Source organism: Ranitomeya variabilis, chromosome 4 (assembly GCF_051348905.1).
Source record: "Ranitomeya variabilis isolate aRanVar5 chromosome 4, aRanVar5.hap1, whole genome shotgun sequence".
In the NCBI taxonomy this organism is placed as follows: Eukaryota; Metazoa; Chordata; class Amphibia; order Anura; family Dendrobatidae; genus Ranitomeya; species Ranitomeya variabilis.
Genome location: NC_135235.1, coordinates 271,456,719 through 271,528,807, shown reverse-complemented (window position 1 = coordinate 271,528,807; position 72,089 = coordinate 271,456,719). Strand labels below are relative to the sequence as shown.

Below are 72,089 nucleotides of genomic sequence, written 5' to 3'. Positions count from 1 at the left end.
TGTGCTGGTTATTTTGCTTTGCAGAAATAGCGCCACATTTGTTCTTAGGCCGGTTTCACACGTCAGTGGCTCCGGTACGTGAGGTGACAGTTTCCTCACGTACCGGAGACACTGACACACGTAGACCCATAAAAATCAATGCATCTGTTCAGATGTCATTGATTTTTTGCGGACCGTGTCTCCGTGTGCCAAACACGGAGACATGTCAGTGTTCGTGGGAGCGCACGTTTTACACGGACCCAATAGAGTCAATGGGTCCGCGTAAAACACGGACCTCACACGGACATTCTCCGTCTGGGGTCCGTGTGCGTGCAGGAGACAGCGCTACAGTAAGCGCTGTCCCCCCCACATGGTGCTGAAGCCGCGATTCATATCTTCCCTGCAGCAGCGTTTGCTGTAGAGAAAATATGAAGAATAGTGTTAAAAATAAAGATTTAGGTGTCCGCCGCCCCCCCACCCCCTGTGCGCCCCCCCGCTGGTCAGAAAATACTTACCCGCTCCCTCGCTCCTTCCTGGTCTGGCCGCGCCTCCTACTGTATGCGGTCACGTGGGGCCGATCATTTACAATCATGAATAGTCGGCTCCGCCCCTATGGGAGGTGGAGCCACATATTCATGACTGTAAATGATCGGCCCCACGTGACCGCATGCAGGAGAAGCCGCGGCCAGACCAGGAAGCAGCGAGGGAGCGGGTAAGTATTTTCTGACCAGCGGGGGGGCGCACAGGGGGTGGGGGGGCGCACAGGGGGTGGGGGGGCGGCGGACACATGGATCTTTATTTTAAACACTATTCTTCATATTTTCTCTGCAGCAAACGCTGCTGCAGGGAAGATATGAATCGCAGCTTCAGCACCATGCAGAGTGGGTACCACACGCTCCGAGTGGTACCCACTCGCCATACGGGTGGCACACGTGTGCCGCACGTATGGCCTCCGTGAGTTCCCAGGCACACGGACACGGATAACTCCGGTACCGATTTATTCCGGTACCGGAATTATCTGGACGTGTGGGACAGCCCTTAGGCTGTGTTTGGTACTGCAGCTCCGCACCATTCATTAAGATGAGCTGTAATACAAGAAACAGCCTATGAACATGAGTGGCGCTATTTCTGGGAAAAAAAGAAAAAAAGAATAGACAATCTATACGCTTCTCTTATCTTCTTATACAAGAACAGCATATTACAGCTACAGGTCTGTACTATTAGGAGCCAAACTGGCAAGAAAATCAAAAAGTGCACTGTGACTACTTGGAGAGCTATAAGCATACACAGGACACATACTTTATGAGTCCAGTGTATTGACGAGACGCCTTTCTGCAGTGATTGATAGGCTGCTGAGTAGAGAGGGGAGGATTGATTCAGGGGACATTGGCCTGGTCAGTATTCTCTGGCCGCTGGATAGGAGGCTCGCGGATCTCTTACCGGCGCGGCTTTTGATTAACCGAGCTGGAGCGACGTCGTCTGTGCGTCATGCCACAATGATGACGTCACACCAGACCAGCTAATCAGAAGCCGCACAGGGAGATCCTGCAAGGTGTAAATGTGCTCCAATCATGAATACTTCAGTATTACATAGTCGGCAAAATCCCTTTGATTCACCCCCTACCTGCCGGCATCAGCTTTTTTTTTTATTAGCTGGTCGTGGCGTTGATCGTGCCAGGCCGGCTTACTCAAAGAAAGGCCAGGGAAATAGAATTGGGTTTGAAGGTGTCCTGTCCTGACAGCTCCAGAATACTGATGTTGCTGCTGGACCACAGTCCATAGAATTTATTTGCCCATCTCTACATTGTCTATTGGACTGTCGAGCAAAGCGCTTCACTACTTCCGGCAGTCCCACAGACAATGAAAGTAGCAGAGATGCGCACGCTCGACCTCCTCGCCATTCATTGTCTTTGCTCCTTTCGAGTACAGCAATCCACTACTTCCGGAAGTCCCATAGACAATCAATAGAGCAGAGATTGCATGCTCAGACACCGTGCCATTCTTTGTCTATGCACCTGTCGAGTACAGGGCTCCACTACTACGGCAGTCCCACAGACAATGAATGTAGCAGAGATGCGCACACTCAGCCACTGTGCAATTCATTGTCTATGCACCTGTCGAGTACAGCGCTCCACTACTTCCGGCAGTCCCACAGACAATGAATGTAACAGAGATGCGCACGCTCAGCCACCGTGCAATTCATTGTCTATGCACCTGTCGAGTACAGCGCTCCACTACTTCCGGCAGTCCCACAGACAATGAATGTAACAGAGATGCGCACGCTCAGCCACCGTGCAATTCATTGTCTATGCTCCTGTCGAGTACAGGGCTCCACTACTTCCGGCAGTCCCACAGACAATGAATGTAGCAGAGATGCGCACGCTCAGCCACCGTGCAATTCATTGTCTATGTACCTGTCAAGTACAGGGCTCCACTACTTTCGGCAGTCCCACAGACAATGAATGTAGCAGAGATGCGCACGCTCAGCCACCGTGCAATTCATTGTCTATGCACCTGTCAAGTACAGGGCTCCACTACTTCCGGCAGCCCCATAGACAACAAATTAAGCAGCGATTGGCATGCTCAGCCACCGCACCATTGATTGTCTATTGGACTGTCGAGTAATTTTGGGCCATTCTGGCTACAAGAACTGCAGACAAAGCTGCTTCAGCCGACAATATGTCTCTATGTGATGTAGCATGATCAGACAGAAATCCACAGGATGAGATTAATGGGTAGCTGAAGCTTTGGCACCTCCACACATTGCCCCTGACACCCCTCCATTCATTCAGACATTGCAGATCACTTTTGTGGCCTCGCACGGGCTAAATATAAAAGCTGCTGATCTGTGCAGCCCCAGCCTTGCACCGCCCTGCCCAAACAGCAAAAGTGAGAGGCCACTGGGATAATTAACTCCTTCAGGTCAGGGGCACTGAATTTTTACAGCATGCTATAAAGTGGAATAAATTAGAGCAGATTCCTGATTTTAGAACTTTGAGCATTTTGCACTGACAAACTAGATTATTTCAAGCCTGACATCAGAAACGCTAATCTTGAGGAATCCGCCGCCACATTTTACACCTTTTAACCACTTCACCACCTTGCAATTTTCTCTTTTTTCCTTCCCTTCTTTCTAGAGCCATAACTTTTTTTTTAATTGTTCCGTCAATATGGCCGTATGAGGGCTTGTTTTTGGTGGAAAGAGTCATACCTGTGAATGACACCACTGATTTCACCATATAATGTACTGGAAAACGGGAAAAATATAAGAAAAAGTTCAATTCTCAATTGTTTTTTTTTTTTACCATGTTCACTAAATGCTAAAACAGACCTGCCATTATGATTCTCCAGGTCATTAGAAGTTCGCAGACACCAGACATGTATTGGTTCTTTTTTTTATTTAAGTGGTGAAAAAAAAAATCCAAAGTTTGTAAGAAAGAAAAAAAAGTTGCCATTTTCCGAAACCCGTAGCGTCTGCATTTTCCGTGATCTAAGACTGGGTGATAGCTTATTTTTTGCACACCAAGCTGTTGTTTTTGGGGTAGCTATGATGTTTTGATCGCCCGTTATTGCACTGTTGACGCTACAAAAAAACTGTAATTCTGGAGCTTCGATTTTTTTTCTCGTTACGCCGCTTACCGATCGGATTACCGTAATTTACTTTCGATAGGACGTCTCTGAACGCAGCGATACCAAATATATGTATTTTTTTATTGCTTTATTTTGAATGGGACAAAAGAGGGGCGATTTGAACTTAATGTTTTTAATATTTTTTTTTACCTCCTTCAATAGTCCCCTTAGGAGATTTGATCATCCGATCACCTGTGTTAAATATAGCAAAGCTTCAGTTTAAGGATGCAACTTTCATTTTTGCGCTTTTGCTCCCCTTCTTCCAAGAGCCGTAACTTTTTCATTTTTACCTTATAAGAGTTTGTTTTTTCTCTTTTGTTTTGGGGCTTGATTGTTGCATGGCGAGCTGATGCTTTTATCAATATCATTTTGGGGCACATGCAATGTTTTGATCGCTGTTTCTGACAATGTTATGGGGAGGTGCAGCGGACAAAAAAAGGCAATCCTGGTGTGTGGGGGGGGGGGGTCTTTATGGCATATACATTTGTAGGTAAAATAATTTTACATTTGCAGTGATATGTTTAGTTTATTATTTCTTTGTTTTTGAATTGGGAAACGAGGGCTGGTTTAAACTATTAGTTTTCTTTTAAACTTTTTTTTTTTTATTATTATTTTCACTCTTTTTGTTAGCCCTTATAGGGAACTTGAACCTGTGATCGCTTCTACTATAAACAGAAATACTTCGGCTATTAGTGTATATGGTATAAATTATGAACTCATATGAAGCCCAGCCCAAAACGTGGCTTCACAGGAGCACAAGGTTGATGCTCCATTCATTGTGTATGGGACTGCTGGAAGTAGTGGAGCGCTGTACTCGACAGTCCAATAGACAATGAATGGCACGGTGGCTGAGCATGCCAATCTATGATCTATTCATTTTCCATGGGACTGCGGGAAGTAGTGGAGCCCTGTACTCAACAATCCAATAGACAATGAATGGTGCGGTTGCTTAGCATGCCAATCTCTGCTCTATTCGTTGTCTATCGGACTGCAGGAAGTAGTGGAGTGCTGTACTCGACAGTCCAATAGACAATGAATGGCGTGGTGGCTGAGCATGCCAATCTATGCTCTATTCATTGTCCATGGGACTGCTGGAAGTAGTGGAGCCCTGTACTCGAAAGTCCAATAGACAATGAATGGTGAGGTGGTCGAGCGTGTGCATCTCTGCTCCATTCATTGTCTATGGGACTGCTGGAAGTAGTGGAGCCCTGTACTCGACAGGTGCATAGACAATGAATGGCACGGTGACTGAGCATGCCCATCTCTGCTCCATTCAAGAAGCAGATGCAGACTCCCCAATCTTGACATATCGCTGGGGATACTGGTGATTAGCAAGTTATTTCCTATAATATAGATAGGGGGTAACTTGATATTTTAAGATTATCAGATTAAAGAGGATTTCCTTGATCCACATTTACCATCTACCCCCAGGATAGGCGATAAAAACCTGACCACATCCCATTTGGGGGTACAGTGAGGATTGCTGGCAGCCCTTAAAATACTGACTTGCACCATCCAAGCTCATCAGTGCAGTGTGGAGGAATGGTGGGCTCGGGACCCCCATTATAGTGATGTAAATTGTGCCTTTAAGACTAAAAAAGTAAATGTCTTAAACACAAGGTGAAAAAGAGAAAAATGAGACGAGTTGCCTCTGGCAGAACACAGGGACAGCACATTCTGTCCAACCTGTTTGTTGACAGCTGGAACTTGTATTGATCTGTATAAAGGTTCAGGGAGAAATTCTGCAGAACGACTGACAGTAGAGACCGCGCAAAAGTGCTGCGGGGTAAAAGGAGGGTCCCTTTATTTTAAGTTTCAATAAGCCGCCATTTTGAAAATATTTGCAAACTGGTATAATGAAGTAACCTGTATTTTAATAAAAGGACACTTTATAGGTCTCAGTCAAGTGGCTTATGGCTACTCCCCACTTAATCACTGGAACGTGAGCGCAGCCTGACGTCACCGCTGCGCTCTGCTCTCACTGTACGGCGGCACTCAGAGCAGGAAGCAGACGGCAAGGGACCTGACGGACACCGAAAGGCGAGTATGTACTGTTTGTTTTTTTTGGTAACCAGGGTAAACATCGGGTTACTAAGCGCGGCCCTGCGCTTAGTAACCCGATGTTTACCCTGGTTACCCGGGTGCTGCAGGGGTACTTCGGGATCGTTGAAGACAGTTTCAACGATGCCGAAGAGGTTCCCCTGATCGTTGGTCGCTGGAGAGAGCTGTCTGTGTGACAGCTCCCCAGCGACCACACAGCGACTTACCAACGATCACGGCCAGGTCGTATCGCTGGTCGTGATCGTTGGTAAATCGCTATGTGAGACGGGGCCTTGAGAAGGGATCCAAGACCCCCACAAAATAAATAAATACAAATCCAGAAGGCGCTGCTTTCATGGTCTCTCGGCTTTGCAGAACTTCATCAAAAATCAGATGATTAAAGTTGATTTAGTAGTTTGGATCCGCCAGCGACCATCTGTGATCCACCCAAGACCAGCTGTATAAAAAGAGGACACAATGTGCGCCACCACAGCTACTACAACCCCCATCATGTGCTGCCAGCACTGCTGCCTTGCACTACAAGACCCATCATGTGCTGTCAGCTCTCTGCCGATACTACAACCCCCATCATGTGCTGTCAGCTCTGTTGCCGATACTACAACCCCCATCATGTGCTGTCAGCTCTGCTGTCGATACTACAACCCCCATCATGTGCTGTCAGCTCTGCTGTCGATACTACAACCCCCATCGTGTGCTGTCAGCTCTGCTGCTGATACAACCCCCATCATATGCGGTCAGCACTGCTGCCTTGCACTACAAGACCCATCATGTGCTGTCAGCTCTCTGCCGATACTACAACCCCCATCATGAGCTATCAGCTCTGCTGCCGATACAACCCCCATCATGTGCTATCAGCTCTGCTTCCGATACTACAACCCCATCATATGCGGTCAGCTCTGCTGCCGATACTACAACCCCCATCATGTGCTGTCAGCTCTGCTGCCGATACTACAACCACCATCATGTGCTATCAACTCTGCTGCCGATACTACAACCCCCATCATGTGCTATCAGCTCTGCTGCCGATACTACACCCCCATCATGTACCGTCAGCTCTGCTGCCGATATTACAGCCCCCATCATGTACCGTCAGCTCTGCTGCCGATATTACAGCCCCCATCATGTGCTGTCAGCTCTGCTGCCGATACTACAACCCCCATCATGTGCTGTCAGCTCTACTGCCGATACTACAACCCCCATCATGTGCTATCAGCTCTGCTGCCGATACTACAACCCCCATCATGTGCTGTCAGCTCTGCTGCCGATACTACAACCCCCATCATGTGCTGTCAGCTCTACTGCCGATACTACAACCCCCATCATGTGCTATCAGCTCTGCTGCCGATATTATAACCCCCATCATGTGCTGTCAGCTCTGTTGCCGATACAACCCCCATCATGTGCTGTCAGCTCTGCTGCCGATACTACAACCCCCATCATGTGCGGTCAGCACTGCTGCCTTGCACTACAACCCCCATCATGTGCTGTCAGCTCTGCTGCCGATACTACAACCCCCATCATGTGCTGTCAGCTCTGCTGCCGATACTACAACCCCCATCATGTGCTATCAACTCTGCTGCCGATACTACAACCCCCATCATGTGCTGTCAGCTCTGCTGCCGATACAACAACCCCATCATGTACTGTCAGCTCTGCTGCCGATATTACAACCCCCATCATGTGCTATCAGCTCTGCTTCCGATACTACAACCCCAGCATATGCGGTCAGCTCTGCTGCCGATACTACAACCCCCATCATGTGCTGTCAGCTCTACTGCCGATACTACAACCACCATCATGTGCTATCAACTCTGCTGCCGATACTACAACCCCCATCATGTGCTGTCAGCTCTGCTGCCGATACTACAACCCCCATCATGTGCTGTCAGCTCTACTGCCGATACTACAACCACCATCATGTGCTATCAACTCTGCTGCCGATACTACAACCCCCATCATGTGCTGTCAGCTCTACTGCCGATACTACAACCCCCATCATGTGCTATCAGCTCTGCTGCCGATACTACACCCCCATCATGTACCGTCAGCTCTGCTGCCGATATTACAGCCCCCATAATGTGCTGTCAGCTCTACTGCCGATACTACAACCCCCATCATGTGCTGTCAGCTCTGCTGCCGATACTACAACCCCCATGATGTGCTGTCAGCTCTGCTGCCGATACTACAACCTCCATCATGTGCTGTCAGCTCTACTGCCGATACTACAACCCCCATCATGTGCTATCAGCTCTGCTGCCGATACTACAACCCCCATCATGTGCTGTCAGCTCTGCTGCCGATACTACAACCCCATCATGTACTGTCAGCTCTGCTGCCGATATTACAACCCCCATCATGTGCTGTCAGCTCTGTTGCCGATACAACCCCCATCATGTGCTGTCAGCTCTGCTGCCGATACTACAACCCCCATCATGTGCTGTCAGCTCTGTTGCCGATACAACCCCCATCATGTGCTGTCAGCTCTCTGCCGATACTACAACCCCCATCATGAGCTATCAGCTCTGCTGCCGATACAACCCCCATCATGTGCTATCAGCTCTGCTTCCGATACTACAACCCCATCATATGCGGTCAGCTCTGCTGCCGATACTACAACCCCCATCATGTGCTATCAACTCTGCTGCCGATACTACAACTCCCATCATGTGCTGTCAGCTCTGCTGCCGATACTACAACCATCATGTGCTATCAGCTCTGCTGCCGATATTACAACCCCCATCATGTGCCGTCAGCTCTGCTGCCGATATTACAGCCCCCATAATGTGCTGTCAGCTCTACTGCCGATACTACAACCCCCATCATGTGCTGTCAGCTCTGCTGCCGATACTACAACCCCCATCATGTGCTGTCAGCTCTGCTGCCGATACTACAAACCCCATCATGTGCTGTCAGCTCTACTGCCGATACAACCCCCATCATGTACTGTCAGCTCTGCTGCCGATATTACAACCCCCATCATGTGCTGTCAGCTCTGCTGCCGATACTACAACCCCCATCATGTGCTGTCAGATCTGCTGCCGATACAACAACCCCATCATGTACTGTCAGCTCTGCTGCCGATATTACAACCCCCATCATGTGCTGTCAGCTCTGCTGCCGATATTACAACCCCCATCATGTGCTATCAGCTCTGCTTCCGATACTACAACCCCAGCATATGCGGTCAGCTCTGCTGCCGATACTACAACCCCCATCATGTGCTGTCAGCTCTACTGCCGATACTACAACCACCATCATGTGCCATCAACTCTGCTGCCGATACTACAACCCCCATCATGTGCTGTCAGCTCTGCTGCCGATACTACAACCATCATGTGCTATCAGCTCTGCTGCCGATACTACACCCCCATCATGTACCGTCAGCTCTGCTGCCAATATTACAGCCCCCATAATGTGCTGTCAGCTCTACTGCCGATACTACAACCCCCATCATGTGCTGTCAGCTCTGCTGCCGATACTACAACCCCCATGATGTGCTGTCAGCTCTACTGCCGATACTACAACCTCCATCATGTGCTGTCAGCTCTACTGCCGATACTACAACCCCCATCATGTGCTATCAGCTCTGCTGCCGATACTACAACCCCCATCATGTGCTGTCAGCTCTGCTGCCGATACTACAACCCCATCATGTACTGTCAGCTCTGCTGCCGATATTACAACCCCCATCATGTGCTGTCAGCTCTGTTGCCGATACAACCCCCATCATGTGCTGTCAGCTCTGCTGCCGATACTACAACCCCCATCATGTGCTGTCAGCTCTGTTGCCGATACAACCCCCATCATGTGCTGTCAGCTCTCTGCCTATACTACAACCCCCATCATGAGCTATCAGCTCTGCTGCCGATACAACCCCCATCATGTGCTATCAGCTCTGCTTCCGATACTACAACCCCATCATATGCGGTCAGCTCTGCTGCCGATACTACAACCCCCATCATGTGCTGTCAGCTCTGCTGCCGATACTACAACCATCATGTGCTATCAGCTCTGCTGCCGATACTACAACTCCCATCATGTGCTGTCAGCTCTGCTGCCGATACTACAACCATCATGTGCTATCAGCTCTGCTGCCGATATTACAACCCCCATCATGTGCCGTCAGCTCTGCTGCCAATATTACAGCCCCCATAATGTGCTGTCAGCTCTACTGCCGATACTACAACCCCCATCATGTGCTGTCAGCTCTGCTGCCGATACTACAAACCCCATCATGTGCTGTCAGCTCTGCTGCCGATACTACAACCCCATCATGTACTGTCAGCTCTGCTGCCGATACAACCCCCATCATGTACTGTCAGCTCTGCTGCCGATATTACAACCCCCATCATGTGCTGTCAGCTCTGCTGCCGATACTACAACCCCCATCATGTGCTGTCAGATCTGCTGCCGATACTACAACCCCATCATGTGCTGTCAGCTCTGCTGCCGATATTACAACCCCCATCATGTGCTGTCAGCTCTGCTGCCGATACTACAACCCCCATCATGTGCTGTCAGCTCTGCTGCAGATATTAAAACCCCCATCATATGCTGTCAGCTCTGCTGCAGATATTAAAACCCCCATCATGTGCTGTCAGCTCTGCTGCAGATATTAAAACCCCCATCATATGCTGTCAGCTCTGCTGCCGATACTACAACCCCCATCATGTGCTGTCAGCTCTGCTGCCGATACTACAACCCCCATCATGTGCTGTCAGCTCTGCTGCAGATATTAAAACCCCCATCATATGCTGTCAGCTCTGCTACCAATACAACCCCCATCATGTGCTATCAGCTCTGCTGCCGATACTACAACCCCCATCATGTGCTGTCAGCTCCGCTGCCGATACTACAACCCCCATCATGTGCTGTCAGCTCCGCTGCCGATACTACAACCCCCATCATGTGCTGTCAGCTCCGCTGCCGATACTACAACCCCCATCATGTGCTGTCAGCTCCGCTGCCGATACTACAACCCCCATCATGTGCTGTCAGCTCTGCTGCCGATACTACAACCCCCATCATGTGCTGTCAGCTCTGCTGCAGATATTAAAACCCCTATCATATGCTGTCAGCTCTGCTACCAATACAACCCCCATCATGTGCTATCAGCTCTGCTGCCGATACTACAACCCCCATCATGTGCTGTCAGCTCCGCTGCCGATACTACAACCCCCATCATGTGCTGTCAGCTCTGCTGCCGATACTACAACCCCCATCATGTGCTGTCAGCTCCGCTGCCGATACTACAACCCCCATCATGTGCTGTCAGCTCCGCTGCCGATACTACAACCCCCATCATGTGCTGTCAGCTCCGCTGCCGATACTACAACCCCCATCATGTGCTGCCAGCTCTGCCCTGGGTCTCGCAGTTACACGTAGCCGCTGCAGCAGAACATGGCGGCTCACTGGTCGCCTAGTAACACTGCAGCAGACACCTTGTGACCAGGACTATAGAGCCGGGCGTCCTCAGCCCTGTCATGTCTTGTCACGTCCTGCCTCTGCCTGAGCCTTCCTCCCCAGCACTGTACATGGCCGTTATTCCAGCCTAAACTCGGTGCTGCTTACCGACAGCTGTGCCCCCTGCCTCTCCTCACGTCCCGCCCGGCTTCCTCCATCTTGTGCCCTCAGGGTACAGATTACTGCGCCCGCCTCTCCGGGCCCACGGTCCTCTCTGTGGAGGCCTGTCAGAAAACACTAATGAATTGCCAGACTAGCACTGTCTCCAAAAAAAACACAATATTTTTTGAAAAAAACATCAGCCATTTACAGTTTACTCCCTTTCCTTCCTTTTCTTTGCGTTTTTGTCTGTTGCTCCCCCTTATTCCGAGAGCCCCAAATTTTTATTTTTCCGTCTGAATGAGGACTCGTTATTTATGAGACGGGCTGTAGCTCTGTATAACACCGTTCATTTTACTATATACAGTACTGAAAAACGGGGAGAAAAAAAGTACAAGTGGGGTGAAACAATGGGAAAAACATGTAGGTCCGCCATTGTTTTTTTTTACTTTTGTTACCGTGAGGTAAAAATTACCTGATAATGTGATTCAGAGGGTCGGCGTGGTTACGGAGATGTTTTATATATATATCATTTAGTGGTTAAATAAAAAAAATAATTCAGAAGTTTACAAAAAATAAAAATAATTGGCTTGTGCCACCATTTTATTTTTCATTGGTGTAGCCGTTTGATGGCTTGTTTTTTGTGTAGTTTTTTATTGGTACTATTTTCGGGTACATACAAGGTTTTAAACATTTTTTTTATTGCATTTTTGGAGAAAGGGCGGCAGCCGGAAATATGGCACTTTCATGTTTGTTTTTGCTGTACAAATATTTTCTATTTTCATAGATCGGACGTTTACGGATGCATTAATACCAAATATATATATTTTTAAATTTCCTTTGGTTTGAATTGAGGGTGACTCAAATTTTCTATATTTTTTAGTAAAAAAAAAACATGGAACCATCTCATATGCGTTGGGCTTGATGGGAGCGTAAAGATGGCGGTGGCGGGAGTCTTAACATTGCGAGGGCCAGGAACAATGGGCGCCCGAACCAGTCTTCAAAAGCAATTGCACCTGATAAATGTCGCGGTCAACACTTGAGCTTAATGGGAGTAGAAAGATGGCAGCGACATGAGCCTTTCTTTTGCAGAAGGAATGATGGGTGCTGGAACAGTCTTGACAAGTGATTGCACCCGATAAATACCACGGTCAACGCTTGAGCTTCATGGGAGTAGAAAGATGGCAGCGACATGAGCCTTCGTGTTGTGGGAGGAACGATGGTTACGGGAACAGTCTTGACAAGCGATCGCAACAGGGAAAGCGATTGACAGCTGTATTTAGAGGACGGTGCCTTTATGCACTATGTTTGGAGTTGGCTCAGCTCCGAGCTTGCTCCACACGCATATATTTCTATTATATGGTCGTGAAAGGGTTAAGGAACGCACTTATTCACCTGTCCACCTTAGCCAACTACAACCATGGAGGCAAAAAAAAAAACCCGCAATGGCGCAAGATTTGATAGAAAGTTGTGGCACAATGCCATTTTAGTTCCAGCATGGAAGCACTGATTCCTTTTAGGTCCAAAGCCGCTCCAGAATGGTGCCATGCACAGCCACAGTTCCTCCAAATGATAGATTGCCGGCCTGACCTTGTCTGCCCAACGTTGGACCACCTGGTGCCATTTGAACCCAATGAAGAACTAACCATCCAGCCATGTCCCGACCATGGGATGATGGCATGACAAGCAGCACTGCCAAACTTGTTGTAGGGCCACCACATACAACTGGAGGTCATGTCCAAGGACTTATTGTGGTCCAAGCCTCATATAATTTTGGAGCAGAAACTATCTACATCCTCATCAAAAGCCTGGGATGTTCTGCTTTGAAAATTCTGCGAAATTACTTAATCTTCACATAGACTGCAGAATAAGTTAGGGTATGCACTATGATACATAGAGACTGTAGAAGCCAATACTTAAAGCACCACTCCAGCATTTTTTTTCATTGCAGCGTTGGAGTGGTGCTAGTAATTTAAGTTCTCTGCCCCTAGTCTTAGGCTATGTGTACACGTTGCGGATTGGGGTGCAGAATTTTCTGCACAAAATCCGCATCTCCTGGCAGAAAACACAGGTGCGGATTTGAAGCCGTTTTTATGCAGATTTTGTGCGTTTTTGTTGCAGATTTGATGCGTTTTTTTTACCCCTGCGGATTTCAATAATGGAAGGGTTCAGAAACGCTGCAGTTCTGCACAAAAGTGACATGCTACTTCTTTTGATCCGCAGCGGTTTTCATGCGGATTTTTCCGCACCATTAGCACAGCATTTTTTTTTTCTATTGATTTTGCATTGTACTGTAAATCACTGTGCGGAACTGCAGCGTTTCTGCACGGAAAAAAACACTGCAGATGCGCACTAAATCCGCATCGTGTGCACATAGCTACTTACCAGCCGCTGTTTTCAGTGCTGTTTTGGTCATCTTCAGCATGTGGTGAACTGCCAGATCACTCCAGTGACGGCTAGTCCAGAAGTCTCAACTCAGTGCAAGTCTATGAGATCCAGAACGAGGATAGACTTTTACATTGAGAGCTTGTGACCGTTATCTCTGAATTACGATGAGTCAGAACTGGAGGACTGAAGATGGCAGCACAGAATCGACATGGCACCAGGGACAGATGAAGATGGCAGCTGGAGAGCTAGAGGCAAGAAACTTACATTACAACTGCAAAAAAAAAAAAAAACACACTGGCATGGTGCTTTAAATGAAACCCTATTGCAAAATCTATATTTTTTAGTCAAAATACATGCATTCGAATATTAAAAAAAAAAATCCATGCAAAATGTCCACCTGTATTGGCACAATTAAAAAAAAAAAAAAAAAATAGTATACAGGCGAGGACACTTTATCAGGCCGCAAACAGACAGGGGTCAGATAGATTCTTAAAAACACAGTCTCAGTTTCAGAAATATAAAGAACTTTATTATTTTGTTTGCCTAAATTCTGCAAATGGTAAAACAGCACAGATATGAAAGAGAAAAAAAAAATCAGGACACAACTTAACAGGATCCTGGCTTATTCAGCTAATCAGAGAACTTTCTCCACGGTCTCAAGCCACTTTATGAAGGCCATACATTGTCCAGAAGCCAGGACTGTCACTTATATTTTTTTATATTACAATGCAGTCAAGAAGAAAAAACAAAATCACAATCTTCCTATACTTCAGTCAGCCAAGGTGGGGACACCAACATGTATTGCAAGAAGTGGCTGCAGATTACAATGCAGCTTTGCTTTGGCAATAATTACATTCTTATATATCCCAATGTCAAGCTACGGAAAGCTGCCCTGCTCCTACAATGCAAAAAGCCACTGCAAAAACTGCATAGAAATACATGCTATTTTTTATTTTTTGGCATGTACTTGCTCCAAAACCAAGAACTGCTTACATATTGATTTAAAAAAAAATTGCAAGTTTAGGCGCACACCATATTTTTATTTAAACTAGCAACTAGTGATGAGTGATTTCTGCGTGCTCAAATACTATGTTCGAGTCCCAGCAGCTGCATGTCTCGCAAGTGTTCGACAGCCACAACACATGCAGGTATTGCCTGTTTGCTAGGAAATCTCTGCATGTGTTGCGCTTGTTGAACAGCCACGAGACATGCAGCTGTGGGGACTGGAACATATTATTCGAGCACACCGATGTCACTTGGTTAGCACCCGAGCATGCTCAGATAACACCTTATCCCAGCAGGCTCACTCATCGCTAGTTGCAATTAATTTTGTTTTTCACTAAATTTCAAAAGGTGGCTGAAAAGGCAGGTGGCAATGGTTAGAGAGGGTGAGGAGGGTCTGAAGGAGACAACGCCGCTCCAAAAGATTTATTTAAACTTGCACTAAAATTAGTGGAGCACAAACCAGTGTAAGACACGTGTAAGGCTACTTTCACACCTCCGTCTTTTCCCGACCGTCACAATGCATCGTTTTGTGGAAAAAACGCATCCTGCAAAGTTGCCCGCAGAATGCGTTTTTGTCACGTAGACTTGTATTACCGATGCATCGCGACGTATGGACACACGTTCCATACATCGTGCACTGGATGCGTCGGTATCTGGCGGACCGTCGTAGCGAAAAAACGTTCAAGGGAACGTTTTTTCGTATGTCGTGTCCTGCATTTTAAACTGCGCATGCGTGGCCGGAACTCCGCCCCCTCCTCCCTGGGAGTTTACTATGGGCAGCATACGCGTTGAAACACTGCGTCCACTGCCCACGTTGTGCAACAAAAAAAAAAAATCGCCAACGTCCGTCAGTACATCGCGCCGACCGCGTACGGACGGAGGTGTGAGAGAAGCCTAAATAAAATCTTCCCCACTGAGCGAAGGGAATTTTAAAAAACCTGTTCATTACAATATAACACCACCAAATTACCGCAACAAGTCAAAATGAAAAAAAAAAATTAACCATCAAAATGAGTGTTGTACAAACATGAGGCAGGATAAGTTACTATGGAACAGAACTGGATGAAAACAGACAAAAGTAGCAGCAGAGATGTTTCCTAGGCTAGAAAGGAACCAAAAAAATACTCGCAAACGTAAATTCAGTGATAAAGTAGGCAACCGCATACCGGTAATAAAAAAAATAATAATAATAATTATATGATAACATGGAATTTGATGATCTCCATAATCCGCTCCGGGACAGTGTCACCATTAACTGATCAATAGTGAGGCTCTACCTGTTTGGGCAACTCGTCATAGGAGGTCAAAAAGGAACTGGAGCAGGCTGGACAAAGGAGCAAAAACTTTCCTAAACTTTGGAAAAGTTTTTTTTTTTCCCCACGTTTTGTCATTAAAGGGACTAAAGCTCGACTGTTAACCTGTATGACAACCAACTCAATGTGGCCTCTACAAAAGGCGCCATGTACCACAGATCTAGGCAGTGACCGCTGTAGAAGAAAAAAAAAATATCCACAGCAAATCAAAGAAAAAAAAAAAAAAAAAATGTACATAGATTCTATGAATAAGGCTACAAAGCTCGATGCACATTGTACCCATGTCTCACGTGACAGTGGCTATTGAAGATTATGTGCAGCGCAAGTGTGAACTGGAAAGGACATCGCTCACCACAAGCCAAGCTTTATCGAAGTGTAAGGGGAGAAAAAAAAAATCTAAGTGCCAAAGCCAAATTTGAATAGACCCAATATTAGATTTGATTGCTAATGAAGAAAAAAAATGGATGAAATAGGCGACTGATGCAAGAAGCAGAATGCAACTCACCTACACTGTGAAGTTACAGCACCTCGACCAGAATATACCCGGCACACTATATGGTGTTCCATCACTGTGACACCCACCCTTAAAGTCCCTCTTCTGACTGGATCGGTAGTGAGCATGTGCGACCACTGCTCTATTCACTGTCTATAGGAAGCGGTCTCACATGCTCAATGCCGCAACATTCACAGAGGGATCTTTGGCTCCCCTGTTATTAGGATTGGGGGACTCTGATAACAGCTATGTTTTATCTCATGCATAGGTAGGCGACATGTTTTTATTATTATAACTACTACACAACCCCCTTTAATGTAAATACTTAGGTAAAGCTAAAGGGGTCCAGGAACTCAGCATGATAGTTCCTGGGGGTCTATTCACACTACATTTTGCAGGGATATAACATATACCTTCAACAAGTTTTACAGTTACAGCATACCGGATATCCAGAGCACAAAAGTTTCCAAGGGTAAAATGCATAACACACTGATTTTTTTTCTCTCCACCCATAGAGTAGTTGGCCAGAGAAGATGGAAGCAATATGCAGGATCCTGGACCAGTGGCTACTGCACAAGACAGGACCCCACTACCCTTTTAATTACGTGGCTTGGCGTAATGTCGTGTGTGCATTAGGCCAAGCCACTTAGTTAAAATAGGATCGGCAGGTAGGAGACCATTCCTGCGGCCACAGGAATACCGAGGATCGGCAGGTAGGAGACCGTTCCTGCGGCCACAGGAATACAGAGGATCGGCAGGTAGGAGACCGTTCCTGCGGCCACAGGAATACAGAGGATCGGCAGGTAGGAGACCGTTCCTGCGGCCACAGGAATACAGAGGGTCGGCAGGTAGGAGACCGTTCCTGCGGCCACAGGAATACTGAACTGATCACTGCACTAGGGTCCTGCAAATGTATTTTGTCATCTCCATAGCTGATGAAAATATTTATCAGCCTCACAGATACCAAAAGAACATGGGACCCTATGGAAACATTCGGCAAGTGCACAGAGAGCTTTCCCAGCGCATGAACCAAGCAGACACTGCAAGCAAAATGTGAGTATGTGCAGAAAAAGGTGACCAGAACTCACGGGCTCCACGGATGTGATCCAATGTTCATGGGTTGTTTTTCTTTTCTTTTTTTTGCCAAGTTTTCCCTTTGATCAACTCCCTAATGAGTCACCCAAAGAACCTGGACAAACAGACCCTGCAGTAGTCCCCCCTTCCTCCATCCCATCCTTGCAGATGGACTTTTAAGAAACTAAGGCTCAAATACTATCAAGCAACTGAAGAAGAGATGAGACACTAACCGAAAAGTTATTGCAATTAGCAAATATTTCTTATCACCGATAAGAGTATGGAGGGAGAATTTTAAGACACAGACACGTTCTTTATAATCGAAGGCTTTTCTTTTTGGTGTAATCTCGTTAGTTATTACATCAGCCGGCCTCAGTTGTAGAGTTTATGGTTCACGGCCTTAGCTTAAAACGGGGAGAAGTTAGTTGAACAATCTTGAAGCACAAAACATTGTGACTATTTTTTTTTTTTTCAGCAAACATTCTGCGTCTTCCTGTGTACACCCAGAGTTAAATAAAACACAAACACACAAAAAGGTAACAAAAACTTTCTAACATTGCTCTGACAGGACAGAAATATACATCTGAAGAACAGTTGTCTTTTTTTCGTTTTGAAAAAAAAAAAAAAGTAACCAAAAATAAAGTTCAGTTTGTCTGAATTCATTCAGGGTCCATTACAAAAAAGTAATGTCAATAAATATGAGTGCCAACGTAGATGGAGGATGTCACAGGGTTATAACTCGGTCTTCTCGTTCTCTTCTGGAGATTTCTGCGTCGTCGATTCTGACACAATGAAAGAAAATGGAGAGAAAAACAACAATCAGAATGGAATGGCCACGGCCGACTGGCACAATATGACATATAATAGAGGGCAATGCAGTTTTTACGAGTCCTTAGGGTCAATTTGCTGCAGTTTACAGCACCAGCTTTGTGCATGAGATTTTTTTGATGACTAACGCACACGGTGCAGAGAATATCCACAGCGTATACTGAGCAGTGCTGTGGATTAGACATCTGCAGCAGTTCAGCATAGCCATTAATATCAACGGAAAGAGATTGTGACGGCACCAGCAATTGTGCGGCTTCTATGGTGGAAATTAGACCTGTGTCCACAGAGCTGTAGCAGTGCAGGGAATGGTGTTAGATGCTCGAAGTCATAGAAGTCAATAACTGAAGATGAAAAGGAATATGCAGCACTCACTCATGAATAGACATTAATATGGAGTCACTTCTCTGCAGGTATAATGGCTCCACTCTACTGGGTAGAATTTCTACAAGATTTTGGAGGCGTCTTTGGGAATTTTTGCCCCTTCAGCCAGAAGAGCATTTGTGGGGTCAGACACGGATATTGGGGGGAGGCCGAGCTCACAAATCTCCATTATAGGTGTTGGATGGGGCGGAGGTCCGGGCTCTGTGCGGCCGCTCATGTTCTCCCCCCTCCATGTCTGGGCTCAGTGATGGGGACCAGAAAATTGTTCCCACAAAGTTCGAAGCTACAATTGTCCACAATGTTGTGTGCTGAAGTATAAGATTTATTTTCACCGGTACTAAATGGCAGAGGCCGCCCCCTGATAACAGTCAATAGCATTATCCTCCTCCACCATCTGTACCGGGGGCACAATGCAGTCGGGGGTAACGTCCTCCTGGAAGACCCAAATCCAGACTCCATCAGACGCAGATAGAGAAGTGCGAGCCGTCACTGCACAGAACACGTCTCCACCAGAATACAGTGGTGGCGGCTTTACACCACTCCATCCGACGCTCGGCATTGTGCTTGGTGATGTACAGCTGCATGCAGCAGCTCAGCCATGAAGCTCCTGGTGGGGCGCAGTGTCTGTGCTGATATTATACCAGAGGAAGTCTGGTCTATGCAGTTATAGGGTCAGCCGACTGTTGGTGACTTTTCGGTCATCTGCTCCTCAGCACTCGGCCCCCCGCTCTGTAAGGTTACAGGGTCTCCACTTTGTGGCTGAGTCGCTGCAGTTCTTTCCATTTCTCAATAATAATTACTCACAGGTGATGGGGAAAAATGTAATGAATTGACTTGTTACACCAGTGGCTCCCATTAGAGGACCGCGCTGGTATCAGGTTAGTTCTCACAGAGCTCACCATCTTTTCTAAAATGTCCCAGGTTTTTTAGACTTGTGCTATACCATAAACCAATCTGTACAAGCCCCTGAAGCAACATCTGTTCCTTATGGAAGAGTCTAGTTGCATTATTCCTGCTCAATACACTGCACATTCATTGATACATAACTTACATACTCACAGTCTTACAATGTGACCAGAGCATTAAAATTCTTGTGCGTGCCCCGGATTACCTGCTTCAGAACCGGATATTTCTAGGATCTTCTCTTCCACTGGAGGCTCCGGCGCAGGCTCAGGATCACTGGGTGGCTCTGCATAAAAAATAAAATATAAATCTATATATTCACAAGAAGTCAGAGGTAGTTAACCCCTTTATGACTCAGCCTATTTTGACCTTAATGACCTGGCCATTTTTTGCAATTCTGACCAGTGTCCCTTTATGAGGTAATAACTCAGGAAGGCTTCAACGAATCCTAGCGATTCTGAGATTGTTTTTTTGTGACATATTGGGCTTCATGTTAGTGGTAAATTTAGGTCGATAATTTTTGCGTTTATTTGTGAAAAAAATGGAAATTTGGCTAAAATTTTGAAAATTTTGCAATTTTCAAATTTTGAATTTTTATTCTGTTAAACGAGAGAGTTATGTGACACAAAATAGTTAATAAATAACATTACCCACATGTCTACTTTACATCAGCACAATTTTGGAACCAAATTTTTTTTTTGCTAGGAAGTTATAAGGGTTAAAATTTGACCAGCGATTTCTCATTTTTACAGCAAAATTTACAAAACCATTATTTTTAGGGACCACCTCACATTTGAAGTCAGTTTGAGGGGTCTATATGGCTGAAAATACCCAAAAGTGACACCATTCTAAAAGCTGCACCCCTCAAGGTGCTCAAAACCACATTCAAGAAGTTTATTAACCCTTCAGGTGCTTCACAGCAGCAGAAGCAACATGGAAGGAAAAAATTAACATTTAACTTTTTAGTCACAAAAATGATGTTTTAGCAACAATTTTTTTATTTCCCCAAGGGTAAAAAGAGAAACTGGACACCAAAAGTTATTGTACAATTTGTCCTGAGTACACCGATACCCCATATGTGGGGGGGAACCACTGTTTGGGCGCACGGCAGCGCTCGGAAGGGAAGGAGAGCCATTTGACTTTTTCAATGAAAAATTGGCTCCAATCTTTAGTGGACACCATGTCGCGTTTGGAGAGACCCTGTGTGCCTAAACATTGGAGCTCCCCCACAAGTGACCCCATTTTGGAAACTAGACCCCAATGAGCTTATCTAGATGCATAGTGAGCACTTTGAACCCCCCAGTGCTTCACAAATTGATCCCTCAAAATGAAAAAGTACTTTTTTTTTCCCAAAAAAATTCTTTTAGCCTCAATTTTTTCATTTTCACATGGGTAACAGGATAAAATTGATCCTAAAATGTGTTGGGCAATTTGTCCTGAGTACATCGATACCTCATATGTGGTCACAAACCACTGTTTGTGCACACGGCAAGGCTCGGAAGGGAAGGAGCGCCATTTGACTTTTGAATGAAAAATTAGCTCCAATCATTAGCGGACACCATGTCGCGTTTGGAGAGCCCCTGTGTGCCTAAACATTGGAGCTTCCCCACATGTGACCCCATTTTGGAAACTAGACCCCCCAAGGAACTTATCTAGATGCATAGTGAGCACTTTGAACCCCAGGTGCTTCACAAATTGATCCGTAAAAATGAAAAAGTACTTTTTTTTCACAAAAAATTTCTTTTAGCCTCAATTTGTTTATTTCCACATGGGCAACAGGATAAAATGGATCCTAAAATGTATTGGACAATTTCTCCTGAGTACACTGATACCTCACATGTGGGGGTAAACAACTGTTTGGGCACATGGCAGGGCTCGGAATGGAAGGAGCGCCATTTGACTTTTTGAATGAAAAATTAGCTCCAATCGTTAGCAGACACCATGTCGCGTTTGGAGAGCCCCTGTGTACCTAAACATTGGAGCTTCCCCACATGTGACCCCATTTTGGAAACTAGACCTCCCAAGGAACTAATCTAGATGTGCGGTGACCACTTTAAACCCTCAAGTGCTTCACAGAAGTTTATAACGCAGAGCCGGGAAAATAAAAAATCATTTTTCTTTCCTCAAAAATTATTTTTTAGCCCACAATTTTTTATTTTCACAAGGGTAAAAGGAGAAATTGGACCCCAATAGTTGTTGTCCAGTTTGTCCTGAGTACGCTGGTACCCCATATGTGGGGGGGGGAACCACTGTTTGGGCACACGTCAGGGCTCGGAAGGGAAGTAGTGACTTTTGAAATGCAGACTTTGATGGAATGGTCTGCGGGCGTCACGTTGCGTTTGCAGAGCCCCTGATGTGCCTAAACAGTAGAAACCACCCACAAGTGACCCCACTTTGGAAACTAGACCTCCCAAGGAACTAATCTAGATGTGCGGTGAGCACTTTGAACCCCCAAGTGCTTCACAGAAGTTTACAACGCAGAGCCGTGAAAATAAAAAATCATTTTTCTTTCCTCAAAAATTATGTTTTCGCAAGCAATTTTTTATTTTCACAAGGGTAACAGGAGAAATTGGACCCCAATAATTGTTGCCCAGTTTGTCCCGAGTATGCTGGTACCCCATATGTGGGGGTAAACCACTGTTTGGGTGCACGTCGGGGCTCGGAAGGGAGGGAGCACCATTTGACTTTTTGAATGCAAGATTGACTAAAATCAATGGTGGCGCCATGTTGCGTTTGGAGACCCCTGATGTGCCTAAACCGTGGAAACCCCTCAATTCTAACTCCAACACTAACCCCAACACACCCCTAACCCTAATCCCAACTCTAGCCATAACCCTAATCACAACCCTAACCCCAACACACCCCTAACCCCAACACACCCCTAATCCCAACCCTAATCCAAAACCTAACCCCAACACACCCCTAACCCTAACCATAACCCTAACCACAGCCTAATCTTAACCCTATTTTCCAACCCTAGCCCTAATTCCAACCCTAACCCTAAGGCTATGTGCCCACGTTGCGGATTCGGGTGAGATTTTTCCGCACCATTTTTGAAAAATACACAGGTAAAAGGTACTGCATTTTACCTGCGGATTTACCGCGGCTTTCCAGTGTTTTTTGTGCGGATTTCACCTGTGGATTCCTATTGAGGAAAAGGTGTAAAACGCTGTGGAATCCGCACAAAGAATTGACATTTCCGCGTGGTATTTTCCGCACCATGGGTACACCGAATTTGGTTTTCCATAGGTTTACATGGTACTGTAAACCTGATGGAAAACTGCTACGAATTCGCAGCGGCCAATCCGCTGCGGATCCGCATCCAAATCCGCTGCGGATCCGCATCCAAATCCGCTGCAGTTCCGCAGCCAAATCCGCTGCGGATCCCCAGCCAAATCCGCTGCGGATCCACAGCCAAATCCGCACCGTGTACACATAGCCTAATTCTAACCCTAACCCTAATTCTAGCCGTAACCCTAACGCCAGGTTCACACTGCGCTAGCAGCAGCCTGTTCAGCACATACGCTAACGAGCTGCTGCTAGCGCAAGTGCCGACGTTTGCATCGCGCTAGCGCAGATAGAGCATCTGCTAGCTCTATCTGCGCTAGCAGTGACGGACCCGGAAACGCTGCAGTCCGCGTCTCTGGGTCCGTCACTCAATGAAGGCACATCCCTAGCGCACAGCCATTGTGGGCGTGCGCTTGTGATACATCCGACATTGCTGTCAATGGCGGCCGTAACGGACTACGTTATACCGCGTTTATGCCGCGGTGTAACGTAGTCCGTCAAACGGACTGCTTAGACGCAGTGTGAACCAACCCTAACCCTAAAACCCTAACCCTAACCCTAACACCTTAACCCCCTAACCCTGCAAAGAAAAAAAAAAAAATCTTTATTTTATTATTGTCCCTACCTATGGGGGTGAAAAAGGGTAGGGGTTATTTATTATTTTTTTAATTTCGATCGCTGTGATAGAACCTATCACAGCGATCAAAATGTACCTGTAACGAATCTGCCTGCCGGCAGATTCGGCGGGCGCACTGCGCATGTGCCCGCCATTTTGGAAGATGGCGGCGCCCATCGAACAGACGGACGGACACCGGGAGGGACACAGGTCGGTAAGTATGAAGGGGGGGGTGATCGGACAGCGGGGGGGGGGGGGTGATCTGATAGCGGGGGGGAGCGGACAGGAGGACGGAGGGGAGCGTGGGACACTATGACAGGACGGAGGACCGGAGGAGAGGAGATCGGTGGCGGTGGGGGGGGCTGATCGCGATCTCCAGCCATGGCTGATACTATTGCAGCATCGGCCATGGCTGGATTGTAATATTTCACCAATTTTCATTGGTGAAATATTACTATCGCTCTGATTGAAAGTGAAACGTCACTTTCAACAGCCAATCAGAGCGATCGAAGCCACCCCCCCTGGGCTCAAGTACCACTCCCCCTGTCCCTGCAGGCCGGGTGAAATTACAGTTAACCCTTTCACCCGGCCTGCAGGAGCGCGATCCGACCATGACGCATATGCTGCGTCACAGGTCGGATTGGCACAGGTTTTCATGACGCATACGCTGCGTCAAAGGTCGGGAAGGGGTTAATGAGATCCACTCCATCAGCCATGGCACCAATATGAACAGGGCTTAAAGATGGAAAGACAAAAAAAAGAAAATGTCCTAAGAGAGTGTAAAAAAGTTTTTAGTAGTTGCTCACCTTCCGTGCCCTCTTTTATGGTTTTCTCGCCAGTGTCTGTTGTATTCTTTTCGCCGTTGTTGTCCGATTTCGTGGTGTTACTCTTCGGCTTGGGCTTAGGCTTGGAAAACTTTGCTTTGTTTAGCAGGTACTGAATTTCTCTGTCCAATGCTGCTAGTTTTTGCTCAATATCTTTAGACAACAAGACTGGTTTTTCGGTGGCCGGTAACTTGGCTTGCTCTGCCAGAGTTTCATTTTTCCATATCTATGTAGAAAGAGTAGAAAAAAAGTTTATAAATTCAATACAAAATACTATCAACCATCTGTCTTCTGCCCTGAATTTCAGAGACCCATTTGCAGCAGCGGGACCCCCAGCAATGAGCAAGTTACCACCGACAACCCTTGTAAGAGACGGGTGGAGAGCAACAGAATGGTGGTGCTAGAATGGCGGGGAGGATGGATGTTTTGTCATTTCATGCCATTTGTAGTTTGATCCCCTAAAAATCCGTCTTCTCTTACCCAGGTGTCATTAATGAGCTTTTCCAGTGTATTTAGCTCAACATCTGTGAATATGGGGTCTTCATCAATGAGCATTCTAGCACTCCTAAAAGAGAAAAGGGGGGAAAAAATTGATAAGAAATCATAAGAGATCTGACACCGTGGGCAACGGCACTGACAAGTGCTCTTTTCAGCAGTATGAAACCCCTGTTAAATTATAGTGAGGGCTCTCAGTACCCACTGGTAAAATCTACTTCTACACAGATCACTTACTTCAGAAAAATAGCAGAATGATTGAGCAAACTATCCAGAGTTGCAAGTTTGTCCGGCCACTTTCTCCGCTCTTCAACCTTGAAAAACAATGACTTGCACGCCTTCTTCAGGTCACTTAGCTTGTCCTTCAGCTCCTGCAATAAATGAGACTGATAAATGAAAATAATTCTAAGAAAATTCCACCTGAACCTGAACCAGTCATATCGGGTCCACGGACAGCCTGAACCAGCATCAGCTCTTCAGAACCTGAAAAAACTGCAACGCTTCAAGTTTTAAAAAGAGCCGGGCACAGGGAGAAAAAGGTCCGAGTGGCTTTGGAGCGACTTGTACCTGCCCGATTCAACTTGATGGGTGTAATGCGCAAATTCCCTTTTAATATGACTAACTACAGTCAAACCATGAATGTTTTACGTTCTATAAGAAGTGAAAAATACATTACTGTACCAGGTCTTTAAAAAAAGACCGTTATGCAAGATTTTATTTTATATTTTTTTATTAAATGCATCTTTTGGTTAAAAAAGCATTTTTTTTGCTTAAGGGTTTTTCTTGAAAATTTGTCTTTTTCATCCTTTATGTATCACCGTAAACAGCAGACAGGAGAATGCAATACCAGTGAATCTAGTGAGCTCTTCTGATGGTCTTTAACTTTTATATCCAATATGATTTATTGACCATTTAAAAGTTGACTTATGTTGTCCTAAATAAGTTTAGAGATGTAAGGCAAAAGGGGAGAGGATCACAGATCCTGCCACGTACTGGGAAATTTCACTGTTCACTCATTCTGCTCTGTACTGTGATGCATAGAGGCTGTAGAAGACAAATTGTCAAGCATTTTTTGTAAGGAAATCCTTGTAATGAAATCCTTGCAAAAATCCTCGCATTTTTAACCTAGTACCTTAGTAGTTGCTGTGTATCCCTCATCTTCCAGCCAGGTTGAGGCTTGGCTAAGCTTGCTGGAGATTTCCTCCCTCTGATCCTTTGTAGACACTTTACGAAACTCATTTTGCTCTAGTTTATCCTAAAGGAAATAAGAGGACACAGTACTGGAAGATCATAAATTAACATATATACATAGTGTAAGCACTGAACGGGGCTGAAGAGCGCAGCTCCGTTCAATGTGTCGCAGCTGATCACTTGGGATTCCTCCAATCTGTCATTGATGACCCTACCCTAAGGATAGGTGTTCAATAACATACGCTAAAACATCCCACTCCTATGTAAATATAATGTTTCATACCTGAGTCTCAAAGATAAAAGCTTCTAAGCTATTTGCAGCTTTTTCTCGTTCTTGTTTCGCAAAGTCTCGTTCAGTGAGCTCCTGCAACCTAGAAGCAAGGCGACAGGTTACTCTTCATAGTCATATTTCAGAGGACTTTGCATCCGGATTTTACTCTAAGAGCACAGGGAGTTAAGACGTCTTTCCAATTTACAAACTTAGGGACAAATCATGGAAACCTTTAAAGGGGTATTCTGTTCTCCGTAAACGATCACATATCCATTCTCAGGTACGAAGATAACAGAGTAAGCCTGCACTTCACTCACTTTTTCTTAAATACTCACTTTTTAACAGATTTCTTCATATTTTCTTCATTAAGATCTGGTATGTCGTTAATGGTCTGATCAGCTCCAATTTCATCGACAAGTTTCTGCTTCTTGGGAGCAGCGGGTTTTTTTGCCTCTTCTTCCGGTGGCTTTGCAGATTCTGCTTCTTTTGCAGTTTCTTCTGTTTCCTTAGTGTCCTACAAAAGTCAATATAGAGAGTAGAATTTTAGTAACAATCCAGCAGGTCATCGTTTTGGTAATAAACTCAGTAAAAGAGTATTAAAGGGATTGTTCAGGACTTTGGAAACTGATGACCTAGTTTTTAGAGGAGATTTATGGGGATCCGACACGCAGCACCTCCACCAGGCAGTCGTCATCTAGTCCTGCGGACACGGAAGTTACAGTGTACAATCCCAGGGAACCACAGCGCCGTGTAGTGACCATTCTATCGCACTACAACTCCGCTCCTGTTGAAGCGAGTGGGAGCCGAGCACATACAATGTACAGCGCTGTGATCTTCAAGCTCCTAACATCCATCTGGCATTGGACCTACAAACCACTGATCAATGAAGGTGCCGGGTTTTGGACATCCACCAATCTGATGTTGACTGCCTATCCAATGGATATGCTTTCAATATCAAACCACTGAATGAACAATTTAAGTGCATTTTGTGGGTTACCTTGCTGTCTTTTTCACCCTCTTTTTTCTCTTCTGCTTTTTGGTCCTCTGCTTTAGCATCCGAATCCTTCTGGTCGCTCGCTTCGGTTGCAGACTCTTGATCTTCTTTAGTGGCCTCGGTTGGCACCTCCTCTTCTTCCTGTAAAGTGTATGTATGTATGTATGTATGTATGTATGTATGTATGTATGTATGTACGTACGTACATATATATATATATATATAAAAAGAAAATAAAAAACATGATCCATTATAGTCGGAGGTCAAACTTCATAAAAGATTAGTAAAGAGATGCAGCATACAACGACATTCTAGGGGACGGTGTAAGAAACCAGTCCAGAATACAGATATATGCTTGTCCTTTTGTAAGATGCCAAATAGATTTGATGTGATGTTTGGGTGATAAGGTCTTACCTGGACACTGTCTGTGGCATTCTCCTTACTCTCCGTAGTGGAACTTCCTCCTCCAAATAAACTGGATATAGTATTTCCCAATTCTGTGAAGGCCAAAGTAAAAGATTCACAGCACATGAAAACAGAATATAACTGTATAATACTATAAAAAGCAGACATTCTGCAGCCGTAATTAATTTTCCCCTACAGCTTGACCCCTTTTTTTCTTCCCTCCCCTCCCCCATCAAACTTTGGCTTTAAACTGAGAAATACGGTCTGGTTCATGCAGATAAAGTGTCACTTACTCGTCAATGTAGATTCCTGCTCTGGCTTCTCTTCTACCAGCGTCTCAAACACAGCTTCCACCTAAACAGATTGGAGAAACAATTATACATTAATTTGGCCTAGTTTATTTGCTTTAATGTCAGCACTGCAATCCCACTATGACTTTCCACAGAGAATCTACTGTAAATCTCTTTGTCTTACAGGTGGATTTTGCTGGGGACTTCACCGGATGTATCGCAAAGGGTGAAATCCATAATGAAAAGACAATAAGGAAAAGTTCCCACTACGAGAAGGAGACTGAGTATCTCATCCGCTCGGCTTGCTCTGTATTACACTGCAGATTTTCCAAACACATCCAGTACGTGTGCATGAAGAGACACCTCAATCTAAAAGGTTTTCTTTGACACCTTAAAATGTGAAACGCACCGATGACATTTCATTGACCGGTATCTGCCAGCAGGTAGCATGCACCCATCCAGAATAGGAGAGGCGCATGATACCTTGCACAAGAGCACAGAGACACAACTGTCGAAGAGACGTCATCAGCACAGCGCTGGAAAAACCCATTAAAAAGAAAAGGATTGTGAAAGTGCGAGTATTGTTAACCCCTACCCTGTCCAGGCTGAGTATTCCACTTTCATCCATATTGAAGTGTGCCTTGATCCCTTTTGACTCGTAGTCAGCCTTCTTCTGAAAACTCTCCCCAACTCCACTGAGTTTAACAGTAGTGAGGTTCAATGATCCGAAAATTCTGCAATAAAAAAAAAAAAAAAAAAAAAAAAAAGTTGCACGTTTATCACGGCTGACATTTCCATAGCGCTTTTGCTAATGCAAGCAACGGATAGATTTTCTTATCCATGGTCTTACTTCAGATCCTCGGCATCCAGGAAGCTCAGGTCTCCGTAATTAATGTTAAATTCAAAGTCGTCGGTGTATCGGTTAAAGGTGATCACTTTGCGCTGCGGGTAGGGTGCCAGCCTCTGGAAGAGAATCCTCTTATTGTGCTTCAAGCTTTTAACGTTTTCTTCCTCCACTTCTCGAGTAAACTCCACCTGATAGATAGAAGATATCACTTAAAAGGAGTTCTCATCATAAATGGGTTAAAAAAAAAAAAGAAAACAAACAAACAAAAAAACCCCAAGGAACTTTGCAATATGCCTTTTATTAAAAATCCTTTCTTTTCAAGAATGGAGGAATTTTTAATTCTATAGTTAACTGCCCATTGCCTAGGTTACCAGCCACCTCTGCTCTGTAACAGAGTTGGCCAGATTTCTAGGCAAGGAATGCAGCAACTACGCAAGGAATGATGCGGCTAGCTTCACAGCAGCGCTGGCAAGCTTTATAGCACAGATCTTGAAAAGATCTGTGCTATAAAGCTGGCCAGCGCTGCTGTGAAGCTAGCCGCATCACTGACCCTGGACAGCTTTAGTGCCCCCTGCACTACTCTGAAGCGGATTCTGCCTGCAGCATCAGAAGGCGCACAGTTCGGGCAAGCGAACCGTCAATCAATCAGGAGCGCACTGTCACCAGCAAGCCTTACGCCAGGAGATAGAAACAGTGCACTCATGATGATTCAGCTTGAATAACCTTTTGAAAGAAAGACGTGTTCCCACACTGTAACCCATAAAAGCTATAAGTCTTACTTGTATTGGAAAAACAGCGGCGTCTCGGACTACAAACGGCTTCACTTTAAAGGCTTTACTCAGAGCAGCCGCCTGATAAACAGCTCCCATAGCAGCAGCTTCATCCGCATTTATGTTCTTCCCAAGCTCTTCCCTGTGACAAAATTGTGAATTATATTGACAATTAATATGACCGAATATACAGCAGATTTGCACAGCGAACCCCCTTAGCACCTCACATGTTTTAAGCATTCTTCACAGTGGCCAAAGTTACTGTAATTTTTGGACTTTTGTTATTCCACTCCCTTGATTGCATAAAAGGGAAAATCAACAACTTTGAGGTCATCAAAATAGCAGAACTTTGCTGTGACATACTCACTTGCCCACGGCTTTAAGGAGCAGCTCTTGAACTTTAGGAATACGAGTGCTACCTCCCACTATGATGACCTGATCAATTTCATCCTAGCAACACAAACAACACACTCAAAAATGCTGGGAAAAATATATACACACAAAATTACCCATTTTAAATACATGTGGCATTCTCACCATGTTCATCTCGGCACTACTCAGAGCTTTCTGCACCGGAGAAGAAACTCTTTCGAAGAGATCTGCACAGAGCTCCTCTAATTCTTGACGCGTCACTTTGACTTTAAAGTCAATATCATCCATAAGACCCTCGATCTGCGCACCAAGAAAACATTAGACATGTGAATATTAGATGGTGCAAATCGATTGCCAGGACCCGGTCTATCGGCCATGGCCGCTGGATGGGAGCCCTGCAAATCGCCTCCCGCCTGGCAACATCTAAAGCTCCATTTGAGTAGCCGGCCTGGCATGATGCCATCGCTGTGGTGTGATGTCACGCCAGGATAGTTAATCAAAAGAAGACTAAAGTGGTTCTCAGCGCGCTTATCCAAGCGTTTGGGTTCTACGACTTCTAGTATCTAGTGAATGTAATGCATGGTTACATCTTGCAGTTATTTTCCAAATTTTACAGTATGGTACCTGTGCCATGTGATCGTTGTTGGCACTCAGGATGGTCTTGACGCGATTCGCCTCTTTTAGGAGCTTAGCCATCGCCCGGGGATTCTCTCGAACATCCTTCCTGGATTTCTTCTGTTCATTGAATATCTTGGCTAAGTGATCTCGAAGCCTCACGTCTATCTCAAAGCCACCAAGAGATCGGTCAAACCTGCATGCAATTTTGGCAAGAAAAATCGACTTTGTTGAAAGTGAAAAGCAAATGCCCAGTGGTTTAGATAACTGTTATACTAATTGTTATCCCCAACAAGGTAGAGAATACAATAAAAGGGGTATTCTAATCTGCACAAGACATCATGCAGCTTCAGGAGAACTCAATTTTTAGATCTCAGCAAGTCCCACCCTATGGGACCCACATCGGTTGCCAGAATGTGGGGTAATTTATGTTCCCCATTTTCCTCTGGACACAAGACAACATCCAGTAACAGTTAAATAGAATGACTCCATTCGACTCTTGGCTGCGCCTTGGCACAAGTCCCCTATCCTCCTGACCAGTGGCGGACCCAATAGTCCGATATGCAGTTGATAGGTGATGACTTGCTTGGGACGGACTGCCGCACACAAACTGGATAAAGCGATGGGTTCTAATTGATAAAAGTCAGCCAAACCAGCTAATTTCGGAGAGATCAGTCAACAATCCAATGTGTATAGGGACCTCCTGACTTGATCCAGCAAGTTGGATTTACGATGGTTGATCCTTTTGTTCTCAGGGAGATAAGCCCACCGCCAGAGGAGTTTGGCAGCAACTCTCAGAGAACATAACAGTGCTTGGCCCAGCTAAACATTCTTCTGCATGGAGTCAAGAGAGGTAGCTATTCAGCTGATAACTGCCTAACGTTCATGGGGGCCTGTAGATCAATATGGGTCAAACCAATGAAACATAAAATAAAAAAAAGGGGGGATGGGGACATATGTCCCATGTTCTTCCCTGCCAAGAAAATGGAATCCTACATTATCTATGGCACTGAAGACATGGAGGACTTCAGTGCCAAGATGAGTTGAATGGAGGTGCTCCAGTCCATTCTTCCAGTCTGTGGTATGTGGGCAGAAGGGAACAAATTTCAACATTCTGGAAATCAATTGGGGTCCCAATGATGAGACCCTCACCAGCCTAACAGTCATCACCTGTCCATTCAATATGTGACAACTTGCTTAGAAAACTTCTTTAAAGCCCATGCCAAACATGGTGACTCTGGTCAGCGCAGGGACCAGTTACTGGTCTAAGGCACAGAAGTAGAGCTGCGCTCAGTTTTCTCCATGATTTAGAATGGAGCAGCAGGATTCATGGGCGACCTGCCACATCTCATCCTGGTGATTGTCCTGCAGCCAGCTCTTTGTAAATCCCAGCTGGCATACATATAACCAATTAAAGAAAAACAACTTGCATGCTTTCAATAAATTCTGAGCAATGTACATCTCCCCTTAGCCATGCCCCATTTTCTAGATCTTTCCAAAACGTTAAAGTGTAAAAAAAAAGTCTAAAAGAAGAAATTGGCATACGGCATCTACCAATTTATTTTGTCAGTCATGTTTCCCTCACAATTTCTTTAAAGGACAACTCATTTCTTACCCAACACCACGGATTTGAAGCTGCGGCTGAATGCCCGATTCCTTAGTCTTTGTAGTTTGATAAGTGACAATAGTGCATGCTGTGCTCCTTGATCCCATATCATAAAACATAATGCTCTGTAACACAAGGCGGACGTATAATTAAAGAGAGTTCGAAATTTACAACATTAAGACCTTCACATTTATATAAAATCCACCAACACATTCAAAGAATCATTCCCATTATAAGAAACCTAGTTATAGAGCAGGGGGAGCTGAATCTTAGCTGCTATCATCACGTTATAGACCAGGAGGAACAGAGTAGCAGCTACCATGTCAGAGCAGGAGGAGCTGACTCTTAGCTGCCATCATCATGTTATAGGGAAGGAAGAGCTGACTCTTAGCTGCCATCGTCATGTTATAGAGCAAGAGGAGCTGAGTGGCAGCTCTCATCATCATGTTATAAAGCAGAAGGAGCAGAGTAGCAGCTGCCATGTTATAAAGCAGGAGGAGCTGACTCTTAGCTGCCATCATCACATTATAGGGCAGGAGAAGCTGAGTGACAGTTCCCATCATCATGTTATAGAGCAGGAGGAACAGAGTCGCAGCTACCATGTTTTTTTTGTAGTTCTTTTGCACATTTTGGATCTCGTGTACAATTTTTTCTATATTATATCAATTTATATTGTGCATTTTTTTTGCCGTAGCATGTGAATGAGAATTGAGAAAATCTCTCAATGTGGCTGCTGCAGGTTGCAGCAGATCTTCAGTGTGCAATTTCCACAGGAATGTACCTTGAAAGTATAAAATTTGCAAACAAACCTGTGCAGTGGCGTTAATATCTTTCCTTCGGAAAACACCATAGTTTAGAGCCACTGCGGTGTTATCGTTTATGAGCTGAAGCACCTTGAGGCCGCCTAGTTTGGCGGCTTGGAGCACGGCTCTGCGCTCTGCCTGGTTAAAGAAGGCAGGGACGGTAATCACTACGTCCTTAATGGGCTGCTCTAAAAATCAAAGAGACAAATAGTTAGCACAAAAGAAACCAGACCGAAAAATATTTTAAAGTTTGCGAATGAAAGGGTAGAAATAGAGTTGATAAATACAGAATTCTAGATCCAGCAGTCACATGGAGGGCTTGCCAGAAGTAATGTACATAAGACCAGTGGTGGGGACACAAAGTTGGTAAGATTATTTTTTAATCTTATGAGGGGTTGTCCATTACGGGGAACATTTTTATTTTTTTGCATGAATTTTGTCTAAAAAAATAAAGAAAAAAAATATTATATCTCTCTCTCTCTATATATATATATATATATATATATATATATATATATATATATATATATATATATATATATATATATATATATATATATATATATATATATATTAGTCTAAGGGGCACTTCCGTCTGTTCGTCTGTCTGTCATGGAAATCCCGCGTCGCTGATTGGTCGCGGCCTATCAGCAACGGGTACAGTCTGGCTGCGAATTCGCCCCTTCCTACTCTCTGTCAGTGCCTCCTCCAGTCAGCTCTCACACAGGGTTAATGGCTGCGTTACACTGAAATATGCTAGCCGCGACCAATTAGCGACGGGCACACTCCGGCCGCAAAATGGCCGCTCCCTACTCCCCTGCAGTCAGTTCCCCCTCCATACTGTAACGCAGTCTGTTAACGCTGCTATTAACACTGTGTGACAAACTTTTTACTATTGATGCTGCCTATGCAGCATCAATAGTAAAAGATATAATGTTAAAAATAATTAAAAAAAATAAAAAACGGTGTTATTCTCACCTTCCGCCGTCCAACAATGCGTGCAAGCGGCGAGGCTGCCACCAGCTTCAGTTCCCAGAGATGCATTGCGAAATTACCCACGAGACCGCCAAGTCATCTGGGTAATTTCGCAATGCATCACTGGGAACGGAAGCTGGCGGCAGCCTCGCACGCATAGGGACAACTTCGGTGGACGACGGAGGGTGAGTATATAACTTTTTTATTTTAATTCTTTTTTGTAACAGATGTGGTGCCCACACTGCTGTTTACTACGTGGGCTGTGTTATATACCACGTGGCTGCTATATACTACGTGGCTCTTCTATGTACTACGTGGCTCTGCTATATACTACGTGGCTGTCTGTTATATAGTACGTGGGCTGTATTATATACTACGTGGCTGTGCCATATACTAAGTGGCTGCTATATACTACATGGCTGTCTGTGTTATATACGGTAGTACGTGGGCTGTGTTATATACTACGTGGGCTGTGCTATATACTGCGTGGCTGTACTATATCCTGCACCTCGAACCCCCGACATCCTGTGACCAATCAGCGACAGACGCAGTCCAGCCTTGAATTGACGTGGGATTTAAACCATGAATGGTTGCGCACGGCCGGCCGCGGCCAATCAGCGATATTGGCGCGGTATTTAAACACCGCTTCGGTCATTGGTCGTGCCCGGCCAGCCACGAACAATCAGCGACAGGCGCAGTCCGGCCGCGAATTGGCGCCAGATTTGAACCACGCTTCGCTGATCGGACAGCCGGGCGCGACCAATCAGCGATAGTGGCGCGGAATTTAACCCCCACTCTCAGAGCGACGTACACACATATATACATATTCTAGAATACCCGATGCGTTAGAATTGGGGTGTGTGTGTGTATGTGTGTGTATATGTATGTATGTATGTATGTATGTATGTATGTATGTATGTGTGTGTGTGTGTGTGTGTGTGTGTGTGTGTGTGTGTGTGTGTGTGTGTGTGTGTGTGTGTGTGTGTGTGTGTATGTATGTATATATATATATATATATATATATATATATATATATATATATATATATATCTTTTTAAATTCGATTTGATCCACAAAGGAGAAAAAAATAATTAAAAAAATGTCGCACCACTTGATGTGGTCCGTGGTCATAGATCTGAACAATGCAATGAAAAGAGTGAGAAACTCTCCCTATGGACTATCAAAAGGAGCTCACTCACAGATTCTCAGTTGTATTAGACAGGGCATCACAGAGGCTATAGAAAAAAGTGTGCAACAATTTTAAAGAAACCCAATTGCAAAAACAAAAACAAAAAATTTTAACCAAAAATACACAAAATTAAATTGTGTATTATCAAATCATTTGTTTAATAAATGACAAATGATAATTATTATATTATAAAGTATCAATCATTTATTCTTATTTCATAATTATTTTAATAACTCATTTATCAATGTTATCAGTTAGTAAATAATTATAATTTGTAGCATTATTTATAACTATTAATTATTAAATGATGATCATAAATGCTGATAAAATTATAATCATGATAATATATACACATTTTTTGCATGGATTTTTGGTTTAAAATAACTTTAGTGATTGAAAAAACAAAAAAAAACAAAGGACAAACCAATTTTTTTTTTTTTTTTTTACTAAAGGTTATTATTTTTTGAAAATCACAAAAAATATTACAGAAGAAAAAAAAGAAACAGAACTGCGATTCTACCGACGTGAGCGCTACCAAGTAATTTTTACTGCGAAATTAACGCCGTACAAATGAATGAATTTTATATGTAATACACTGGAGTGTGGGGGAGGGTTGGGGGCTTACTGCAGGAGAAAAGTATTAGATCATTGTCAATTTACCAGCAAATTCTTCTGCAAGATTCCTGGAGTAATTGAGCGTCATGGCGAGCAGTTCTTCAGGGGAATACATCAGTTCTCTGAAAGCATAAAAAACAAGAGCAGGATCAGAAGAACTGCAAGCAAGTCTGTGCACACAAGCAAAAGAGCCTGCGGCTGTCAGAGCATGCTGAGAGTTGTAGTCTCCCACAAATATAACACCTTTAGAAGCATCCCATTATATATATAGAAACAAAAACAAACATACTCCGACAGCTTGAAGAGAACCGTGCCCCGTTCTCCATCCCTGATGACATTGTACTCTGGGAAGCGGCTTCTAAAATTCTCAACTTGTGGGTTTTCTGCCCGTTTTCCGATCAAGTCTTGGAAGTAACGAAATGTCACCTTGGGATTCTTAGCTGCCTGCGGAGAAGAATAAAGGACAAAACTCACTTCACTGATTGATTATTTATAGGGAGGTCCTTGAATATACTCAGACCAGTTTAAAAAAAATAAAAAATAAATAAATATATATATATATATATATATATATATATATATATATATATATATATATATATATATATATATATATATACACACACACACACACACACACATACATACATATATACACACACACCCCGTATATACTCGAGTATAAGCCGACCCGAGTATAAGCCGACCCCCCTAATTTTGCCACAAAAAACTGGGAAAACTTAATGAATCGAGTATAAGCCCAGGGTGGAGAACGGTAAATGTCAAAAATAAAAATAGATACCAATAAAAGTAAAATTAATTGAGACATCAGTAGTTTAAATGTTTTTGAATATCCATATTGAATCAGGAGCCCCATATAATGCTCCATCCAGTTCATGATGGGCCCCATAAGATGCTCCATACAAAATACGCTCCATATAATGCTCCATATTAAAATATGACCCATATAATGCTGCACAAAGGTTAATAATGGCCCCATAAGATGCTCCACATATTATGGCCCAATAAGATGCTCCGCACATTATGCCCCATAAGATGCTCCACACATTATGGCCCCATAAGATGCTCCATACATTGAGGCCCCATTAGATGCTCCATACATTGTGGCCCCATACGATGCTCCACACATTTGCCCCATTTGTTGTTGCTGCGATTAAAATAAAAAAAAAATCACATACTCACCGCTCTTCGCTCAGGCCCCCGGAACTTGCGATGTCACCTTCCTCGTTCCACGTGCCGCTCTGTCTTCCATCCTCCTCACTTACTGTTCAGGCAGAGGGCGGCGCGCACACTAATCGCGTCATCGCGCCCTCTGACCTGAACAGTCACAGGCAGAGGACGGCAGACAGAGCAGCGCGCAGTGGTGGAACGAGGAAGGTGAATATTGCGCAATGCTCACCTCCCCCGATATACTCACCTGCTCCCAGCACGGTCCCTGGCAGCGTCTCACTGTCAGATGGTCTCCGGGAGCCGGCGGCATCTTCCTGTGTTCAGCTGTCACGTACCGCTCATTACAGTAATGAATATGCGTGCATATTCATTACTTTAATGAGCGGTACCACGTGACCGCTGAACACAGAAGAGCTGCCCGGAGACTATGGGACATGCAGGGACAGCGCCAGGAGCAGGTAAGTATGTCACCGCGCCGCTCCCCCTCACCCGCCGACACTGACTCGAGTAGAAGCCGAGAGGGTCACTTTCAGCCCAAAAAAGTGGGCTGAAAATCTCGGCCTCTACCCCCAATGAGGCGACAGAGTAAAAGTGGGCTGAAAATCTCGGCCACTACTTGTGTAATATATATATATATATATACACACACACATACATACATACATACATACACACACACTAGATGGTGAACGCATCGGGTATTCTAGAATATGCCTGTCCACGTAGTGTATTGCCCAGCCACGTAGTATATTGCCCAGCCACGTAGTATATTGCCCAGCCACGTAGTATACAGCACAGAGCCACGTAGTATATTGCCCAGTGATGTAGTATATTGCCCAGTGACGTAGTATACAGCACAGAGCCACGTAGTATATTGCCCAGTGACGTAGTATATTGCCCAGTGATGTAGTATATTGCCCAGTGACGTAGTACACAGCACAGAGCCACGTAGTATATTGCCCAGCCACGTATGTCACAGGTTAAAAAAAACAAAACAAAAACAAAAACATATACTCACCTTCCGCAGGCACGTTGTAGTTCTGTCGCCTATGTGGGGTGCAGGCGGCAGCTTCCGGTCCCTGGGTGTGATGATGTCGCGGTCACGTGACGTCATGGCAGGTCCTTTTCGCGCAGGACCTGTGATGACGTCGCGGTCACATGACGTGTCGCGGTCACATGACCGTGATGTCACGGCAGGTCCTTCTCGCGCAGGCCTTGTGATGACGTCGCGGTCACATGACCGTGACGTCATGGCAGGTCCTTCTCCCAGACCATCCTTGCCACCGGAACGTGCCACTTGCATGGACCGGCCGGAGCATCGCGAGGAGCGGGAAAGGCGGCGGAAGGTGAGTATCTAATGATTTTTTATTTTTTTTATTATTTTTAACATTAGATGTTTTAACTATTGACACTGCATAGGCTGCGACAATAGTAAAAACTTGGTCACACAGGGTTAATAGCGGCGGTAACAGTGTGTTACCCGCGGCATAATGCGGTCCGTTACCGCTGGCATTGACCCTGTATGAGCGGTGACCGGAGGGGTGTATGCGGGCGCCGGGCACTGAGTGCGGGGAGTAAGGAGCGGCCATTTTCTTCCGGATTGTGCGCGTCGCTGATTGGTCGTGGCAATGGTCATGAGCGTTTTGCCACGACCAATCAGCGACTTGGATTCCATGACAGACAGAAAGACAGACAGAAGGACAGACAGACGGAAGTGACCCTTAGACAATATATATATATATATAAAATAAATGAATCCCCCGCAGGTCCCCTGACGGCACTTAGCCGATCCCTTCTAGCCTGTGCGTCAGAAGACCCCATCCAAAGATGCATTTTTCCCTGTGGTCATAGAATGGGATCTGTGCGAGTAAACATCACTTGTTTTATTTTTAACTCATCCCTTTAAGAATAATTTACCTTGCACACGACAAGACACTTACCAGCCCTACCGCACTGTCCCCAAAGAGACGCTCATTATCTTTTAAAGCTACAGCACAAGGCGTTTTTCTCCTCGATTCCCTGAAAAATAAAAAGATTAACAAGAACATTAAATTGCACATTCCCTGGCAATGCTGGGAGAAGTCAGCTGTGGAGCTTGCAGAAGTATGAATGCAGCTCTTGCGTACAGCACAGCCTGTAACAGATTCCACATACTGTGTATCAAAAATGAAACACAACGTACAAGTAAAATCTCCCCCACGTCCATTATAACGTTCCTTTTCTGGCTGACAGGACTTACTTGTTTAATACAATTTCCATAGGAACTCCGGGTTTCACAATTGCAATTTTCATCCATTCAGAGCCCAAATCCACAGACATGACCGCCACAGAGTCTGGAGAGAAGAACATCAGGTTGTCAAAACTGTGCACGTGCCATCGAGCCCGTGGGGAATAATGAGGCGGATCGGTGCACTGGCCAGAATCATCCCGCCCCCATGCACCGTCAGCCCCATTTACAGAAGTATTCAAAGTGGATTATCTCAGTAATGGGATTTACATCCAGGACAGAATATCTGAACGCCTATTTTACTATCCTGTCAAGACATGGCATCAGTTTGGTGACCCTAAAGTGCCTTATAAACCCCTTTAAAGAAAACTTCTCAACATCACAACTCCTTTTTTATTTAAGCTGGTGCAGTGATCAGGGGGTCACCACGCAGATGGATTTCAGAGTCCCGGGGGGCATCCATTGTAGGGCAGTGAATAAAGCTGAAGTATCACGTCTCCACGAGTAATGCAGAGGGCGAGAGCCATCGTTCCAGGTAAGAGGAGATTTCATGCTGGGGAGAGGCCGACATGTTAAGGAAAAGGTTTCCCCCACAATCACATTGTAGTATTTAGCATGGCACTACTATAGTTCTTGGCCTCGCTCCCCCCCCCCCAAACAGCAAGGTGCTCCGTCTTGCTTCCCCGCAAACAGCAAGATGCGCCACCTCGCTGCCCCCCAAACAGCAAGATGCGCCGCCTCGCTGCCCCCCAAACAGCAAGATGCGCCGCCTCGCTGCCCCCCAAACAGCAAGATGCGCCGCCTCGCTGCCCCCCAAACAGCAAGATGCGCCGCCTCGCTGCCCCCCAAACAGCAAGATGCGCCGCCTCGCTGCCCCCCAAACAGCAAGATGCGCCGCCTCGCTGCCCCCCAAACAGCAAGATGCGCCGCCTCGCTGCCCCCCAAACAACAAGATGCGCCACCTCGCTGCCCCCCAAACAGCAAGATGCGCCACCTCGCTGCCCCCCAAACAGCAAGATGCGCCGCCTCGCTGCCCGACAAACAGCAAGATGCGCCGCCTCGCTGTCCCCCTAACAGCAAGATGCGCCGCCTCGCTGCCCCCCAAACAGCAAGATGCACCGCCTCACTGCCCCCTAAATAGCAAGATGCACCGCCTTGCTGCCCCCCAAACAGCAAGATGTGCAGCCTCGCTGCCCCCTAAATAGCAAGATGCACCGCCTCGCTGCCCCCCAAACAGCAAGATGCGCCGCCTCACTGCCCCTAAACAGCAAGATGCGCCGCCTCACTGCCCCCTAAATAGCAAGATGCGCTGCCTCACTGCCCCCTAAATAGCAAGATGCACCGAATCACTGCCCCTTAAATAGCAAGACGCACCACCTCACTGCCCCTAAATAGCAAGATGCGCCGCCTCGCTGCCCACTGAATAGCAAGATGTGCCGCCTCATTGCCCCCTAAATAGCAAGATGCACCGCCTCACTGCCCCTCAAACAGCAAGATGCGCCGCCTCGCTGCCCCCCAAACAGCAAGATGCGCCGCCTCGCTGCCCCCCAAACAGCAAGATGCGCCACCTCGCTGCCCCCCAAACAGCAAGATGCGCCACCTCGCTGCCCCCCAAACAGCAAGATGCGCCGCCTCGCTGCCCGACAAACAGCAAGATGCGCCGCCTCGCTGCCCGACAAACAGCAAGATGCGCCGCCTCGCTGTCCCCCTAACAGCAAGATGCGCCGCCTCGCTGCCCCCCAAACAGCAAGATGCACCGCCTCACTGCCCCCTAAATAGCAAGATGCACCGCCTTGCTGCCCCCCAAACAGCAAGATGTGCAGCCTCGCTGCCCCCTAAATAGCAAGATGCACCGCCTCGCTGCCCCCCAAACAGCAAGATGCGCCGCCTCACTGCCCCTAAACAGCAAGATGCGCCGCCTCACTGCCCCCTAAATAGCAAGATGCGCTGCCTCACTGCCCCCTAAATAGCAAGATGCACCGAATCACTGCCCCTTAAATAGCAAGACGCACCACCTCACTGCCCCTAAATAGCAAGATGCGCCGCCTCGCTGCCCACTGAATAGCAAGATGTGCCGCCTCATTGCCCCCTAAATAGCAAGATGCACCGCCTCACTGCCCCTCAAACAGCAAGATGCGCCGCCTCGCTGCCCCCCAAACAGCAAGATGCGCCGCCTCGCTGCCCCCCAAACAGCAAGATGCGCCACCTCGCTGCCCCCCAAACAGCAAGATGCGCCACCTCGCTGCCCCCCAAACAGCAAGATGCGCCGCCTCGCTGCCCGACAAACAGCAAGATGCGCCGCCTCGCTGTCCCCTTAACAGCAAGATGCGCCGCCTCGCTGCCCCCCAAACAGCAAGATGCACCGCCTCACTGCCCCCTAAATAGCAAGATGCACCGCCTTGCTGCCCCCCAAACAGCAAGATGTGCAGCCTCGCTGCCCCCTAAATAGCAAGATGCACCGCCTCGCTGCCCCCCAAACAGCAAGATGCGCCGCCTCACTGCCCCCTAAATAGCAAGATGCGCTGCCTCACTGCCCCCTAAATAGCAAGATGCACCGAATCACTGCCCCTTAAATAGCAAGACGCACCACCTCACTGCCCCTAAATAGCAAGATGCGCCGCCTCGCTGCCCACTGAATAGCAAGATGTGCCGCCTCATTGCCCCCTAAATAGCAAGATGCACCGCCTCACTGCCCCTCAAACAGCAAGATGCGCTGCTTCGCTGCCCCCCAAACAGCAAGATGCGCCGCCTCGCTGCCCCCCAAACATGCCCCCAAACAGCAAGACGCGCCGCCTCGCTGCCCCCAAACAGCAAGATGCACTGCCTCGCTGCCCCCCAAACAGCAAGATACACCGCCTCGCTGCCCCCCAAACAGCAAGATGCACTGCTTCGCTGCCCCCCAAACAGCAAGACGCGCCGCCTCACTGCCCCCAAACAGCAAGATGCACTGCCTCGCTGCCCCCCAAACAGCAAGATGCACGGCCTCACTGCCCCCAAACAGCAAGATGTGCCGCCTCGCTGCCCCTAACTAGCAAGATGTGTCTCCTCGCTGCCCCCTAAACAACAAGATGCACCGCCTCGCTGCCCATTGATACAATGCCTGAGACTTTGCACGAAAAAGTTAGCGCAATAGGAGAACTTTAAGCAACTTTTCGCTTATGTTGGTGAGGATAGAATTAAAGCTTTATCCTCTCACTGCAAAAGTGTAAAAAATTTAAAAAATGACTTCTGCTGTCCGTTCTTTATGCACGGCCGAACATCTGACGCAATCTACACCACAATTTGGCACCTTGGTAAATCTAACACTTTGGAGGATTTTACACCGGGTTTAAGCTCTCGGTGACGACTGTTCTGTTTTTCTTTTTTGCAAATACGTCAAGGACACAAAAAGCTAAATTTTAATTGAAATCTCATCGGGACACAGAGACGCGTAATATTTTTTTCCGCAAACAGGTAAACCAAAAGACCCATGTGCAAAGCCAGGAAATTCTACTAGTACTTTATAGTACTTTATAAAAGGAATAAAGGTAGCAGCGATTGCAGAAAACCGCAGCATTTTATTCTGTAGCTGGTTATCATCTCACCCTTACTGATGAACACGAGTGAACAAACCCTTCATTACTTCAGAACTACTTCTCTGGGGCAAAAGAATCATCCACATCTCCGCACGAGTCCCAGAATAAGAGCGCAGTTAGACGGCCGAATAACAGCAGGGACGACCATCGCATTTAAGTGCTCGGACTGGCCGGCGGTTCTCCTGACCCAAGCGTGATAGCCTGTATTTCTATGCAACTGCCAGACTTGGGTCAGCATAGCCGTCGGCCAGTCCGAGCCCTGCGATGTGATATATGACTGACTGCGCCCTAAGACTAGTGATCGCTGTGTCAGTAACAGCACGAGGACAGGAAACCTCACTGCCTTGTTTCTGTGAGTTGTGCAAACACTGACTGCAAATCATACAGGAGCGACACGGACATCCTGTGTGATCAGAGGCGGGAAAACTGCCAAACCAGGACACCTGCCGCTACCGGAGCCAGCGAAACGACATGGCGCCTAATCTTATACACACGTACGGGACCTGAACCTGAACATGGAATTAGTCTTACATTTTTTACATTGCAAAAAGCGTGAAAATCCAAACCCAAAACTGACATGCAGCGGATTTCCAATGTGCAGCACAGGTCCATTTATCCCCTGGATTTGCTCCACGGAGCGTCAGTGCATCGTGTCCAAGTACCCTACAGGTAGGAGGACGAGCTATGGGCGATGGACACTAGCATGGTGTAATCCGGCTGGGCTTGTGCATGTAGATGTAGTGCAGATCATATTTCCCAACACCCTTTGTTGTCAGTACCCGGGGCAGAGCCTTGCAGGGCACAAAGATCGTCCTGCACCGTTCTTACAAGCCTCAAACTGCGCCTCCGTAATAGTAATAAAAGTAGTTCCAATATGTATTTTTTACCGACTTCCCCATTTACTTCCCTTCACTCGTTAAAGGAGACCTGTTGCCAGATCAGAAGTGGACAGATTTTGCTCTTATTTTATTCCCACTGCTCCCCGGAGCTTTCTGTTTTTTGTATTATTTAAATGCGCCATATGGATCCAGAGATACGGACCTTTTTATAAGCTTTACTAAAGGAGTAATTATGCAGAACAGCTTAAAGACACACCCCCGAGGATCATGTGAGCCACACCCCCTTAGTAAAAGAAAAAGGTAGCAGCAAAAAAAAACAAAAAAAAAAAAAAAAACTTACAAACACATTTCTGAAGCTATTTGACAGAGTAAAAAACAAACAAACAAAAAAAAAAAAAAAAACTCAGGAGCTGTGGAAATAAATTAACAGCAAAAAATGTTCACTTTTGATCTGACAACAGGTCTTCTTTAAAGAATATAGTCAACTGCAGAGATATTTTCTTAACTACATGGATTTGGGGCTAAAAATTATTTTTGCAGTTTGGCTTCATTAAAAGGTTTGCATAATTTGACTACTACAGGCTCTGTTTCGCCACACATTGCAGGCTGCAGAATGAGTTAACTGAGATTCTGTCAGTGAGCAGTCTAAGTCTTATGCCTTATTCAGAAGTCAGGTTCCCACATATGTGTTCTATCAGGGATTTTCACAAATAGAACACATTCCCATTATAGTCGGTGGAGCTGCTCACGGTCTGTAAAAAATAAAAAAGAAATTATGGAGACACCGGGAGCAGCTGCAAAGACTCGCCAGTAGACCCAGGAAATGGGAGTACAGTGTGGTTTGTTAGGTCTTAAACTGCATCAGGGGATGAACAACACCTATATGTTACCTGTGGGCTTTAAATCAGCTACGAGGAGCTCAGACAAGCAGATTAAAGAAAAAAAAAACCTCAGCAAACTCTCCCACCAGAAAGAGCTCACTGATGGATCCTCAGTTAACTCAAATTTTCTGCCAGTGATGAGCAAGGAAACAAAAAAGCCTGTAAAAGCCGAATAGCACAAAATGTCTAATGAATAAAAAAAAAATTGGAAAAATTATTGTTTTAGCTGAAAATTCATGAATTTTTAAAGAACGTATAAAACATACAAATGCAAAATAGTAAAAAAAAAAAAAAAAAGTTTTAGCAACAAAACACTTTTGTCGTTACTGGGATAGCGAGGATCTTCCCATCTCTGGCATTCATGGCACATCAATGGGATCAGACGCAAATGTCTTCTATGGGGAATCCAGAAATAGCCAAGGGTCCAGAAGATCAGCACAGGACACATCCGTCGGTATGAGGACACTGCAGAGGCTTGGGGGAGTCTGGGCGTCAGGGGTGCACGGGCCACACGGTTCAGCGGATGGAAGAGGTGGTCGTCATTTCTGACACCCCACGGGTAAAGCACCAGAGATATTACCTGTAGCAACAGCACGGGCTCCGCACTATCTTACCTGTTGTGGACGGGAGCAGGAACACCAGGAAAACGGAGAGGAGGGCACACAGCGTCCACGTCCGAGGGCCCATCTTGCAGGGGTCACTCCACAAATTATATACACCTGCACAATGTAAATGGTATATATGAGCATTAAATCCAAAGTCCCTGAACACAGGCTGAAGAAGCCACAAGAAGCCGGCGAGAATCTGCTAACAGTCTCCACGGGCAAAGATGGCCGCCTCATTGTATCACTGTAAAGTGGCACTAAAACATGTCAATCTTCAACTAATGACCGAGGCCTCATCATCAGTGCAGCGTGCGCCGTCTCCAGCACAGAACTGTCAGGCCTCATCATAAGTGCACCGTGCCCAGCACACGACCGTCAGGCCTCATTATCAGTGCAGCGTGCACCGTGCCCAGCACACGACCGTCAGGCCTCATTATCAGTGCAGCGTGCGCCGTGTCCAGCACAGGACCGTCAGGCCTCATTATCAGTGCAGCGTGCGCCGTGTCCAGCACAGGACCGTCAGGCCTCATTATCAGTGCAGCGTGCGCCGTGTCCAGCACAGGACCGTCAGGCCTCATTATCAGTGCAGCGTGCGCCGTGTCCAGCACAGGACCGTCAGGCCTCATTATCAGTGCAGCGTGCGCCGTGTCCAGCACAGGACCGTCAGGCCTCATTATCAGTGCAGCGTGCGCCGTGTCCAGCACAGGACCGTCAGGCCTCATTATCAGTGCAGCGTGCGCCGTGTCCAGCACAGGACCGTCAGGCCTCATTATCAGTGCAGCGTGCGCCGTGTCCAGCACAGGACCGTCAGGCCTCATTATCAGTGCAGCGTGCGCCGTGTCCAGCACAGGACCGTCAGGCCTCATTATCAGTGCAGCGTGCGCCGTGTCCAGCACAGGACCGTCAGGCCTCATTATCAGTGCAGCGTGCGCCGTGTCCAGCACAGGACCGTCAGGCCTCATTATCAGTGCAGCGTGCGCCGTGTCCAGCACAGGACCGTCAGGCCTCATTATCAGTGCAGCGTGCGCCGTGTCCAGCACAGGACCGTCAGGCCTCATTATCAGTGCAGCGTGCGCCGTGTCCAGCACAGGACCGTCAGGCCTCATTATCAGTGCAGCGTGCGCCGTGTCCAGCACAGGACCGTCAGGCCTCATTATCAGTGCAGCGTGCGCCGTGTCCAGCACAGGACCGTCAGGCCTCATTATCAGTGCAGCGTGCGCCGTGTCCAGCACAGGACCGTCAGGCCTCATTATCAGTGCAGCGTGCGCCGTGTCCAGCACAGGACTGTCAGGCCTCATTATCAGTGCATCGTGCGCCGTGTCCAGCACAGGACCGTCAGGCCTCATTATCAGTGCAGCGTGCGCCGTGTCCAGCACAGGACCGTCAGGCCTCATTATCAGTGCAGCGTGCGCCGTGTCCAGCACAGGACCGTCAGGCCTCATTATCAGTGCAGCGTGCGCCGTGTCCAGCACAGGACCGTCAGGCCTCATTATCAGTGCAGCGTGCGCCGTGTCCAGCACAGGACCGTCAGGCCTCATTATCAGTGCAGCGTGCGCCGTGTCCAGCACAGGACCGTCAGGCCTCATTATCAGTGCAGCGTGCGCCGTGTCCAGCACAGGACCGTCAGGCCTCATTATCAGTGCAGCGTGCGCCGTGTCCAGCACAGGACCGTCAGGCCTCATTATCAGTGCAGCGTGCGCCGTGTCCAGCACAGGACCGTCAGGCCTCATTATCAGTGCAGCGTGCGCCGTGTCCAGCACAGGACCGTCAGGCCTCATTATCAGTGCAGCGTGCGCCGTGTCCAGCACAGGACCGTCAGGCCTCATTATCAGTGCAGCGTGCGCCGTGTCCAGCACAGGACTGTCAGGCCTCATTATCAGTGCAGCGTGCGCCATGCACAGGACAGTCACCCATCATTATCAGTGCACTGCACACCATGGACAGGACAGTCACCCATCATCATCAGTGCAGTGTACAGAACCAAACTCTGACCCCCTCATCAGTGCAGTGTATACCATGGACAGGACAGTAACCCCCTCATCATCAGTGCAGTGTACAGAACCAAACTCTGACCCCCTCATCAGTGCAGTGTATACCATGGACAGGACAGTAACCCCCTCATCATCAGTGCAGTGCACACCATGGACAGGGCAGTCACCCCTCATCATCAGTGCAGTGCACACCATGGATAGGGCAGTCACCCCTCATCATCAGTGCAGTGCACACCATGGATAGGGCAGTCACCCCTCATCATCAGTGCAGTGCACACCATGGATAGGGCAGTCACCCCTCATCATCAGTGCAGTGCACACCATGGATAGGGCAGTCACCCCTCATCATCAGTGCAGTGCACACCATGGATAGGGCAGTCACCCCTCATCATCAGTGCAGTGCACACCATGGATAGGGCAGTCACCCCTCATCATCAGCGCAGTGCACACCATAGACAGGACAGTGACCCCTCATCATCAGCGCAGTGCACACCATAGACAGGACAGTGACCCCTCATCATCAGTGCAGTGCACACCATGGACAGGACAGTGACCCCTCATCATCAGTGCAGTGCACACCATAGACAGGACAGTCACCCATCATCAGTGCAGTGCACACCATAGACAGGACAGTGACCCATCATCATTAGTGCAGTGCACACCATAGACAGGACAGTCACCCATCATCAGTGCAGTGCACACCATGGGCAGGACAGTGACCCATCATCATTAGTGCAGTGCACACCATAGACAGGGCAGTGACCCATCATCATTAGTGCAGTGCACACCATAGACAGGACAGTGACCCATCATCATTAGTGCAGTGCACACCATGGGCAGGACAGTTGCCCCTCATCATCAGTGCAGTGCACACCATAGACAGGACAGTCATCCATCATTAGTGCAGTGCACATCATGGACAGGACAGTCACCCATCATCATCAGTGCAGTGCACACCATGGGCAGGACAGTTGCCCCTCATCATCAGTGCAGTGCACACCATAGACAGGACAGTCATCCATCATCATCAGTGCAGTGCACACCATAGACAGGACAGTTGCCCCTCATCATCAGTGCAGTGTACAAAACCGAACTGTGACCCCTCATCAGTGCAGGTCGCATGCAGCAGCCCTTGTCCCGGCCGCGCTCCTCACCTGTGTCCCCGGCTCGGAGCAGTGTGTCCGGTCGGTGGCGCTCCGGGCTGTATATCCACCAGTCACCCTGCAGAGCCCGTACAGTGTCGCGCACAGGCCTGAACGCGGCGCAAGCTGATTGGTAGATTTACCGGCAGCTCTAGCGTCAATCAGGCGCGGAGCTGCAGCCAATCAGGCTTCAGAGAAGTGTCCGGCTCCCTCATTCCCATTGGTCCACGTTATATCAAAGTCGCTGATTTGTCCACGATGCTGTGACGTCACGCCGTGTCTGACACGTGGGCGGAGCATTAAAAGTGGCGCTGCCGGGTGACTTCATGGGTGTTTGCATCTGCTGCACGGGGCTGATGCAACGTGGGGGAAACTGGCTGAGCAAGCGCTGCCGTGATGAGCCATGTGCTCTGTATAGGGGGGAAAGTGCAGGGACTTCACATAATGGCTACATAGTGACAGGCAGTGAGGGCCTCACATCACAGTCTGAGGCGATGCATGGGTGGCTACAAGTTGTTTTCAACAGAGAAAACCTTTAAGGATTTTCTTTAATGGCGGACTGTACACCTGTATGACCGGGGAGGCACAGGGGAGTGTACACCTCCATGACCGGGGAGGCACAGGGGAGTGTACACCTGCATGACCGGGGAGGCACAGGGGAGTGTACACCTGCATGACCGGGGAGGCACAGGGGAGTGTACACCTCCATGACCGGGGAGGCACAGGGGAGTGTACACCTGTATGACCGGGGAGGCGCAGGGGAGTGTACACCTGCATGACCGGGGAGGCGCAGGGGAGTGTACACCTGTATGACCGGGGAGGCACAGGGGAGTGTACACCTGCATGACCGGGGAGGCGCAGGGGAGTGTACACCTGTATGACCGGGGAGGCGCAGGGGAGTGTACACCTGCATGACCGGGGAGGCGCAGGGGAGTGTACACCTGTATGACCGGGGAGGCACAGGGGAGTGTACACCTGCATGACCGGGGAGGCACAGGGGAGTGTACACCTGTATGACCGGGGAGGCACAGGGGAGTGTACACCTGCATGACCGGGGAGGCACAGAGAAGTGTACACCTGTATGACCGGGGAGGCACAGGGGAGTGTACACCTGCATGACCGGGGAGGCACAGGGGAGTGTACACCTGTATGACCGGGGAGGCACAGGGGAGTGTACACCTGCATGACCGGGGAGGCGCAGAGGAGTGTACACCTGCATGACCGGGGAGGCGCAGAGGAGTGTACACCTGCATGACCGGGGAGGCGCAGAGGAGTGTACACCTGCATGACCGGGGAGGCACAGAGGAGTGTACACCTGCATGACCGGGGAGGTACAGGGGACTGTACACCTCCATGACCGGGGAGGCACAGCGGAGTGTACACCTGCATGACCGGGGAGGCGCAGAGGAGTGTACACCTGCATGACCGGGAAGGCACAGAGGAGTGTACACCTGCATGACCGGGGAGGCACAGGGGACTGTACACCTCCATGACCAGGGAGGCACAGCGGAGTGTACACCTCCATGACCAGGGAGGCACAGCGGAGTGTACACCTGCATGACCGGGGAGGCACAGAGGAGTGTACACCTGCATGACCGGGGAGGCACAGAGGAGTGTACACCTCCATGACCAGGGAGGCACAGCGGAGTGTACACCTCCATGACCAGGGAGGCACAGCGGAGTGTACACCTGCATGACCGGGGAGGCGCAGCGGAGTGTACACCTGCATGACCGGGGAGGCACAGCGGAGTGTACACCTGCATGACCGGGGAGGCACAGGGGAGTGTACACCTGCATGACCGGGGAGGCACAGAGGAGTGTACACCTGCATGACCGGGGAGGCACAGAGGAGTGTACACCTGTATGACCGGGGAGGTATAGGGGAGTGTACACCTGCATGACCGGGGAGGCACAGAGGAGTGTACACCTGTATGACCGGGGAGGTACAGGGGAGTGTACACCTCCATGACCGGGGAGGCACAGCGGAGTGTACACCTCCATGACCGGGGAGGCACAGGGGAGTGTACACCTCCATGAGCGCGGAGGCGCAGAGGAGTGTACACCTGCATGACCGGGGAGGCACAGGGGAGTGTACACCTGCATGACCGGGGAGGCACAGAGGAGTGTACACCTGCATGACCGGGGAGGCACAGAGAAGTGTACACCTGTATGACCGGGGAGGCACAGAGGAGTGTACACCTCCATGACCAGGGAGGCACAGCGGAGTGTACACCTGCATGACCGGGGAGGCAGCGGAGTGTACACCTGCATGACCGGGGAGGCACAGAGGAGTGTACACCTGCATGACCCGGGAGGCACAGGGGACTGTACACCTCCATGACCGGGGAGGCACAGCGGAGTGTACACCTGCATGACCGGGGAGGCACAGAGGAGTGTACACCTGCATGACCGGGGAGGCACAGAGAGGTGTACATCTGCATGACCGGGGAGGCGCAGGGGACTGTACACCTCCATGACCAGGGAGGCACAGCGGAGTGTACACCTGCATGACCGGGGAGGCGCAGAGGAGTGTACACCTGCATGACCGGGAAGGCACAGAGGAGTGTACACCTGCATGACCGGGGAGGCACAGAGGAGTGTACACCTGCATGACCGGGGAGGCACAGGGGACTGTACACCTCCATGACCAGGGAGGCACAGCGGAGTGTACACCTGCATGACCGGGGAGGCGCAGAGGAGTGTACACCTGCATGACCGGGGAGGCACAGAGGAGTGTACACCTCCATGACCGGGGAGGCACAGCGGAGTGTACACCTGCATGACCGGGGAGGCGCAGAGGAGTGTATACCTCCATGACCGGGGAGGCGCAGGGGAGTGTACACCTGCATGACCGGGGAGGCGCAGAGGAGTGTACACCTGCATGACCGGGGAGGCACAGAAGAGTGTACACCTCCATGACCGGGGAGGCACAGGGGAGTGTACACCTGCATGACCGGGGAGGTACAGGGGAGTGTACACCTGCATGACCGGGGAGGCACAGTGGAGTGTACACCTGCATGACCGGGGAGGCACAGAGGAGTGTACACCTGTATGACCGGGGAGGTACAGGGGAGTGTACACCTGCATGACCGGGGAGGCACAGGGGAGTGTACACCTCCATGATCGGGGAGGCACAGAGGAGTGTACACCTCCATGACCAGGGAGGCTCAGCGGAGTGTACACCTGCATGACCGGGGAGGCGCAGAGGAGTGTACACCTGCATGACCGGGGAGGCACAGAGAAGTGTACACCTGCATGACCGGGGAGGCACAGAGGAGTGTACACCTCCATGACCAGGGAGGCACAGCGGAGTGTACACCTGCATGACCGGGGAGGCAGCGGAGTGTACACCTGCATGACCGGGGAGGCACAGAGGAGTGTACACCTGCATGACCCGGGAGGCACAGGGGACTGTACACCTCCATGACCGGGGAGGCACAGCGGAGTGTACACCTGCATGACCGGGGAGGCACAGAGGAGTGTACACCTGCATGACCGGGGAGGCACAGAGAGGTGTACACCTGCATGACCGGGGAGGCGCAGGGGACTGTACACCTCCATGACCAGGGAGGCACAGCGGAGTGTACACCTGCATGACCGGGGAGGCGCAGAGGAGTGTACACCTGCATGACCGGGAAGGCACAGAGGAGTGTACACCTGCATGACCGGGGAGGCACAGAGGAGTGTACACCTGCATGACCGGGGAGGCACAGGGGACTGTACACCTCCATGACCAGGGAGGCACAGCGGAGTGTACACCTGCATGACCGGGGAGGCGCAGAGGAGTGTACACCTGCATGACCGGGGAGGCACAGAGGAGTGTACACCTCCATGACCGGGGAGGCACAGCGGAGTGTACACCTGCATGACCGGGGAGGCGCAGAGGAGTGTACACCTCCATGACCGGGGAGGCGCAGGGGAGTGTACACCTGCATGACCGGGGAGGCGCAGAGGAGTGTACACCTGCATGACCGGGGAGGCACAGAAGAGTGTACACCTCCATGACCGGGGAGGCACAGGGGAGTGTACACCTGCATGACCGGGGAGGTACAGGGGAGTGTACACCTGCATGACCGGGGAGGCACAGTGGAGTGTACACCTGCATGACCGGGGAGGCACAGAGGAGTGTACACCTGTATGACCGGGGAGGTACAGGGGAGTGTACACCTGCATGACCGGGGAGGCACAGGGGAGTGTACACCTCCATGACCGGGGAGGCACAGAGGAGTGTACACCTCCATGACCAGGGAGGCTCAGCGGAGTGTACACCTGCATGACCGGGGAGGCGCAGAGGAGTGTACACCTCCATGACCGGGGAGGCGCAGGGGAGTGTACACCTGCATGACCGGGGAGGCGCAGAGGAGTGTACACCTGCATGACCGGGGAGGCACAGCGGAGTGTACACCTGCATGACCGGGGAGGCACAGCGGAGTGTACACCTGCATGACCGGGGAGGCACAGTGGAGTGTACACCTGCATGACCGGGGAGGCACAGGGGAGTGTACACCTGTATGACCGGGGAGGTACAGGGGAGTGTACACCTGCATGACCGGGGAGGCACAGGGGAGTGTACACCTCCATGACCAGGGAGGCACAGGGGAGTGTACACCTGCATGACCGGGGAGGCACAGAGGAGTGTACACCTCCATGACCGGGGAGGCACAGCGGAGTGTACACCTCCATGACCGGGGAGGCACAGGGGAGTGTACACCTGCATGACCGGGTAGGTACAGGGGAGTGTACACCTGCATCACCGGGGAGGCACAGGGGAGTGTACACCTGCATGACCGGGGAGGCACAGCGGAGTGTACACCTGCATGACCGGGGAGGCACAGCGGAGTGTACACCTCCATGACCGGGGAGGCACAGGGGAGTGTACACCTGCATGACCGGGGAGGCACAGAGGAGTGCACACCTGCATGACCGGGGAGGCACAGGGGAGTGCACACCTGCATGACCGGGGAGGCACAGAGGAGTGCACACCTGCATGACCGGGGAGGCACAGGGGAGTGTACACCTCCATGACCGTGGAGGCACAGCGGAGTGTACACCTGCATGACCGGGGAGGCACAGGGGAGTGTACACCTCCATGACCGGGGAGGCACAGGGGAGTGTACACCTCCATGACCAGGGAGGCACAGCGGAGTGTACACCTGCATAACCGGGGAGGCACAGGGGACTTTACACCTCCATGACCAGGGAGGCGCAGCGGAGTGTACACCTGCATGACCGGGGAGGCACAGCGGAGTGTACACCTGCATAACCGGGGAGGCACAGGGGACTTTACACCTCCATGACCAGGGAGGCGCAGCGGAGTGTACACCTGCATGACCGGGGAGGCACAGAGGAGTGTACACCTCCATGACCAGGGAGGCACAGCGGAGTGTACACCTCCATGACCGGGGAGGCACAGGGGAGTGTACACCTGCATGACCGGGGAGGTACAGGGGAGTGTACACCTGCATGACCGGGGAGGCACAGAGGAGTGCACACCTGCATGACCGGGGAGGCACAGGGGAGTGTACACCTCCATGACAGGGGAGGCACAGCGGAGTGTACACCTGCATGACCGGGGAGGCACAGCGGAGTGTACACCTGCATGACCGGGGAGGCACAGCGGAGTGCACACCTGCATGACAGGGGAGTGTACACCTCCATGACCGGGGAGGCACAGCGGAGTGTACACCTGCATGACCGGGGAGGCACAGGGGAATGTACACCTCCATGACCGGGGAGGCACAGGGGATCATACACCTGCATGACCGGGGAGGTACAGGGGAATGTACACCTGCATGACCGGGGAGGCACAGAGGAGTGCACACCTGCATGACCGGGGAGGCACAGGGGAGTGTACACCTCCATGACCGGGGAGGCACAGCGGAGTGTACACCTGCATGACCGGGGAGGCACAGCGGAGTGTACACCTCCATGACCGGGGAGGCACAGGGGAGTGTACACCTGCATGACCGGGGAGGCACAGAGGAGTGCACACCTGCATGACCGGGGAGGCACAGGGGAGTGTACACCTCCATGACCGGGGAGGCACAGCGGAGTGTACACCTGCATGACCGGGGAGGCACAGGGGAGTGTACACCTCCATGACCGGGGAGGCACAGCGGAGTGTACACCTGCATGACCGGGGAGGCACAGGGGAGTGTACACCTGCATGACCGGGGAGGCACAGCGGAGTGTACACCTGCATGACCGGGGAGGCACAGGGGAGTGTACACCTCCATGACCGGGGAGGCACAGCGGAGTGTACACCTGCATGACCGGGGAGGCACAGAGGAGTGTACACCTGCATGACTGGGGAGGCACAGGGGAGTGTACACCTCCATGACCGGGGAGGCGCAGGGGAGTGTACACCTGCATGACCGGGGAGGCGCAGAGGAGTGTACACCTGCATGACCGGGGAGGCGCAGGGGAGTGTACACCTCCATGACCGGGGAGGCACAGCGGAGTGTACACCTCCATGACCGGGGAGGCACAGCGGAGTGTACACCTGCATGACCGGGGAGGCACAGGGGAGTGTACACCTGCATGACCGGGGAGGCACAGCGGAGTGTACACTTGCATGACCGGGGAGGCACAGGGGAGTGTACACCTCCATGACCGGGGAGGCACAGCGGAGTGTACACCTGCATGACCGGGGAGGCACAGGGGAGTGCACACCTGCATGACCGGGGAGGCACAGAGGAGTGCACACCTGCATGACCGGGGAGGCACAGGGGAGTGTACACCTCCATGACCGGGGAGGCACAGGGGAGTGTACACCTCCATGACCGGGGAGGCACAGGGGAGTGTACACCTCCATGACCGGGGAGGCACAGGGGAGTGTACACCTCCATGACAGGGGAGGCACAGCGGAGTGTACACCTGCATGACCGGGGAGGCACAGCGGAGTGCACACCTGCATGACCGGGGAGGCACAGAGGAGTGCACACCTGCATGACCGGGGAGGCACAGGGGAGTGTACACCTCCATGACCGGGGAGGCACAGCGGAGTGTACACCTCCATGACCGGGGAGGCACAGCGGAGTGTACACCTGCATGACCGGGGAGGCACAGCGGAGTGTACACCTGCATGACCGGGGAGGCACAGGGGAGTGTACACCTCCATGACCGGGGAGGCACAGCGGAGTGTACACCTGCTTGACCGGGGAGGCACAGAGGAGTGTACACCTGCATGACCGGGGAGGCACAGGGGAGTATACACCTCCATGACCGGGGAGGCACAGCGGAGTGTACACCTGCATGACCGGGGAGGCACAGGGGAGTGTACACCTCCATGACCGGGGAGGCGCAGAGGAGTGTACACCTCCATGACCGGGGAGGCACAGAGGAGTGTACACCTGCATGACCGGGGACGCACAGGGGAGTGTACACCTCCATGACCGGGGAGGCACAGCGGAGTGTACACCTGCATGACCGGGGAGGCACAGGGGAGTGTACACCTGCATGACCGGGGAGGCACAGCGGAGTGTACACCTGCATGACCGGGGAGGCACAGGGGAGTGTACACCTCCATGACCGGGGAGGCACAGCGGAGTGTACACCTGCATGACCGGGGAGGCACAGAGGAGTGTACACCTGCATGACTGGGGAGGCACAGGGGAGTGTACACCTCCATGACCGGGGAGGCACAGCGGAGTGTACACCTGCATGACCGGGGAGGCACAGGGGAGTGTACACCTCCATGACCGGGGAGGCGCAGAGGAGTGTACACCTGCATGACCGGGGAGGCACAGAGGAGTGTACACCTGCATGACCGGGGAGGCACAGGGGAGTGTACACCTCCATGACCGGGGAGGCACAGCGGAGTGTACACCTCCATGACCGGGGAGGCACAGCGGAGTGTACACCTGCATGACCGGGGAGGCACAGGGGAGTGTACACCTGCATGACCGGGGAGGTACAGCGGAGTGTACACTTGCATGACCGGGGAGGCACAGGGGAGTGTACACCTCCATGACCGGGGAGGCACAGCGGAGTGTACACCTGCATGACCGGGGAGGCACAGGGGAGTGCACACCTGCATGACCGGGGAGGCACAGAGGAGTGCACACCTGCATGACCGGGGAGGCACAGGGGAGTGTACACCTCCATGACCGGGGAGGCACAGGGGAGTGTACACCTCCATGACCGGGGAGGCACAGGGGAGTGTACACCTCCATGACCGGGGAGGCACAGGGGAGTGTACACCTCCATGACAGGGGAGGCACAGCGGAGTGTACACCTGCATGACCGGGGAGGCACAGCGGAGTGTACACCTGCATGACCGGGGAGGCACAGAGGAGTGCACACCTGCATGACCGGGGAGGCACAGGGGAGTGTACACCTCCATGACCGGGGAGGCACAGCGGAGTGTACACCTCCATGACCGGGGAGGCACAGCGGAGTGTACACCTGCATGACCGGGGAGGCACAGCGGAGTGTACACCTGCATGACCGGGGAGGCACAGGGGAGTGTACACCTCCATGACCGGGGAGGCACAGCGGAGTGTACACCTGCTTGACCGGGGAGGCACAGAGGAGTGTACACCTGCATGACCGGGGAGGCACAGGGGAGTGTACACCTCCATGACCGGGGAGGCACAGCGGAGTGTACACCTGCATGACCGGGGAGGCACAGGGGAGTGTACACCTCCATGACCGGGTTGGCGCAGAGGAGTGTACACCTCCATGACCGGAGAGGCACAGAGGAGTGTACACCTGCATGATCGGGGACGCACAGGGGAGTGTACACCTCCATGACCGGGGAGGCACAGCGGAGTGTACACCTGCATGACCGGGGAGGCACAGGGGAGTGTACACCTCCATGACCGGGGAGGCACAGCGGAGTGTACACCTGCATGACCGGGGAGGCACAGCGGAGTGTACACCTGCATGACCGGGGAGGCACAGGGGAGTGTACACCTGCATGACCGGGGAGGTACAGCGGAGTGTACACTTGCATGACCGGGGAGGCACAGGGGAGTGTACACCTCCATGACCAGGGAGGCACAGCGGCGTGTACACCTGCATGACCGGGGAGGCACAGAGGAGTGCACACCTGCATGACCAGGGAGGCACAGGGGAGTGTACACCTCCATGACCAGGGAGGCACAGGGGAGTGTACACCTCCATGACCGGGGAGGCACAGGGGAGTGTACACCTCCATGACCGGGGAGGCACAGGGGAGTGTACACCTCCATGACCGGGGAGGCACAGGGGAGTGTACACCTCCATGACCGGGGAGGCACAGGGGAGTGTACACCTCCATGACCGGGGAGGCACAGGGGAGTGTACACCTCCATGACCAGGGAGGCGCAGCGGAGTGTACACGTGCATGACCGGGGAGGCACAGAGGAGTGTACACCTGCATGACCGGGGAGGCACAGAGGAGTGTACACCTGCATGACCGGGGAGGCACAGGGGAGTGTACACCTCCATGACCGGGGAGGCACAGAGGAGTGTACACCTGCATGACCGGGGAGGCACAGCGGAGTGTACACCTGCATGACCGGGGAGGCACAGGGGAGTGTACACCTCCATGACCGGGGAGGCACAGGGGATTGTACACCTCCATGACCGGGGAGGCACAGGGGAGTGTACACCTGCATGACCGGGGAGGCACAGGGGAGTGTACACCTGCATGACCGGGGAGGCACAGAGGAGTGTACACCTCCATGACCGGGGAGGCACAGAGGAGTGCACACCTGCATGACCGGGGAGGCACAGAGGAGTGTACACCTGCATGACCGGGGAGGCACAGGGGAGTGTACACCTGCATGACCGGGGAGGCACAGAGGAGTGCACACCTGCATGACCGGGGAGGCACAGCGGAGTGTACACCTGCATGACCGGGGAGACACAGAGGAGTGTACACCTGTGTCACGATATGGTATGAAATACATAAGTTTAGTTTCCCTGCCTGTTAGCACCAGCTGAGGGATTTTTGCACTTCTGACCATGGTCCCCAAGAACACATGGCAGACACTGGGCTCAAAACCCCCCCTTCCCATTACTTCAGGATTTAGCTTTCCTTCTCAGAGAGTGTGGGGGTTTTATGAGAGCCAAGGTATTTACGACCGTCATTTCCTGCCGTGTAAGCTCTTGTCCAGCTATAACTGGATTAGAAACTTCTAGAATCCATGAAAGTTCTTTGTTTTGTTTTTGTAAGATATTAGGCAAACCATTTAAGTTACGAACACGAAAATATATATTCGCAAAGTCCATCGGAGCATCTATCCATCACTCTAAAGACGAGTTTCTAACTCCATCTGGTAAAGAAGTAGGGATTTCTCTGTAAATATACATCCCAAATAGGACATATTTGATCTCCCTAGAATGCTAGTGATAATCCGAGATGAATGCTGGTTTTGTTAGGACTCTGACATGTTCGGTAGCGGAATTACAAGTCTTAGAAAATTTAGCTTACACTTAGTCAGATGGAAAAGGTAGGAGGGTCTGGGATAGCCAGCCCTTTTTGGTGATGTCACCAAGCTGAGCTATAACTGTTTTGGCCAGACTCAAGCAGTCAGTCTGTTGCTGGAAGAACATGGGAGTCTGATCTGAAGAGCTGTACCTCATGCATTGGGATTTTTGGGAGCTCCGCCCACCAGCATGGTTTTTGCCTGAACTGATATGAACTAAGAATATGTGAGTGTTATCTTTTCTCCTTTAATCCTCTTTATGTTATAATTACCTTGTACATATTTGTAATTGTCTCATTTGTAACATCTTTATAAAATATTTTTGATAAAGCACTGCCTAATTTTTACGGGGTATAATATTAATACCAGTTCATTCTCCATGCTCTAAACGTACCCTGTCTCCTGAAGGGAATTACGCTACTGTTTTGGGTTAGCTTCGGACCCGTTTAATCGGAGCTGGTGGCGGCACTACCGTGTGCAGGCCTTTGGGTGTCACTAGCGACTGCGGCATTGATAATTATTGTTCCTGCCTGAGCGGGAGTAGTTATCGCGTCACTGCAGCGTGCCCAATAGCCAGTACATAGCAGGCAGCCTTTCTGGCGACTAATTACCCTAGGTGCAGTACCTAATCTGACCTGACAAAAAGGGGGGCGCCAGAGAGCTGCAAGGTTTAAGTGGAACTGTAAGCGGGATACTCAAAAATCCCTGCAGTTCGTGGTATATTGAAGAGCAGTGGGATACCTAAAATAGCCGTCTGTTGGTCTAAAGTCACCCCAATCCGTGACATATTGGTGACAGTGGTCAGGAATCCCTGTGGATTTCGTGACCAATTGGTGGCAGCGGCTAAGGGATCGTGACAATTGGTGGCAAGGCGGTGGGATATTAGAGCATTAGTGATTTGGTTTGAGCAATCATTCCTCTCACTAAAAACTTGCAGAAAGTTCTTGCGGGGACTCTGCGCAAATAAGTTTGGAGAACGAACTCAGTGTTTATTAGTTGTGAGACAATTGTGTACTGGTAATTATCCCTTCCCTTCCTCTTCGTTTTTCTATCCTATCTTTTATTTGGCAACCATGGCTGCGAAAGGAGAAGCCTGGTACACCCAGCAGAAGACGCTCTTGCTGGGATATGCACGTACCATGGCCTGAACCCCCAGGGCAAGACCAAGACTCAAATGGTCGCTGAACTGGTGCAATTTGAAGCAGACCAAGCCAGGCCACAGAGCCCAGAGGCCGCAGAAGCCAGCACAAGCGAACATGGTGCTGCAGCAGAGGTCCAACCACTGAATACGGGCCCTACTGGCAACCAAGGGGGCGCAGACCTCCTCCTGCAGCTGGCTCTGCAACAATGCTCCGCAGATGACCTAGAGAGATGCCTGCAGCTGATCCAGCAATACCAGGAGCGAGCCGAGCGAGAGGCCCAGCGAGCCGAGCGCCAAGCCCAGCGAGAACATGAACTGGAGATGCTCCGGCAGGGGGGACACCTTCCACCGCCCAGAGCCGTGAGCCCAGCAGCGCTCAGACACCAAAGCCCCGGCCCGACCACTTTCCTGTTATGGAAAAGGATGGGGACTTGGACACTTTTCTGCGGGCCTTTGAGAAAGCCTGCAGACAGTACCGACTGCCTACAGAAGAATGGGCACGATACCTGACACCAGGGCTGCGAGGAAAAGCTCTGGAGGCGTTTGCTGCCCTCCCTCAAGAACAAGATGGTGATTATGAGGCCATCAAGCAGGCCCTCATAGCCAAGTACCAGCTTACACCCGAGGTGTACCGTAAAAAGTTCCGGACCCTCCAACGTGGCCCACACGACAGATACAGTGATGTGGTGCATGGACTGGGGACCCACTTTGACCATTGGACCCAAGGACTGTCAGTGACCACCTTTGCACAGCTGCGAGACCTGATTATCAAAGACCAGTTCTTCCATCTTTGCCCAGCTGAGGTGCGACAGTTCGTGATGGACAGAGAACCCAAAGACGTGACGAAAGCAGCGCAGATTGCCGATGCCTATGAGGCCAACCGTAGATCGGAAGTGCGGAAGCCAGTCACCACCAGCTGGAGAGGGGGTAAGCCTGCATCCAACGCCAGTACCCCTGCCAGCCAACACACCAGAGGTCCTGTCCCCGTGGCCAACAGCACCAGACCTACCACCGAACTTCGCCAGTGTTACCACTGCAAGCAGCCTGGTCATATCAGTACCTTCTGTCCAAACAAGCAGAAGAACCTCCCAGCCAAGGCCCCAGGGCCTAATGCAGCAGTTCTTTTGGTGGGTGGTGTGGTTGGGAGGGTGTGTGATAATGTACAGCACGTCACTGTGGGAGGTCATGTTGCTACAGGCCTCAAAGACACCGGGGCTGAACGAACCCTCATCCGACCCGAACTGGCGGCCCCTGAAGAAATCATTCCGGGGAAAACCCTAACTGTCACTGGGATTGGGGGCATCAGCTGTCCCTTACCGATGGCCCGGGTTTATATTGATTGGGGTGCCGGGAGCGGGGTGAAGGAAGTGGGGCTGTCTGATAATTTGCCCACTGATGTTTTGTTGGGGACTGATTTGAGGAGGTTGGTTGCATACTATGTCACTGACACCCCTCCCCAATCTGCTAATAATGGTAACGTTAACCCCGATGTTGATGATGATGATGATGGGAGATCGCATGTGTTACCTGACCATGCTTTATCTAGTAATGATGCATCTGATAACCATTTTTTCCCTAGGATTGATGGTGAAAATGTTGTACCTGTGCCAACTGAACCTGATAATGATGTTTCTGTGCAAGTTGATGTGTCCATAGGTACAGGAGTGCTCAGCCACGTCGCTCTGCGGAGTGAGACGGCTGAGGAACCCCTAGCAGGGGCAAGTGTCGGTGCTACCGGAAATGGGGAGATACATGGGAACCGTGAGGAAGGTGATGCCATGCAATTGACCAGTGCCACCGAGGAAGGTAACTGGCCCATAAGTAGCAATGCTCCTGAGGTAATGGGGGTGGATGGGGAGGTAGAGCCCATAGCAGCGTCGGCTGATGGGTCTGTAGAAACCCCCGGGGAGACAGCCTACGTAGCTGCTGTCACCCGCAGTCAGAGTGCCCGGAACGCAGATAACTGTCTGCCTCCCGGACCCTCCTCAGTCATCAGTATGACTGAACCAGAGGTGGACCCAGAGCAGGTCCAAGAGGGTTCCCGTGGGGAAGGGACCCTGACGTCACTTCTGGCTTCCCCTAGCCAGGCGTTTCAGGCCGCTCTGCACACAGATGCGAGCCTAGAGAGTTTGAGACAACTCGCCGGGACGCGCTTCTCCGAGACTGATAAGGAGAGGGTGTTCTGGGAACGAGGAAGGTTGTACCGGGAGACAGTACCCGGAGAATCACAAAAGGAGTGGTTGAGGGAAAGACAGCTGGTCGTCCCGCAGCAATTCCGGAGTGAGTTGTTGCGGATTGCCCATGAGATCCCGCTAGCTGGACACTTGGGGATCAGCAAAACAAAGGCCCGGCTGTCTCAACACTTCTATTGGCCTAAGATGGGGACAGATGTGTCAAACTACTGCCGCTCCTGTGTCACCTGTCAAAGAGTGGGGAAGGCGGGGCCTGCTCTTAAGGCTCCCCTGATCCCTTTGCCAGTGATAGAGGAGCCTTTCCAGAGGATCGCGGTGGACATTGTGGGCCCGCTGGCCGTCTCCAGCAGCTCTGGAAAGCGATATATTCTTACTGTGGTAGACTACGCTACCCGGTACCCAGAGGCAGTAGCTCTGTCGTCAAGTAGGGCAGATAAGGTGGCGGATGCCCTGTTGGCTATCTTTGCACGTGTAGGATTTCCCAGGGAGATGCTCACTGATCAAGGGACCCAATTCATGTCTCGCCTAATGGAGGCTCTCTGTAAGAGAATGCAGGTGAAGCACCTGGTATCGAGTGCGTATCACCCACAGACCAATGGCTTGTGTGAACGCTTCAATGGTACCCTCAAACAGATGCTACGCATGCTGGTTGAGACACAAGGGCGCGACGGGGAACGGTACCTCCCACACCTGCTGTTCGCTTACCGAGAGGTTCCGCAGGCCTCGACGGGGTTCTCCCCCTTCGAGCTCCTGTACGGCAGGCGAGTCCGGGGACCCCTTGGGTTGGTAAGAGAATCCTGGGAAGAGGAGCCGAACCCTTCTGAAGTGTCCATAGTGGAGTATGTCATGCGCTTCCGTGACAAGATGCAGACCTTGACGCAGTTGGTGCATGACAACATGACGCAGGCTCAGGCTGATCAGAAGCACTGGTACGACCAGAACGCCCGGGAGCGGACCTACCACGTGGGTCAAAAGGTGTGGGTGCTGGTCCCCGTACCAACGGATAAGCTTCAGGCAGCCTGGGAGGGCCCGTACGTCGTCCACCAACAGCTCAACCCGGTAACCTACGTGGTCACGCTTGACCACGCTCGGGGTAGGCGAAAGGCCTTTCACGTTAACATGATGAAGGCTCATCACGAACGTGAACCTTTCATCCTACCGGTCTGCAGCGCACCCGAAGACGGGGAGGAAGACACCCTCCTGGACATGCTGGCCCAAGCCAAGGCCAATGGGTCCATTGAGGACGTGGAGGTAAGCGCCTCGCTAGATGAACCACAGCGGTTGCAGTTGCAAACCACACTGGAACCCTTCCGGGTCGTGTTCTCCAACCGACCTGGAAGGACTGAGTTAGCAGTCCACGAGGTGGACACCGGGAATCACGCCCCACTACGGCGAACACCCTATCGAATTTCTGACCAGGTGCAGCAGATTATGCTCCAGGAGATCGATGAGATGTTACAGCTGGGGGTGATTCGACGGTCAAAGAGCGCGTGGGCCTCACCGCCGGTTCGGCGTGGACTACAGGGGGCTCAACGCCATTACAGCCTCTGACGCGCACCCAATGCCGCGCATCGAGGAGCTGCTTGAGAAGTTAGCTGGTGCAAAATACCTGACAATAATGGATCTGAGTCGCGGATACTGGCAGATTCCCCTGAGCCCCGAGGCACAGGAGAAGTCCGCCTTTATCACACCCTTTGGACTGTACGAGTCCACGGTCATGCCCTTCGGCATGAAGAATGCCCCTGCCACTTTCCAGCGGATGGTCAACCTCCTGCTTCAGGGACTGGAGAAGTACGCAGTGGCGTACTTGGATGACATTGCCATCTTCAGTCCCTCCTGGGGGGAACACCTGCAGCATCTCGAGGAGGTGCTCAGGCGAATTCACCGAGCAGGACTGACTATCAAGCCGGGAAAGTGCCAGATGGGCATGAGGGAGGTCCACTACCTGGGGCACCGGGTAGGCGGAGGCACCCTGAAGCCAGAGCCTGAGAAAGTGGGCGCGATCGTGAACTGGCCCACTCCTGGGACCAAGAAACAGGTGATGTCCTTCCTGGGCACTGCAGGGTACTATAGGCGCTTTGTGCAGCACTATAGTAGCCTGGCAAAACCTTTGACGGACCTCACCAGGAAGAAGCTTCCCCACATCGTCAACTGGACAGATGGCTGTGAGGGGGCCTTCCAGGCGTTGAAAACTGCACTGTGCAACGCCCCTGTGTTGAAAGCAGTCGACCGTTCTTGGTACAGACTGACGCCAGCGAGTTTGGCCTCGGTGCTGTGCTCAGCCAGGTTGACTCGGAGGACCAAGAGCACCCCGTGTTGTACCTGAGCCAGAAACTTTTGCCGAGGGAAGTGGCCTACTCCACCATCGAGAAGGAGTGCCTGGCCATAGTCTGGGCCCTGCAGCGCTTGCAGCCCTACTTGTACAGTCGCACCTTCACTGTGGTGATCGACCACGACCCTCTGCGCTGGCTAAGCACCATGTGTGGAACCAACGGCAGGTTGCTACGCTGGAGCCTTGCCCTTCAGCAATTTGACTTCACCATTGAACACAAAGCGGGCAGGGAGCATGGGAATGCAGATGGACTGTCCCGCCAGGGTGAACCTACTGAGGTGCGCATGGAGGCATACCGTGGGGTTCTACCTCCCTAGCGCACGCCAAAAGGGGAAGGTGTCACGATATGGTATGAAATACATAAGTTTAGTTTCTCTGCCTGTTAGCACCAGCTGAGGGATTTTTGCACTTCTGACCATGGTCCCCAAGAACACATGGCAGACACTGGGCTCAAAACCCCCCTTCCCATTACTTCAGGATTTAGCTTTCCTTCTCAGAGAGTGTGGGGGTTTTATGAGAGCCAAGGTATTTACGACCGGCATTTCCTGCCGTGTAAGCTCTTGTCCAGCTATAACTGGATTAGAAACTTCTAGAATCCATGAAAGTTCTTTGTTTGGTTTTTGTAAGATATTAGGCAAACCATTTAAGTTACGAACACGAAAATATATATTCGCAAAGTCCATCGGAGCATCTATCCATCACTCTAAAGACAAGTTTCTAACTCCATCTGGTAAAGAAGTAGGGATTTCTCTGTAAATATACAACCCAGATAGGACATATTTGATCTCCCTAGAATGCTAGCGATAATCCGAGATGAATGCTGGTTTTGTTAGGACTATGACATGTTCGGTAGCGGAATTACAAGTCTTAGAAAATTTAGCTTACACTTAGTCAGATGGAAAAGGTAGGAGGGTCTGGGATAGCCAGCCCTTTTTGGTGATGTCACCAAACTGAGCGATAACTGTTTTGGCCAGACTCAAGCAGTCAGTCTGTTGCTGGAAGAACATGGGAGTCTGATCTGAAGAGCTGTACCTCATGCATTGGGATTTTTGGGAGCTCCGCCCACCAGCATGGTTTTTGCCTGAACTGATATGAACTAAGAATATGTGAGTAGGGTTGAGCGAAACGGGTCGATCATTTTCAAAAGTCGCCGACTTTTGGCTAAGTCGGCGTCTCATGAAACCCGATCCGACCCCTGTGCTTGTCGGCCATGCGGTACGCGACTTTCGCGCCAAAGTCGCGTTTCAATGACGCGAAAAGCGCCATTTCTCAGCCAATGAAGGTGAACGCAGAGTGTGGGCAGCGTGATGACATAGATCCTGGTCCCCACCATCTTAGAGAAGGGCATTGCAGTGATTGGCTTGCTGTCTGCGGCGTCACAGGGGCTATAAAGGGGCGTTCCCGCCGACCGCCATCTTACTGCTGCTGATCTGAGCTTAGGGACAGGTTGCTGCCGCTTCATCAGAAGCAGGGAGAGCGTTAGGCAGGGTCCACTAACCACCAAACCGCTTGTGCTGCAGCGATTTCCACTGTCCAACACCACCTTCGGTGTGCAGGAACAGTGGAAGCTATTTTTTTTTTTTTTTCCCCTCAGCGCTGTAGCTCATTGGGCTGCCCTAGAAGGCTCCGTGATAGCTGTATTGCTGTGTGTACGCCACTGTGGAAACCAACTGCTTTTTTCAAAGCACATATCCTCTTGTTCCTTCCTTTCTGCACAGCTATCTTTTTTGTTTGTCCACACTTTTTATTTAATTTGTGCATCAGTCCACTCCTATTGCTGCCTGCCATACCTGGCTTACATTACTGCAGGGAGATAGTAATTGTAGGACAGTTTTTTTTTTTTTTTTGATTTTTTTTTGGGGGAGATTAAGATTGGCATTTCTGCTACAGTGCCATCCCTGTGTGTGCCATCTCTCACTGAGTGGGCCATAGAAAGCCTATTTATTTTTTCCGTGATTTGTGTTCTAAAATCTACCTCAACACAGAAACACTACATCAATCAGTGGGAGAAAAATATTGGCCTCAGTCAGGGCTTGTGTGCCACTGCTGTGTGTGCGCTATCTCTCATTCAGTGGGCTATAGCAAGCCTATATTTTTTTTTTTTTTTTTTTTTAATATTATTTGGTTTCAAAAGTCTCCCTGAAAAAAAAAAAAAACCTAAAAAAACAGTGGGAGAGTAATATTGCCCTTTCAGCTTGTGTGCCAGTCTTGACTCCTGGGTGTGCCACCTCTCTCCCTCTCATTCAGTGGGCCATAGAAAGCCTATTTATTTTTTTTTTTAAATATTATTGGGTTTCTAAAGTCTCCCTGAAAAAAACAAAAAATACATAAAAAAACAGTGGGAGAGTAATATTGCCCTTTCAGCTTGTGTGCCAGTCTTGACTCCTGGGTGTGCCACCTCTCTCCCTCTCATTCAGTGGGCCATAGAAAGCCTTTTTTTTTTTTGGTTTTTTTAATATTATTTGGTTTCTAAAGTCTCCCTGAAAAAAACAAAAAAAAACATAAAAAACAGTGGGAGAGTAATATTGCCCTTTCAGCTTGTGCGCCAGTCTTGACTCCTGGTTGTGCCACCTCTCTCTCTCTAATTGTGGGCCATAGAAAGCCTTTTTTTTTTTTTAAAATATTATTGGGTTTCTAAAGTCTCCCTGAAAAAACAAAAAATACATAAAAAAACAGTGGGAGAGTAATATTGCCCTTTCAGCTTGTGTGCCAGTCTTGACTCCTGGGTGTGCCACCTCTCTCCCTTTCATTCAGTGGGCCATAGAAAGCCTATTTATTTTTTCCGTGATTTGTGTTCTAAATTCTACCTCAACACAAAAACACTACATCAATCAGTGGGAGAAAAATATTGGCCTCAGTCAGGGCTTGTGTGCCACTGCTGTGTGTGCTATCTCTCATTCAGTGGGCTATAGCAAGCCTATTTTTTTTTTTTTTTTTTTTTTTTTAATATTATTTGGTTTCTAAAGTCTCCCTGAAAAAAAAAAAAAACCTAAAAAAACAGTGGGAGAGTAATATTGCCCTTTCAGCTTGTGTGCCAGTCTTGACTCCTGGGTGTGCCACCTCTCTCCCTCTCATTCAGTGGGCCATAGAAAGCCTATTTATTTTTTTTTTAAAATATTATTCGGTTTCTAAAGTCTCCCTGAAAAAACAAAAAATACATAAAAAAACAGTGGGAGAGTAATATTGCCCTTTCAGCTTGTGTGCCAGTCTTGACTCCTGGGTGTGCCACCTCTCTCCCTTTCATTCAGTGGGCCATAGAAAGCCTATTTTTTTTTTTTTAATATTATTTGGTTTCTAATTCTCCCTGAAAAAAAAAAAAAAACCTAAAAAAACAGTGGGAGAGTAATATTGCCCTTTCAGCTTGTGTGCCAGTCTTGACTCCTGGGTGTGCCACCTCTCTCCCTCTCATTCAGTGGGCCATAGAAAGCCTATTTATTTTTTTTTTAAAATATTATTGGGTTTCTAAAGTCTCCCTGAAAAAACAAAAAATACATAAAAAAACAGTGGGAGAGTAATATTGCCCTTTCAGCTTGTGTGCCAGTCTTGACTCCTGGGTGTGCCACCTCTCTCCCTTTCATTCAGTGGGCCATAGAAAGCCTATTTTTTTTTTTTTTAATATTATTTGGTTTCTAATTCTCCCTGAAAAAAAAAAAAAAACCTAAAAAAACAGTGGGAGAGTAATATTGCCCTTTCAGCTTGTGTGCCAGTCTTGACTCCTGGGTGTGCCACCTCTCTCCCTCTCATTCAGTGGGCCATAGAAAGCCTATTTATTTTTTTTTTTAAATATTATTGGGTTTCTAAAGTCTCCCTGAAAAAACAAAAAATACATAAAAAAACAGTGGGAGAGTAATATTGCCCTTTCAGCTTGTGTGCCAGTCTTGACTCCTGGGTGTGCCACCTCTCTCCCTTTCATTCAGTGGGCCATAGAAAGCCTATTTATTTTTTCCGTGATTTGTGTTCTAAATTCTACCTCAACACAAAAACACTACATCAATCAGTGGGAGAAAAATATTGGCCTCAGTCAGGGCTTGTGTGCCACTGCTGTGTGTGCTATCTCTCATTCAGTGGGCTATAGCAAGCCTATTTTTTTTTTTTTTTTTTTTTTTTTAATATTATTTGGTTTCTAAAGTCTCCCTGAAAAAAAAAAAAAACCTAAAAAAACAGTGGGAGAGTAATATTGCCCTTTCAGCTTGTGTGCCAGTCTTGACTCCTGGGTGTGCCACCTCTCTCCCTCTCATTCAGTGGGCCATAGAAAGCCTATTTATTTTTTTTTTAAAATATTATTCGGTTTCTAAAGTCTCCCTGAAAAAACAAAAAATACATAAAAAAACAGTGGGAGAGTAATATTGCCCTTTCAGCTTGTGTGCCAGTCTTGACTCCTGGGTGTGCCACCTCTCTCCCTTTCATTCAGTGGGCCATAGAAAGCCTATTTTTTTTTTTTTAATATTATTTGGTTTCTAATTCTCCCTGAAAAAAAAAAAAAAACCTAAAAAAACAGTGGGAGAGTAATATTGCCCTTTCAGCTTGTGTGCCAGTCTTGACTCCTGGGTGTGCCACCTCTCTCCCTCTCATTCAGTGGGCCATAGAAAGCCTATTTATTTTTTTTAAAAAATATTATTGGGTTTCTAAAGTCTCCCTGAAAAAACAAAAAATACATAAAAAAACAGTGGGAGAGTAATATTGCCCTTTCAGCTTGTGTGCCAGTCTTGACTCCTGGGTGTGCCACCTCTCTCCCTTTCATTCAGTGGGCCATAGAAAGCCTATTTTTTTTTTTTTTAATATTATTTGGTTTCTAATTCTCCCTGAAAAAAAAAAAAAAACCTAAAAAAACAGTGGGAGAGTAATATTGCCCTTTCAGCTTGTGTGCCAGTCTTGACTCCTGGGTGTGCCACCTCTCTCCCTCTCATTCAGTGGGCCATAGAAAGCCTATTTATTTTTTTTTTTAAATATTATTGGGTTTCTAAAGTCTCCCTGAAAAAACAAAAAATACATAAAAAAACAGTGGGAGAGTAATATTGCCCTTTCAGCTTGTGTGCCAGTCTTGACTCCTGGGTGTGCCACCTCTCTCCCTTTCATTCAGTGGGCCATAGAAAGCCTATTTATTTTTTCCGTGATTTGTGTTCTAAATTCTACCTCAACACAAAAACACTACATCAATCAGTGGGAGAAAAATATTGGCCTCAGTCAGGGCTTGTGTGCCACTGCTGTGTGTGCTATCTCTCATTCAGTGGGCTATAGCAAGCCTATTTTTTTTTTTTTTTTTTTTTTTTTAATATTATTTGGTTTCTAAAGTCTCCCTGAAAAAAAAAAAAAACCTAAAAAAACAGTGGGAGAGTAATATTGCCCTTTCAGCTTGTGTGCCAGTCTTGACTCCTGGGTGTGCCACCTCTCTCCCTCTCATTCAGTGGGCCATAGAAAGCCTATTTATTTTTTTTTTAAAATATTATTCGGTTTCTAAAGTCTCCCTGAAAAAACAAAAAATACATAAAAAAACAGTGGGAGAGTAATATTGCCCTTTCAGCTTGTGTGCCAGTCTTGACTCCTGGGTGTGCCACCTCTCTCCCTTTCATTCAGTGGGCCATAGAAAGCCTATTTTTTTTTTTTTAATATTATTTGGTTTCTAATTCTCCCTGAAAAAAAAAAAAAAACCTAAAAAAACAGTGGGAGAGTAATATTGCCCTTTCAGCTTGTGTGCCAGTCTTGACTCCTGGGTGTGCCACCTCTCTCCCTCTCATTCAGTGGGCCATAGAAAGCCTATTTATTTTTTTTTTTAAATATTATTGGGTTTCTAAAGTCTCCCTGAAAAAACAAAAAATACATAAAAAAACAGTGGGAGAGTAATATTGCCCTTTCAGCTTGTGTGCCAGTCTTGACTCCTGGGTGTGCCACCTCTCTCCCTCTCATTCAGTGGGCCATAGAAAGCCTTTTTTTTTTTTGGTTTTTTTAATATTATTTGGTTTCTAAAGTCTCCCTGAAAAAAACAAAAAAAACATAAAAAACAGTGGGAGAGTAATATTGCCCTTTCAGCTTGTGCGCCAGTCTTGACTCCTGGTTGTGCCACCTCTCTCTCTCTAATTGTGGGCCATAGAAAGCCTTTTTTTTTTTTTTTTTTAATATTATTTGGTTTCTAAAGTCTCCCTGAGAAAAAAAAATAAATAAATTAGGTGGGAGATTAATATTGACATTAGTGCTTGAGTGACAGTCCTGCGTGTGTGTCATCTCTGTGATTTTGTGCCACAGAAAACAGAGTGTGTAACATTGTGCCTGATTTTCCTTGTGGTCTCACCAACCTGTTAAGGGATATTGAAATCATACTGAAGTTATAGCTCACCGTGTAAGTTGTTTGATAGCAACAAATAAAGTTACTTTGGTTAAGATTTTAAAACAATGAGGAAGTCTGGTGCAAGAGGTCGTCGTGGGCGTTCATTGTCAGCTGGTAATGATGGTAGTGGTAGTGGAGCATCAGGTGGTCGTGGGGATAAAAATATTCCACCTAAGTCTGGAGCTGTGGAGCCAGTTTCGTCGTCAGGCTACACAAGGCCTCGAACGCTCTCTTTTCTGGGAGTAGGAAAACCGCTTTTAAAGGCGGAGCAGCAACAGCAAGTTTTGGCTTACATTGCAGACTCAGCCTCTAGCTCTTTTGCCTCCTCTTCCGAAACTGGTAAATGTAAAAGCAGCGCGTCGCTTGTGGATGTTCACGGTCAGGGACAAGTCGCTTCCTTGTCCTCCTCAGCAAAAACTACAACAAGAGAGAAGGATGCAGCAGGCGACACAACGGGTCACTCCATGGAGCTCTTTACACATACCGTCCCTGGCTTAGAAAGTGAAACATTTAACAGGCCATGCCCATTACAAGTATATTCTGACATGGAGTGCACTGATGCACAGCCACAGCCAGAGTACTATGCTGCTCCTTTGACTCAGACCACCACATTGCCCTCTCAGGGTACAGATCCACAATCAGACCCTGATGAGACTATGTTGCCCCGCCACGAACGCTATACCACCGACCGACACAGTGACACAGACGAAGTTGCACACGAGCTCGAAGAGGAGGTAATAGATGACCCAGTTATTGACCCCGATTGGCAGCCATTGGGGGAACAGGGTGCAGGCGGCAGTAGTTCAGAAGCGGAGGTGGAGGAGGGGCCGCAGCAGGCATCAACATCGCAACAGGTTCCATCTGCCGGGCCCGTATCTGGACCAAAACGCGTGTCAAAGCCAAAACCTGTTGGAGCACAGCGTTGCCATCCGGTTAAAGCTCAGTCTGCAATCCCTGAAAAGGGATCAGAGTCTAGGAAGAGTGCAGTCTGGCATTTTTTTAAACAACATCCAACTGATCAGCGCAAAGTCATCTGTCAAAAATGTTCAACTAGCTTAAGCAGAGGTCAGAATCTGAAAAGTCTAAATACTAGTTGCATGCATAGACACTTAACCACCATGCATTCTCAAGCCTGGACTAACTACCAAACGTCCCTCAAGGTTGTAGCACCCTCGGCCAATGAAGCTAGTCAGCAACGCAACATCCCTTCCGTCACTGTAAGGCCACCATTTTCCGCACCACCGGCAGTATCTGTGCAGGTTTCTTTGCCAGCCAAAAGCAGTCAGGGTCAGGGAATCACCAGTTTTGTAGGAGGAAATATTGCATGTAGGGCACCGGCGGAAACAATACCGTCTCCAACCGTCTCTCAGTCTGCCATGTCCACCGGCACACCCGAAAGTTCCACGATCTACAGCTCTCCAGTCCAGCTCACCCTACATGAGACTCTGGTTAG

At 49.0% G+C, this 72,089-nt stretch overlaps 2 protein-coding genes across 4 annotated transcripts in view; both read right to left on the bottom strand.

Annotated features, from left to right (window-relative positions):
- Window positions 1-11,428, bottom strand: part of SLC37A4 (solute carrier family 37 member 4) — a 27,158-nt gene extending 15,730 nt beyond the window's left edge. The window contains exon 1 of one of the 2 annotated variants that reach the window (XM_077249957.1): window positions 11,242-11,428. The gene's annotated coding sequence lies outside the window, so the exon portion shown is untranslated. The remainder of the gene's footprint in view (window positions 1-11,241) is intronic. The other variant, XM_077249958.1, reaches the window with a different exon arrangement.
- A 2,699-nt stretch (window positions 11,429-14,127) lies between these two features.
- HYOU1 (hypoxia up-regulated 1) lies at window positions 14,128-48,398 on the bottom strand. Of its 2 annotated transcripts, none has more exons than XM_077249955.1 (25): window positions 48,247-48,398; window positions 45,111-45,215; window positions 39,214-39,307; window positions 38,915-38,993; window positions 36,073-36,227; window positions 35,829-35,905; window positions 33,011-33,192; window positions 32,211-32,326; window positions 30,605-30,791; window positions 30,146-30,280; window positions 29,976-30,058; window positions 29,618-29,750; window positions 28,842-29,026; window positions 28,587-28,725; window positions 27,995-28,055; window positions 27,711-27,793; window positions 27,300-27,437; window positions 26,638-26,816; window positions 26,315-26,402; window positions 25,973-26,095; window positions 25,078-25,211; window positions 24,826-24,910; window positions 24,328-24,571; window positions 19,826-19,903; window positions 14,128-18,287 (listed from the first exon to the last, which is right to left on the bottom strand). In XM_077249955.1, the coding sequence occupies exons 2-25, from the start codon at window positions 45,181-45,183 to the stop codon at window positions 18,238-18,240; spliced, it is 2,901 nt and encodes a 966-aa protein (XP_077106070.1). In that variant the 5' UTR covers window positions 45,184-45,215; window positions 48,247-48,398; the 3' UTR covers window positions 14,128-18,237. The 2 variants fall into 2 exon arrangements, with proteins under 2 accessions (XP_077106070.1, XP_077106071.1); XM_077249956.1 differs by having other exon boundaries at window positions 19,774-19,903; window positions 48,247-48,396.
- Between the last annotated feature and the right edge of the window lie 23,691 nt (window positions 48,399-72,089).

Bases quoted from the DNA above. Each gene is read 5' to 3' on its own strand.
- HYOU1 (XM_077249955.1), bottom strand. From the start codon at position 45,183: ATGGGCCCTCGGACGTGGACGCTGTGTGCCCTCCTCTCCGTTTTCCTG. The intron at 33,193-35,828 runs GTAAATTGACAA...TTTGATTTTTAG, and splicing joins TCTTGCAGAAGAATTTGCTG to AGCAGCCCATTAAGGACGTA. The intron at 24,572-24,825 runs GTAAGAGAAGAC...CTTTCTACATAG, and splicing joins AGCTCATTAATGACACCTGG to ATATGGAAAAATGAAACTCT.